The sequence below is a fragment of the Amblyomma maculatum genome, chromosome 5, assembly GCF_055883805.1.
Source record: "Amblyomma maculatum isolate TAMU_Amacu chromosome 5, ASM5588380v1, whole genome shotgun sequence".
Taxonomy (NCBI): Eukaryota; Metazoa; Arthropoda; class Arachnida; order Ixodida; family Ixodidae; genus Amblyomma; species Amblyomma maculatum.
In genome coordinates, this window is record NC_139348.1 from 57,433,898 (window position 1) to 57,505,986 (window position 72,089).

Below are 72,089 nucleotides of genomic sequence, written 5' to 3' on the forward strand. Positions count from 1 at the left end.
TATTTTATGTGAAGTATTGAACAAGCTGGGGGGGGGGGGGGGGGGGGTGCTTGACGTTTTTAGTTAATGTTAACAGCTGTTTCACCCTTTGATGAGCGGCACGTAAAAAATGTCGGTTACAATATGTATTTGTTAATTACCAACAAGGTATAAATGCTTGTGTCGCGTATACGTGCTTTTTTTTGCCGGTAAATACCACAGTGCTTTGCATTAGTACGGTAATAAATAAATGTGTTTTGCTCCCACGCTGTATTTGACATTTCTGTAAGCGGTGATCAGACCACATAAAGAACAACGATTGAAGAGATATATTACAGATTACTGGCGATTTAAGATAAACGTTGTTATGTATTTATAAGCACGAGCCGCAAAATGTAAGCTGGTGTTCGTAAATAAGGCTCTTAAAAATAAGGTGTTCCAAAAGAGGCCATACGAAGCACAGGCTTTGATTCGTATGTGTACTGTATTTCTCCGCGTGTTAATAGCGCTCCTCGGCAGTAGGCTTTATTCCCTTACTGGAAGAATGATGCAAAACACCATGCTTCGTTTGAAACATTAGGTACAAAGCACTCATCTCGACGATTTATGGTTATCCGCTCGAAGAAGAAATGTTGAAACAGTTTCAAATAGCCATTGAAACATCACGCGCTGCTCCGTAGGACTACCCAAGAGTGCAAGGCGTATCCAGATTAACGTAAAGGAATGGCAGGGATCAGTTTAAGCACTTGGAATAAGTAGCCTCTTTATTAAATATCGCACCAATTGAGTAGCGTGTGAAAAGAGCTTCAAAGAGAAACGCGCCCCTCATCTGTACCCCCGCTATCTCCGCGGCCGATACGCGCATAGCAGCGAACGTGGCACGATGGACAGATGGATGAAATATAGGAGCGTCCCCACTGAAACGGAGTGGTAGCAGTTCCTATCATGCTCATTTTTCTCCCTATATCCTAAATATTGTTTTAGATTGGTTAACTATACAGTCATTTTATTTATTGAATTTTTGTTTCTACATTACTAACAATAGGTCACTTTTCTGCTTGTAGGCCACCAATCTTCCATTCCTTTTTTGCTACTTCCACCGCCGCTTTATTCATCTGGCCACTGGTATCTCTAAATCCCAGAGCATCAGGAAGAGTGACTGCGCCTGCATCATCTTCCGGATGGATACCATTACATTCGAATATAATATGGTCAATTGTTTCACTGGAGTTACCACAGACAGCAAAGCGTCATCTTCATTGTTAAATTTCTGTTTGTAGCTGCGTGTCCTAAGGCACCCTGATCTAGATTCAATAAGTAGGGCACTGCCTCTTGAGTTTTTAGAGAAAGCTTCCTTCCTGATCTGTCTTTTCGACTTTAGGTATAATTCCACACTCTGTTCCTTTCCATTGAATTTATCGAATTTTTACCTTTTGTGTTGTTAACCTGTTGCTTAACGCTCTTTATTTCTTCGTCCTTTTGACCGGCATACTTACTGGTTAGTTTCCTTGTTCTTTTCCTCAATTTTGAGTCAAACGCTTATTAGGTATAGGTGTTTAAATACTTAAGCTGCCCGTCTGTTACTGTCCTATTTCCTCAGGCGTTCCTCATAAAACATTTTACTCTGAGCTTCCCGTACTTCGAAAGATGCCCAGCCTATATCTCCCTGTACCGCCTTACTTGTGATTTTGCCGTGGGCACCTAGTGCTAATCTTTCAACGGCTGTGATTAATTTCTAAAGTTCGACTGTACCTCTGATTTTAGGCAGAACACCGCATTTCCGAAAGCGAGCCCGGGCAATATAATTCCTTTACAAATACCCCTCAAAACCTCATATCTGTTGTATCCCCACAATGCCCTATGCTTCATTATCCCGGCATTTCTTCGCCCTTTGGCCTTAAGTGATTGCTCATGCTTTCCAATGTATGCCAATCCTTCGTTTACCCATACCACGCGATATTTATATTCTGCTACTCTGGGTATTTCATGGCCTTGTATTTTAAGACCTAGATCAGTTCAGTCGTTGAAAAGCATCAGACTCGACTTAACTGCGCTAAAACTGAAGCCTAGAGCGTCCCCTTTTTCTCCGCAATACTTAACTAGAGTTTGCAATTCTTGCACACTCTCAGCTAGCAGCACAATATCGTCTCCTACATCAAACCGGGGAGGCGCTGATCTACATCCTTTCCACCTAATCTATATGACAGGTTAAAAACTAGGTTACTTTCTTGTATCTTCCCTTCCAGGTTTATAATATAAAGCATGAACAGCAGCGGTTATAGAGGACAGCCTTGTCTTAATCCTTTGCATACTTTGATATATTCTGTACTTCTTATCCCTTCCCACGTAATTTCTACTTTGTTATCCCGGTATATTTCCTGTAGGAACTCTATTATCTCATAACCGATAACTTCTTTTAATATGTTCCACAGGAGTTCCCTGCTTACCTTGTCGTAGCCCCGTTTATGTCCAGGAAGGCCAAATACAAAGGTCTATTTTCCACTCTAGATATTTCGATGCATTAGGAAAGCACGAACAGGCTATCATCTACGCGCCTAATATTTCTAAAGCCGTTTGAAAGTTCTCCGAGTATCTTGTTGCTTTCCACACATGCTGGCACCTTTAATTTCACCGCCTGCATGCCCAATCTGTACATAACAGATGTTATGGTAATCGGCGTGTAGGATTCTATGTGCGTCCTTTCTCCTTTTCCTTTATAAATCAAATTCATTTTCCTCTGCCGCCAGCTGTCCGGAATTTGCATATTCGTTATGACTGTTTCCGAAACTTTTAACAGCGTTTCCTTACTTCTTGGACCAAGTTCATTAATCAGCTTGATCGGAATTTCATCTATTCCTGTAGATGTGTTTTTAGGAATATTTTTTCTCCTTTTTTTCCAGTTTATTTTGGTCAGTTCCTAACTGCTTTGTATTCTGCTAACTTGTGTTGTTTCCTAATTTGCGGAGATTACTCTATCGTCGCTATTAATGACTCGGCTTTAACTGTATATAATGTAGTTCACTGCGTTGTCTCCCTTTAAACAATTTCCCTCGTTATCTTTAATCCGGTCCTGCTTTCTTTGATTCTTCTTCCCTAGCCAGCTTATATGGTTCCAGAATTTTCTCGGTCCGCCTCAAGAGGCATCGTGTATGTCAGCCATCCAGGGATCGGTGGACTGCTTAATTTTACTTTGGACTATGGCCTGTACATCAAGTTGCTTTTGCCAATATGATTCCCATTTTCGGTCTGTTTCCTCCTGAGACACCTGTGCTTTCTTTGTCTCTCGGTGTTCCCTTCAAGCAGCCCGTCGTTGTTCAATTGCTTCCCTGATTTCTTTATTCCACCAGCTCCATGGCTTCCTCTTTCCATTCCAGCGGTTTGCTTCTTTAACCGCCCTAAGTTTCCTCCTTATTATTAAGTTATATTAAGTTCTACCTGTTAATAATCCCAGTCTTCCATGGGGCCTTCCTCTATTGCTTCCTCTATGTCTGCTGCTATCTGCGCTATTTGATCGTCGTTTAATTTCGAGTTTCGTCTAAGGTCCATTTCTCTTTTGATCAAAGGCCCCATCTGCAGACTAATACGTTTATGATCACTTCCCACACTACGCTCCCCTTCTTCGTCTATTTCCATCTTTGTGACCTTGCTATAAATTCTCTCTGACATTAGACAGTAGTCAATGGTCGTCTGCCTGTTGCGAAACTCCAATGTGATTGGTCCTTCGCATTTTGTTCGTCTATTTACTATAACTAGATCGTGTCGCTAACAGAAATCTAGCATTAGCTTGCCGTTACAATCCGTGTATCCATTCAGATCGTCGATGTCGCCGTTCATGTTCCCCAATAGAAAATTATTGGCCCTGTCTCCAAACTGGCTTATATCGTCACTGAGATTTTCAACAAGATCCTTGTTTTCTTGCCTGTATTGGTGTCCTATTCCTAAATAAACTACCCCTAGCCATGTCCTTGTGCCGGCAATTGTTGCTGATACCTAGATATGTTCTTTACACGATGAGTTTATTCTTCGCCAATTTGTTCCTTGTGTAGTGAACTAAACGAGGATATACGAAGACAACGATGAAGTAGGCAAGAATACCACAAAGACGAGGATAAGGACGACGAAGTGCCGCTGCGCTGCTCGAGCTCGCTTTTGGAGACCTAGACTGGCTGTGTTCTTGTGTGGTTCGCCTTGCAACTTCGAGAGGGCTATTATCCCTGTTGAAACACAGTAAAAACCCTCTTTCACATGGTGTATCAACATACCTACCCCTCCACCCTCTTTTTCCTTCTCGTTCTGTTGCTCCTTTCCCAGACGTAGCCTTCTATAAACGGCGGATCTTCTAAATCTCTGCGATGAGTCTCACATAGAGCGTACACACCTATTTTGTCATCCTTCACCTGCTGTTCTATCTCTAGCCATGTCGCTTTTTTTCTACCTAATTGCGTGTTTATGTAGCTAATCCTAGTGTTAAATATCTTTTTTGTACTTTTTTTTCTCGACTTCCTCCTTGCCATTTTTTCGGGCTAAGCCTCCGTTATTACGCTTTCTTCTGCTTCACTTCTAACTAGCTCTGTGCACGGAGCCCTCGCGCACCCCCTAAAAAAGCTACAACCCTGCCTGCCAGGCGCCAGCCGATCTCTGCTTCCACCCTTTTGTTAAAATGAATACCATCTCGCTGAAAAGCCCTGCCAAAACCTCCTTTGTGCACCTCCCTGTTTACCTCCACAACTTTGAAACTCTTATCCAGGTTTAACTTTCTTATGTCCTGAGTAACTGTCACCACGTCCTTTTCCAGCTTTCCGTTTATCCTAGCACCTCCGGTACTGTGCATACACCTATCTGCGCTCGCTGGGTTATCTCTCTGATATCATCAACTACCTTAGCTAAACTTTCCACCACTCCTGCAGTGTCACTATTTAGGACATCGTTTAGTCCCGCGGCAACAATCATCATATTGCGCTCTGCGGAATTTTTCAACAGCCTATTTTTACTCTCTTTAAGCACTTCCTTCATTGTCATCCCTAGGAAGGCTCCAACTAACATTCGCTTATCATCTTTTATACATTAAAAGATACCTCGCTTGCATCTGCTCATGTTAGAATCTCCGGCGATAAGCGCCTGGACCATCTCTCTCCCTCTCCCAACTGTTGGCTCCTGCTTTCAGTTATCTGTGTCCTTCGGTCTGGGATTTTCATTCTTCCTTACTTCTTCCTTTTTTTCCGGCTTCTTAGTAGCTGCTTCTACATAACTCTGTCGGTTTGGATCCGCCTGTCCCACTTTGCCTATGCCTTCCATGCCAGTGCTGGTCCCAGCCGCGTGGCCTGTACTAAAATGTCCGTCCTCGTTGGTTCTAAGGACAAACTCAGCCATTTGTTTTCCATTTTAGGAAGCTGTCCTAGCTGTTTTTGATATTCTGCTCTTAACAAACCTTGATAATTCTCTAAATCATCCACACGAGACACTAAACTGCTTCACACTGAGTAAACTTTACCTTCTTTTGATTGCACATATTAAGCATGTATCAACTGAACTATTTCTACTATGAATGCTCAGAATATACAAACTGCAAAAGGAAGACACAAAAACGACTAGCAAACACGTGTTAAAATAAATTCTACGAATGCCAATAGCTTAGAAAAAAGAATAATCATCTAAACAAAATAGTTAAAGAATGAACGCCTAGAAAACCTAGATGCCGGTAAGAAACACCAGGCGGCTAGGCCAAAGAGCTAAAATCTATTCGTTAGGCTGCACCTAACTTAACTGGTTGAAAACGAAATAATGTTAATAAAAGAAAGAATTATCTCTTTGACGCATTCGGAAGCGCCCTCTGTTGCCAGTCGGTCCGTTTCCGATAACCGCGTGCCATCGGAGGAGCGATGGAACACGGGTCCGCATCGCACGGCTGTCAACTGTCACGGCTGTCGACGTGCACCCCTGTTGCACGTCGCGCCCTCTCGCGGAAGCCGGTTGTTGTCATAGCAAAAGCGGTCCGCTCTCCGGCGCCGGTCGTCATACTGCCCATTATTCTAGAGCACTATAGTGGTGGTGAAAGGCGTTTAATTGTTCAAAAGGAGTGGAGGTATGCACTAGCCTGATTTTTGAAGATCCGGTCCTTACAAATGCAGGTGGGGTCGGCCGCTGTCCAGGCGCGCTCGACCAAGGCCTTTCGGGCCTGCAGGTCATAACAGCCGAACGGGGTCGCCAACCAGTCCTCCCGAGTGGGGTTGGGGTGAGGGGTATTAACTGGGTTGGATGAGCAAGCCATGTGATAGATGTGCGAAGACTTCACCGCATAGTGCGGACAACTGCCCGTGAAGGCAGGCTTAAAATGTTTGAGTGCTGCCGAGCAAACTAGCAGAGCAGAGTGTTGGTATAGGGACGGATAAGAAGCCGCTCCTTCTTCTCAGACCTTTACTCGGGAGATAGTAAAGGATATGACAAGATTGATAATAAAGAACAATGCCTTTAAAAGAATACGCGGGTTTGGATTCTAGATTCCGATCTAGGGGGTCGCGGTAGGAAGCCCGAAAAGAAAGCGCGCAGGCGGCGGCGGCGGCTGCCTCATTCCCCTCGAGGCCCATATGAGCAGGAGCCCATAATTTGTTCCGATGAAGCGGGGTCCCCGGTATAGGTACAAATTTGAAGTAGTCGGTAGTATAAATATGGAGCCTAGCCTTTCTCGACATTCCGACAGGGCCCTCGCGAGTCGTAGATATTTTGGAATCAATGTCGGTAGCTGCTAGCGCAATAGTGACCTCCTCGGCGTGAGTTATTCCGTAGTCGCGAAATGTAAGCCGTTAACAGTTTGGACTTATGGACCAATGCAGCCGTGCACCATCCCCCATGGTGAGGGCCGGAGCCGTCCACGTAATAAATGCCGGGTTTCGACCCATAATGGAGGCCCAGGGCTTCCGCCCGCGCCAGGTACCGGCCATTGTGGTCTTCACGTGTTATGACAAGAAGCGGGCATACGTGAAGAGCTCATCTCCACTCGAAAGGGAGACGTACACGTTCTTCCGTAAGGGTGGTTAGTTGGATGTGTAGCCGGTCAAGGAGGCGGCAACACGACAGTGTCTTAGAAAGAAGTGTGTAATGGTTGGCTAAAAGAGCATCTCAGATCTCGCGAAACTTATTCACCATGCCCAGGCCCAGTACATGCTGGTTGGAGGTGTTCACAGTGAGATCGAGGACTCTCTTAATAAAAATTGCTCAAGTTGACTTGGAGTGCACCCTCGTCTTGTTTCAAAAGGTGGATGCAAGGACTCAAAAACAGGATTCGATTGGTCACGAATGCATGCGCCAGCCGCAAGGCGTCTTTGCACCGCAACCCCCCCCCCCCATTTGTCAGAAACCCGGCGCATCATGCGGCCTACCTGGTCCCCCACAATACGGAGTTTTGCAAAGGTAGTGTCGGACCGTCTATGGTGTTGAATAAAGAGCTCTAGTACCCGGTATTCTGTACGTTCAGGAATTGCTCCTGTCTCCAAAGAAAGCTCAATTTCAGCCGTACACAGAGTGCGTCTGTAGGTTCCAATTGTTTTGCTCCTCCTCTTTGATAGTGTCTTAGCAGATGGAGGGTAGACACAGCGAGATAATCATGTGCTGAAGTATTTCATTGTAAGTTAGTAATGGGTCGGAGGTTCCACGAGATCCGTACTGGGTGTCTGCGGAGAAATTATTAGGCTGAGGTGTGCGCACTCTCGTCTCCTGGGATGCCCTGGCGACCTGGTACCCCTAATAAGTTTTTATGTATGGGTTGGTAGCCATGGGTGTAACTATCTTGAGGCTTTTCGCTACTAGCGGTGCAATCCTATCTTGGGATAATTGCGATATGCTGTCTTTAGCGATTCGCATGGCATGTGTCCGCCCCACGATGAAAGGTGAAGTGGATTCCACAGGCGCCGCAGCAACCACATGCGCTCTAGCGCGCCACGTGCCGAAGAGGAGGCAGCGCCTGCACGCGAATTTGGAACGCTCGGGACCTCCGCCTCGGCCGGAAGCTGCCGTCGCCACCTCTTCAGCTTCTCCTCAAATAAATGTGGGCGCGGTCGCTCCTGTCTGGCAACCTCCACATTTGTGGTGACTAGGAGAACAGTGCCTTCACCTCGGCGGCGTTACAGGATGGAATATTGGCACGACCCGGCTTTTGACCCGCCGCTTCCAACGTTGCGGCCTGCAGGCGTTGGTGGGTGGTTCGCTCAACTGTAGGCTGCGACGTACCAGAACTGCATCCCCATCCAGCAGTTCCAGTACGCCTGCTGTCCTCTCCGAGATGTTACCACCCGACATGCCGAATCGCCTGCCCTACCTCGAGTTGCCGGCCGTACGATGAGCTGTGTGCTGCCGTCCTCGCATATTTCAGCGGAAGCTGCCGCTGCCGCTATACGACGCTGGAAATCCGCTTTCGCCGCCGCCAGCATCTGCGCCCTCACCAGCATTGCTCTCGTCTACTGCTGCATCCTCGAGACGCAGTACGCCGCAGCTGTCCCCGGCCAACGCCCTGCCACTCGTGGCCAGCGCATGCCCGGTGACTATCCCAAACGTATTGTCTACGACACAGGAAGCACAGGCTTAACTGTCCCGTCCTATTGTACCGTCACTTACATTCCGAATACCAGTGACAAACTTGGCCGCAATTCAAGTGCTGGCATGCGAATCGTGTGAGACAGCAAGCAGTACCGGACTTCAGCACGTAACTCGGTTCTTCGCACCAAGCGTCCTGCACATCGCCTGCAATCGCCCTCCACCACGCTGGTGCATCAGTGGGATCCGCAGCCGCCTTGCACGAACACCACGCGCCATGCAACGCAACATCTCTTGTTCGTGTCACAGAGCGTATGGCCACTCATTTTGACTTTGTGGTTCACCTCTCGCTTTTTCAAGCCCTAATTAGGCAGAAACAACAAGCCAGCTTGTGGTCACCGCAATTGGCCCGTATGCCATGGTGACCTGGTACCAATATTAAGGTTTTCTGTGTGGGTTGGTAGCCGCTGGTGTTACTACCTTGAGGCTTTTAGCTGCTAGCGGGGCAGCTCAGTCTCTGAGGTATATGCGATATGCTGTCTATGAACCTGTAAGAATGTATATCGGCTGTGTTTGCCGCAGGCCGAAAGACGAAGTGGATTCCACAGGCGCCGGAGTAACCCCATGCGCTGCAGCCCGCCACGAAAGCCTCGAATCACTTGGGACCTTCGCCTTAGGCAGGACGCTGCCGCCGCCGCCTCTTCAGCTTCTCCACAAATAAATGTTGTCGCGATCGACCCTGCCTGATGACCTCCACAAATGTATTCGAAGGTAGTGTGTGTCGCAGCTAGGGCAATCGCCACTTCGTCCGCAGCCAGTGTATGTTGGTTAAGCAATATTATTCCATACACTGTTTAATTTTGGTGCGCTTCCGCGACGTCTGTGATTTCTTTCTCGGGACCCGCCGCACGACATAGGACGCGCCCTCGCGCCCGCCGTACTGCCTTTTTATAGCCTCCTCTCGTTTTTGTCGTCATGACGGGTGAAAACGGTTGTGCTTGTCGTCGTGAAAGGTGAAAATGGGGGTGCAAATTCCTCGGCAGAGAATTGCTATGACCTGTCCTCTTCGTGAGATTGGGATGCTTTTGGGGTGTAGGTGTCGGGGACAATCTATGTTCAAATCGTTCGACTTGTCGGCCAGTCCGAGTCTTGGAGGTCCGTACCACCTGTGCCGTGAGGTTTGCCTCTGTCAGCTCGCCTACCGTGTTGTGGACGCCCAGTCATAAAATCCGGTCGGTCGATGCTGTAAGATGGACTCCCATGGTGTTTTTGTAGGGTAATCTGATTACGTCGTCGAGGTTCTTGATGTCAAGCGTCTTGAAGCGAAGGTAGGGTGCTGCATAGACGTTACGGTTTACAATGAAAGCCTTCAGCAGTCGAAGAGTATCTTTTTGTATCCCTGATTTCTATGCCGTTATCCTGGAAATTATCCTGGCGACTTTCTAGCTCACGAGGCCGAGTTTCTAGTTCGTGAGGAGGTTGTATTCTTGCTATTTATGTACAAATCCAGTACCTTGAGGGTATAAACTTCCTTGATTGGTGATTTGTAAACATGGATGTCGATGGTGGCCTGATGTTTCTGCTGGGATTTCGAATTTTTCAGAGCAGCAGCTTAGTTCGCACGCTAGTGCATAATTCTGAACTGTTGGTGCCGATGTTTGTAGTTGTTCTTCAATTATTTCCATACTTCCCGTGGTTGTCCGTATGGTTATATCGTCAGCGCACAGGAAGTGGCATATGTTCTGTATCTGATTTAGAAGTGGTGGGAGATTTCGGAGTGCAATGTTGAACAGAAGTGCGAATAATACTGCCCCTTGAGAAGTTCCTCTAGAGCCTATCCTAACTTGTGTGCTTTCCTTTATGCCGATGCTGATGTTCACGGTACTGTCTTTAAGGAAATCTAGATGCACGAGTAGACTCGCTGGCCACAGTTCGTGCTCTGGAGGTTGTTGAGGATTGTGGAGTGCTTGACGTTGTGAAGCGCTACTTTAAATTTGAGGGTTGGAAGCGCTGGGTCACTGTTTCTGCGTATTGGATCAATGGCTTCGCGTTTGAGTTGCAGAAGCACATCATGGGTGGACAGCTTTGCTCTGAACCTAAACATCGTGCGTTGCAGTAGCTCGTTGTTCTCTAGATAGGTGGATAGGCGGTCGTCAACTGCGTGTTTCAAGAGTTTGCCTGCGCACGACATGAGGGATTTGGGGCGAAGGTTTTCAATTGTGATACTATTGCAGGATTTGGGCATAAAGTGTGCATTAGCTATTTTTCCTGCTTTTGGAATGGTGCCGGTGCGCCAGCATTTGTTCACGTAACCTGTAAGTTACTGTAGTGCCTCCGTGCCGAGGTTGGTTACAATTCCAACTCTAATTTTGTCCTGTCCCGGAGCTGTACCTCGGCGCATATCAGCTAGTGGTTCTATGACCTTTTCTAAAGTGAAGTCTCTATCCAGGACTTTGTTCGGATCTCCCCGGTATTCCTTATTCAAGGAATAATCTTGCGCAATAGGTAGACTAGGAAACAATCGTGACGACTGGGCATAGCGCCTCTTTCTTCTACCTAATGCGCAAGTTTATTCGTTTTGCTAATATGAAGCAACTCGCCCAGAAGAAAGTAATTATTGAACCCCTATTTAAGGGTTCTGCGTCCCTCGAAGAGCAGATATAGTGGCGCGTGAGTTCCTCATGAGTTCGTTATCCGCTCATTGAAGGGTTGCAAGGCTCGATGCAAATTTTTAGGTTGTTCACTATTCGCTTTGGGAGGATCAATTAGGCATAAGAGAAGTTTCCACATTGCCTTGGTGCGTGCGAGGTTCAATGCGTATTGGTCTGCTTGAGTAGTGAGCTTCGCTCGATTGCGCCGTTGTTTCTTGCAAAGTTTTATAAGACTATGGCTTCCCAGGATGCAGGAGATGGGTGTCAAAATATGGGTGGTCTTGCGTGGTGGGAAGAGGTCTCGCAACCTTTTTTGAGGCCGAGAACGGAGGGCGGCCACTCTTCGTAACTAGTTATTTGTTTCGATGTAACTAGTTTGGTGTCCTTCCCGAATTTCTCCCAGCCTGTCACTCTGGCTTGCCATCGTGGTTTGCTGTACTTGTTGCTTTCAAAGATGGCCTACAGCACGTAGTGATCGCTGCCTAAAGTCTCTCCCGTATTAGACCACTCCCTGTTGCGGGCATTGTGGACGAGCGTGAGCCCGGAGTGGGTATCGTGCGTCATGCTGGTACTGACTCCCGTCGAGTGGTGAGTGATGCCTCACAGCTGTCTCTCGTTGCTCATCAGCTGAAAGCCTGCGAACGGCTACTAGTTCGCTGATGCGTATGGCTGGTAGATCACCTACATTAACATCTGACAGGTCTGCATCGAGAGTCGACTTTATCTCGGCAACCTCGCGGTCAAAAGGCAGAGGTCTGTTCGCCTTAGTACCGAGATAGTGTTCGAGTATAAGCGCACGACGCGCCGTGCTCATCCAGTACAGGATGAGCGAGCGACCAGGGTAACATGCGTAAGCAAATTGGCTCTCCACCAGCTTAACGCGAGTACTCGAGCCACTGTAGAGATGCGCGGCAGGCCAAGGCCTCCCCTGCTCCTCGGAAGGCGTAGCATGTGACGGGCGACTAGCGCTGTTCTGCCATCCCAAGCAAATGTCCCTATAAGGGACGCGATTCTGCTCACCACCCGGCGGGGGATTGTCGCGATACGCGCAACATAAGGGAGGAAGCGTTCGCTCGTGTCTTGACTACACTAACTTTATCATTGAGTGTGAGGTCGAAACGCGCTGCGTCAGAAAGTGCGTGCGTTGGTCGTGAGAAAACTACGTCCCATGTACGGGGGGAGCCCCACTTGGCTTAAACAGCACGCCAAGTACACGCACTGCGTCCACAAACGGTACGGCGGCGGCTAAAGGGCCCCTGAACTGACCGTAGTGGAGTGCGTTGCTTTTCTTCATGTTGAGTTGTACTCCAGATACAGCTGCGTATTCTGAAAAAGTGTTAAAAAAACAATGAAGCTGTCACTGTCACGCACAAAGAGTGAAATATTGTTCGCGTATGCAGATACTACGACAGTCTCCTGTTCTACGGATCGAAAACCTCAAATACGCCTGTCCGCGGCGACCGTACGCAGCAGCGGGTCGAGCGAAAGTATATAGAGTACCGGTGAGAGTGGGCACACTCCCCGCGTAATCGGAAAGCTGCTGGCAATTTGGCCATTCAGTACTAGTTCACTGCTGAGATCTGTGCAAAGGCCACATAAGAGCTGAACGAATTCGTCACGAAAACCAAATGAGTGGAGCACGGCGAAGTAACCATGTTCTACGCAGTCGAAGGCCTTTGCCTGGTCCAAGGAAACGAAAGCTCCAGTGATCCATTTGGCACAGCCATATTCGAAGATGTCTCTCGTTAATGTCAGCGAAGCGAACACCGATCCTCCAGGTACCAAACAGAACTCGTATGGGCTAAACAAATCCTAAAGGTAGGCTCGCACCCTACGGACCAGCAATGTGGCTACAAGTTTGTAGTCGGGGTTAAGAAGAGTAATCTTTCACCACGATGAGAGGGACTCGACGGCGTCATGCCCTCCTTCGGAATTAGAACAATACGGCCGACACTGAACGAGGGTGGCTTGGCGCCACTCTCAAGGAAACAATTTACGAGCCTAAGTAAAGAAGGACCGAGGATGTCAAAGAAATTGGAATAAAACCGGTTTCTAGTCCGTCAGGTCCGGGAGCGGTCGACTAGTTCATGGCGCCTAAGGCACAACTCACCTCCTCCAAAGTTGCCGGCTCCTTAAGTGCCGAACATGCGTCTTCTGGAAGTTGCGGAAGGGGCCCACAGAAGGAGCTGACCACTTCTTGAAAATGCTCCTCCTGGTCGAGGCCTTGCGACGAAAAGAGGGCTGGAATGCTCGCTAAACAAGTTGTGGATGTCCGCGGGTTCCGAAGACGTCGTACCGTCCGCAAGCGTGACGCTCTCTAAGCGAGTTTCACAGACCAAAGCACTGTACAGAACACTATGGTAGATATACAGAATTGAAAAAATTGGCAGTGGCTTAGCTTGGTGAAGCCTGGTAATTGCGAAAGCAATAGCTATGGCTACGCCTAGGTTCAGCTGGTGGCGTAGCTGGTTGTGGTGCTTGTGGTTATGCCTATGGTTATGCAGTGAATCACTGGCCACGGCATATGGTTCAACTATTGTTTATTGCGGGGTGCTACCTTGATATTCTATGTATAACTAGTAGCGAGGCAAGGAGTGCCGTGGCTGCAACGATATACTTGGTTGTGGGTGAGGTTGAGGCAGAATGTTCAACTGCCGCTTCGGCACCGGCTGCAACGGCATTCTTTAAGCCAGCAGAAATGAAAGCATCCCTGGAGACTGTGTTGGCTCCACCTGCCGCTAGGCCCCCTCCTATAGTATCCAACGCTTCACCCCCGGTGGTAGCTGCGGCTGCAGCCCCATAATTCTTAGCTTTAGGAGCATGTGGCAGAACAGCAGCTCCGCGGTTGGTAGCTACCGTCTCACAAGCTGACGGTGCGAGTTGGGGCCCCTGTGTTTGCCGCTGTTTGGGAAGATGTCACTTAGGCTGTAGCGATTCCTCCCTGAGGGAGCGGGAGTTAGGCCACGGCTGGTAGCTACCGCCTCACGAGCCGACGGCGCGATTTGGGGCACCTGTTTTTGCGGCAGATGGGATGACGTCATTCCGGCTGTAGCGCTCCCTCACGGAGGGAGCGGGAGTTAGGCCGCGGTTGGTAGCTACCGCCTCGCGAGTTGACGGTGCGAGTTGGGGCCCCTGTTTTTGCGCAGATGTGCTTGCCGGTGCACCAAAGTCACGCTAAAGGTCCATGGTAGCTACCGCCTCGCTACGCGAAGGACTGAAAACAAAGTAGTATTGCTTTCGCAATAAAACATGATTCCTGCGAGAGGGGAAAAAATTGAAGGAGGGGGGGGGGTTCTAATAAAGGACAATAGGCATCTCAAGTCTGGTCCCCCGTACAACTTAGGAGCGCGCGTGCCAGCGCTGCAGAAACTGCGCCTCGCCGTCCGTTTCCAAGTCCAGACAGAATCAGTAGAGGGAATTTATTCCCTTCCACACACATAGGTACTTGCATATAGACACACATGCACTGCAGTACATACAAGGGAGGACAACGAAAGATGCAATACTAGTAACAATCACTTATTAATAATTACTCCGTGTTCATCAATACCTACAGAACACAAGCTCAAAAGGAATTACGATGAGAAACTTAATGACAGATTATTAAAACTTCTATGGCAATATACTTCCTCAAGATTCGAGGTACGTAACAAAGGGGGGGGGGGGGTTAGTATGGCAAAGCTGGCATGAGAAGTCTACCGTCCCGAACGACGAAAAAACGCGTGCCAGCACTGCAGAAACCACGTCTCTCAATCTCTGTCCAGCTGATCAGAGAGATACTTCAACAATAGAAGACGCAGTCGCTGCAGCGCTCGGTATATGGCCCTGGCTGGTTGTCTACGGACTTCAGCATTTGGCGAAAGAGCCAAATCGCAGTGCGCGGCTTATACTGGCGTTCAACTGCGCTTCAGACAATTTGGAATATGTGTCAAAAACAGCACGAAAGGCGCCAAAGCTGCGGCCACCGCTTTAGAAAAGCGACAGATCGTCAGCGTAAGCTGATACCACGATCGTTTCCTGCCCCGTCACTGGAAAGCCTTGGACGTCCCGATCACAGGCAACTCTCCTCAATAGCGGATCCGATGACAGGACAACAAGTGCAGCCGACAAGGGACAAGCTTGGTGAACTCCCCTTGTTACGGCGAAAGGAGGGTCTAGTGAGCCGTTCAGAACAAGTACACTACTTAAGTTGCTGTACAAAACTCGTATACAGTCGATAAATACCGGAAGCAGACCGAAGCAGCGGAGGACAGCAAACACGTAGCCGTGCTCGATTCTGTCACATGCCTTCGACTGATCTAAGGAGAGAAAGACCCCGTCTACTGCCTTCTCTTTTGCATAAGCGAACAAATCTCGTGTCAGCGAGAGTGACGCAAAGACGGAATGACCCGGAACTGCACATGATTGATACTCGCTGACAAGAAATGGTAGGACGGGGGGCAGGCGTTTAACCAAAAGGGAGACGAGCAACTTGTAATCTGTGTTAAGCAGCGTAATCGGGCGCCTCGCCTCCGGTTCCGATAACGTCGCATCATGCTTCAGCACTAGCACGATCCGGCTTGAAGAAAATGATGCTGGCTTTTTATATTTACAAGGCGCGTCAGATACCTTCTAATGACATCAAAGAAAGTGCAACAGAACCCCGTAACCAATCCATCTAGTCCGGGTGCCGAAGCTTGGTGCATATGCTTCGCAACACGCTCACAATTTCCTCACCCGTTGCTGGGGCGCATAGCATCTCAATCATGTCATCCGGTGGGTGGGGTAATGTTGCGCAGAAGTCGGCAGTCGCTCTCTCAAAAACCTTCGCGCTCGCAGAGGCCTTCCGACCCGAAGATCGCTTTGAACTAGCCTCGAAAAACGCGTTCGATATCTGCAGGCTCCATGAACGTTGTGCCGTCTTGCATGCGCACTTCCTCGATGCGGGTCTGTCATTTTGGTGCCGACAGCTGCGCGCGTACATTAAGTCGTTCGTATCGTAAGCATGTAGACGCAGGTCCACAGCGATGCGCGAGGCTCGCGATCCCTCTTCTAGAATCTTATAATACCGCATGCGAAGACCTTCCAGATACTCACGCATCGCGGACGTCAACTCGTCAGCGTTTGCAACGATTCTCATGCGGCGCGGCACGTCGTTCATTGCTGCAGTGTTGCGCTCCCGCCTTTGCTTATCTGTGCGGACCAAAATATCGCGCCATTCAAGCTTCAATGGATCCCACACCTCAGGACTGAAATCTACAATCTTACCAACTGAGCTGATCAATTCTCGGCGGATGTCGCGGACACTGACGAGATCGTTGAGGACGGAAACATCCATACGCCAAGGTCCAGACGAGTCCGGACGGCACGACGGTAGGTGGTCGCTGAGGTGCCTGACACTGACAGGTGGAGTAACCAGCAAGTAACCAGCAGGTACACGCGGTCAGTGCAACTCCCGCTCCAGCCTCGTGCCCTTGTGGCCACGAAAGCGTCACCGTGCAGAGCTACCCACGCGATGGATAGCTGGAGCTGTTTGACAAGCTTCCCCAACCCCTTTGCATTATAGCAGGACGCACCCTGCCTTAGTCCGCGAACGTCGCGTGTTGAGTCTAGTACGCAATTAAAATCACCTAGGAGCACGAGCGGCATAGGCTCCAAAACCTGCGACGCGACTGAACGGAAGAACTCATTCGTTGAAGCGCGCGTAGCTGGAGCCTACACATTCACGAACCTGACATTCCGCCCGTTAAGAAAAATGTCTGCGACGAGGACGCGGCCATCAACACCACAATGGTGCAATGCGTTCGTGCCCGACATGACGGCGTGAGAAAAATCACTCCAACGCAGGAAGACCGCGAGTTCGTCAACGTAAAGAAAGCGTCCACATTGAAACGCGAACGAAAAGAATGAATGAATGAATGAAAAACTTTATTTACACAAAGGGAATTCTCCCGGCGTTGGTGGGGCCCTCAGTCCAGGGCCCCAGTGGCCTTTGCCGTCTTGCGCACTCTGTCAATCAGCTTGAGCTGGTCGTCAGGCATCGAGCAGGACAGCGCAGCCTCGCACTGCTCCGGTGTTGGTGTGGTGTTTATTGGTGCTACCTGTGTTTCTTGTCAGGCCCATGTAACATGGTAGAGAGTAGCGGGTTCTCCGCATCAGTTCACTTCAGTCGTGTCCGACTTCGTGACCCTATGGACCATGTCACGCCACGCTTTCCGGTCTCTCACTATCTTCCTAACATCACATAACTTCATCTGCAGTGCCTCGAGGATGCCATCTAACCATTGCGTTCGCTGCCTACCCCTTCTCCGGTGACCCTCAACCTTTCCCAACATCAAATCTTTCTCCAGCGACTCCTCTCTTCTCATCAAATGACCAAAGTAGCTGAGCTTTAACTATAGAATTTGACCCTCCAATGAGCAGTCAGGGTTTATGGTCGACAATATCGACTGATTTGATCTTCTGGCAGTCCAATGAACTCTCAAGAGTCTTCGCCAGCACCACAATTCAAACGCGTCAATTCTTCGGCGGTCAGCCCTTTTCAAAGTCCAACTCTCGCATTCATACATCACAACTGGAAAGAGTATAGCACGAGTTATACGGATCATGGTTGTCAGACTAATGTCTCTGCTCTTTACTGTTGTTGATACGTTTTCCAGCAATCTTCACTCCAGCTGAAGACTCGTCCAGACCGGCCTTCCTCCTGATGCACTCTGCATATAGGTTAAATAGGCAGGGCGACAGTATGCAGCCTTGCCTCACTCCTTACTCGATCGGAAACCAATCAGAAAGACCATGCCCAGTTCTGACTGTGGCCTCTTGCCCTTCATACAGGTTCCTGAGGAGACAGATGAGGTGAATTGGAACTCCCATCTCTTGGAAAGCTTGCCACAATCTGCTGTGATCTGCGCAGTCAAACGCTTTAATAATCAATAAAGCAGAAGTAGATGCGTTTCTGGAACTCTCGTGCTTTTTCCATGATCCAGCGAAGGTTAGCAATTTGGTCTCTAGTTCCTCTGCCCTTGCGAAACTCAGCTTGCACGTCCGGAAGCTCCCAATCCACATTCTGCTGCAGCCTACCTTGGAGGATTTTCAACATCACCTTGCTAGCATGCGAAATGAGCGCGATCGTGCGGTAGTTGGAACAATCTTTGGCACTGCCTTTCTTTGGAATGGGGATGTAAACTGACCTCCTCCAATCCTGTGGCCACTGCAGGGTTGTCCAAATCTTCTGACATAATGTATGCAGAATGTCAACAGCGTCATGGTTGAGGTTTTGAAGCAACTCAGCTGGAATGCCATCAATTCCGCTAGCTTTGTTCTTAGCAAGGCTGGATAAGGCCCATTCAACTTCACTCTTCAGGATGCCCGGCTCGAGATCAGTAATCACAGCCATCTTATGTTGAGTTTGCACGTTCGGGTCCTTCTTGTACATTTCTTCTGTGTATTCCTGCCACTTCTTCTTTATCTCTGAAGCTTCAGTGAGGTCCTTGCCTCGTTTGTCCTTTATCACGCCCAGCTTAGCACAGAAGCTTCCTTTGATATCTTCGATTGACTTATACAGAGCTCTTGTGTTCCTTAATTGGCTGTTGTCCTCAACTGCTTGGCACTGTGTGTTCAGGAAGGCATTCTTATCTCTCCTTGCTATTTTCTGAAGATCCGCATTGAGAACCTTGTAACTTTCTCTTTCCCTCATAACTTTTGCCATCCTCCTTTCCTCAGCTATTTGCAAAGCCTCTTCAGATAACCAGGTTGCTTTCTTGCATTTCTTTTGCTTTGGAACTACCTTAGTAGCAACTTGTATTATATCACGAACATCAGTCCACATTTCTTCGGGCTCTCTGTCTTCTAGATCTAATTCTTGAAATCGATTCCTCACTTCCACAGCGTATTCTAGTGGAATTTGATCCAGATCATACCACAAAGGCCTTCTAGTTTTCTGCGTTTTCCACAATCGAAGCTTAATTTTGGCAACAAGAAGCTGATGATCGGTGCCATAATCGGCCCCAGGCCTTGTTTTTACTGCTTGTATAGCACTTCTCCATCTCTGCCGGCAAATAATATAATCGATCTGATTCCTGTACAGACCGTCCGGTGAAGTCCATGTGTACAGGCGCCTCTTGTGCTGTTGAAAATGAGTATTCGCTATAGTCAGGTTTATTTTCTTGACAAAACTCTACTAGCCTCTTCCCAGCTTCATTTGGCGCGCCAAGACCGAACTTGCCTATAATTCCGGATATTTCTTCACTCCCGACCTTAGCATTCCAGTCTCCTATGAGAAAAACGACGTCTGATGATGGGGTGCGGTCTAAAAGGCATTGTATGTCCGAATAAAATCTCTCAACGTCAGCTTCTTCAGCTTTAGTGGTCGGTGCATAGATTTGGATAACTGTTATGTTGAAAGGGTGACCTTGGATCCGAAGTGAAATAATTCGGTCGTTTTTGGGGTTGTACCCTAGCACTGCTTTGCCCATTCTTCTGTTTACTATGAGAGCAACCCCACTCCTTCTCTTGAATTCGTGCCCACAATAAAAGACATAATGGTCGCCAGAGTTATATTCTCCCATTCCGGTCCAATTTTCCGCATAGTGGGCATTAATTTTCATATGTAGTGGGGTGGATTTTATTGAGTAGACTAAGATTGGGGTATGTGTTAGTCTGTAGCTGTCTCCAGGCAACCGAATGCTCTCTATTGAGGTCTTCGTGGGGAGGTGGATAGATCCTCCTTAAGGCTCTTTGATGTTCAAGGATGGCTCCATAGCATCTAGTGACTGCGTCCGGTTCCCCGTCGTTGTGCGCCTCCCGGTTGGCGTATGCTCGGGCATTGGCGTCGGCACGTTGGTTACCTTTGACAGTCTCATGGTCTGGTGTCCACGTTATGAAGCATCTCGAAAAGCTGATTTTTCTTTCCTTGAGTATGCGGATGGCCACAGTGGATATGCGTCCGCTGCTATACCTTCTGCATGCTTCTTGCCAGTCCGTAATTATTTTTGTGGTAGCCTCCTCACCCTGGTGGGTGATAGCGAGAGCGATTGCCGCTTCCTTAGCCTCGAGAATGTTGTTGCTCTTGATCGAGGCGCAGTTGACTTCTTTAAGCTGGTGATCAACCATACTGGCTACCGCTCCGCGTTGTTCTTTGTATGTGGTCGCGTCGACGTACAATGTTTTTATTTTCATTCGAGGCTTCTTTCTGCGCCTCGGATCTTGCCTCTCTTCTGGCCTTGTGTATTTTCGGATGCATGTTTTTCGGAATCGGTTTGACCTTAATGATCTGTCTTATTTCTTTCGGTATGTTGCCCGTGCTGTTTATTTCTCTGCAAGCATCTCTCATGCCCAGTATATTTAGCGTCTTCCTTCCCGTTCGCGTCTGCATGAGTCTTATTTTCTGCGCGAGAAGGTGGGCCTCGATGTGCTCTTGCACTGTGTTGTTTACGCCCAGTTTATTGAATTTTTCGGTCGAGGTGTTGACCGGTAGTCCAAGAGCGCATTTGTAGGCTTTCCTCAGGATTGCATCCAGTTGTTTTTCCTGTTCGAGCGGAATTTGGTAGGGGACGCCATATACAAATCGGCTTACAACGAGGGCCTGTACTAGCCTACACTGTAAAAACAAAAACACCTTTTTGGGCATTTGTCTGATTCAAAACACCCTTACACCCTGAGTCTAGGGTGTTCGTGCCATTGGAAATCACCTCTTGCATGCCAAAGGGGTGCTTTGGTTGGAGAATATGCCTTAGGGTGTTACGGGCAAGCAATATCACCTAACATGCTGGTGGTATATGGCTGCGTAACTTCGTAGCCTTTTATACACAAGCGGCGCTGCTAATATAACCCAACACCTAAATAAAGCACCAAAAGTAATGCTAAAATTAAAATTACACACGAGTGCTTTCTAAAAATGAAACAGAAACTGAAACAAAATTTCACCGCCAGGAGGCCGCCGCTAGCTACCAACGCTCTTTTCAAATTTCACAATATGGCCGTTAGCATTGTGGGGTGCGTTTCGACCACGTTTGGGCGAATGCTGAATGTGCTTCTTCGATTGTGTACCCTCGTGAAATGTGTTGCATTTCCCATGCATATGTGTTACAGAAGTGTGTACGCTTGTGAAGTGCCTTCTACATGTGGTGTTTAACGCAAACGGGCATTTATCGTGTCGGCAAGTGTCCGGGCTTCTTTTTGCTTTGCTCAGGCCGAAGGACTGCTGCACCGCTTTATGTTTGAGATGTTTGAAAAATGAAGGCATGGACGATTTTTTTTTTCTGCGTGACTAAGAGGTATATGCGCCGACTACATTGCACTCGCGCTGAAATCGCACTGGTTGGTTCGGTGCCGGTGATACGAAGGCGGACAGCGTACTTTGCGGCTGACGCAATCGTCTGTAAAGGTAAGCCTATTCTCACGCATATTGCGCTTTGTGGGAACAGTGTCCTACCGGATTGCTGCATTCTGTGTCTTTTTGTGTCGGAACGCTCCAGAATGTGCTCAATTGAAAACGTGAGACACGCGCTTGTTTTCACCTGGCTGCCAAAATGACATCGCACATGTGGTAGATGTCGCGGCGAGTTACGCAGATTTCGCGCAAGAACATCAGTCTCAACTTTATTGAACAGAAATAATGTATGTGCTACGTTTCCTTGCATTTTGTACGCACAGGAGGTTCACGAAACGATTTTCGTTTCTTGATAGTTTGATACTTGCGCTCAGTTCGCAACGACTCGGTTTTGTTCTACCGTTTCCGTTCGTGCGGCAAGGTCATGTTGGCGTACTACCTTAATTCTCCTAGCACTCTCGACTCCCCCCTCCTCCCTCCTCCCTTATCTCTTACACTTTGCGCTCGCTCTCCTGAAACCTCTTTCATGCTTCGTCGTCTTCTTTCACTCGGAGCGCTGCGACCCCCCCCCCCCTTTTTTTTTGTTTACTCAGAGCATAGGCGCGCACCGTCCTGCTGCTCGGGGAGCGTCCTCCCGCAGCCCTTCTGTTTAAACTTTTTGTTCGAGGAGGCTATGTTCGTTCTCGGCGGCCGTACAGCGCGGCACGCCTCTGCGCTCGTGCTCTCGGCATCGAAGTGCGCTGGTCGGCCGGCCCGGTTGCATAATAGTTTATTCCAAACTGCGTAAAGTATAGGAGGTATTCACTGAGGTCGTACTACCAGATGGCGCGAGCATCGTCCCGCCTCGCCCGCCATGTCGGAGGTCGCCGGTGGCATCGGCGCGCTTCTGCTCGAGTTGTTTCAGGTTCGCTGTCAGGTGCCCGCCGTATATTGGAAGTGATCCGCAAAGTTTTATCAAGCTGGTAAATACGTCCACATACACTTTTCTTTGTTGAGCCCTTTATGGGCACGGAGTTTGCAGCGATATTTTGATGCTCCGGGACATAACACGCTGTTCAGTGTTGCACCAGGCATCACCCGTGCAACAGCTCGACAGCAAAAGTGTCCGGTTACCCATTTAGCGAAAAACGACTTGCAGCTCGTCAAACCTGTTGTTGGCTGCCACTGAGGCAGAACACATCGTGAAAAGACAGCGAGCGCATTAAATTCTCCAATTCCAAAGCTGGCACGGCAGCAAAACATACACTTTTAGTGGCGGTAGTCGGCAAACTGGCGAAGCTTCCACAGGCGCTGTTCCAGCAGTAAAGCGAATCAATGCAGTTGCTTAATTTGGGTGACAGAAGGTCGAGAAAAAAAAAGTACTGTCATGTCCTCGCAGGATAAACGGCCCACCCAGAGAGCATGTTTTACAAATTTAGTATCGGCTACGTAGCTCTGCTCGAAATGCACATAACCCATGGAACCTAGGTTCGCAACAACGCGATGTACAGCGATAACGCTTGACAAAATTGTAACTTGTTACTTGCAAGTCGGAGGAGGACAGACACGTCGCAATGTGCTCACCTCTAAAAACGACACGCCGGTCATCGACACCCTCACGCACGTGTGGCTCTTGGCCTCGCTTTCTTGCCAAAAATTAAAACACATTCGTGGCTTAGTACGTTTTAATTTCTTCACCTGTCGCAAAACTTCAGACCGCACATCACGTGGCAGGCACCGATGTCAGGGAATTCAACGCGAAGCAGTGGTCTTGTAGTACACGACACACCTCGACGAAGTTACCGCGGTCGTACGAGCCGGTGTTTTCACGAAGTCAAACATTTTGTCCAGACAGTCGTTTTTCTTGTTCCACGAAGTCCACGGGTGTATCCACTCGCTCGCATGGTTTTCGCTGGCGCACGCAGAAATTCTGTAAAGGCGCGAAAGGCTTACCCCACGGATCAGAACGAGTTGAATATTGCAGCTGGGTGCGGCGCCCACACACACGACCCATGCACGACCACGCGTATGGCGAATTCTGCGCTGGCCGCTAGCGCCCCTAGCGGATGACGTCACGTGAATACCTCATATATGCCGCTATCATCAGCCTATGTTAACTTCCCCGCGTCTGGATTTGCCTTTTTTAATCACAATGGGAGCATTTTTCATTTTACGGGGCCCATATTTTGCGGTTGCATGGAGTGTGAAGTTGCATTTTTATTATGCTGCTTTTGTTATGGCGTTTACCTTCGCTCTCGAAGAATCATTTAGGTACGTATTTTATTTTCAGCAAGACTTCAATTAAGGCACTTGTACACGTGCTAAGTCAGCTGATGTGGTTCAAACCATCCAGTTTTCATTATTTTTGTGGTCACATTTCAACATAACTGTTTGACCGCATTACTTGATTTTTGTAGTGTCTTTAGACTAGAATAAATGGATATTCGATACTGATGCCTCAGCATTCAAGTAGAGGTCGACAGCTTGAATTCCGTGGCCAAATATTGTACCGGATGTTGCTATTACAGAGTTTGATTCTGACCAGATGTTTACTTTTTTTTGTCTTTTGCTTAAATGTACATATGAAGCGGTTATCATAGCCTTAGTCGCATATGTTTACCTTCTTTGCCCATCACAGTGCGCATATTGCAGGCAAATTTGTGACTTACTGTTATTAAAAAATTTGTAATGTATATGTTGAAAGCAGTTTACTGATTTAAAGGGCCCAGAAAACAATTTGACTTTCATATGCTAACGATGCATGTCTGTAGATTGTCTCTACGAATTGAAGCCTACTTTTTAAAGCTGAGTGGGGACCCTTAGTTTAGAGATATATTACATATTTTATTGCCATTCAGCCGTGTGCCAAGTAGAGGGAAGGCGGATCATAATTTTTGCTTAGTTATTTTTTATATTAGACTTTCCTTAATATTGCTTGCAGTTTGGCGATGAGTGGCAAAATACTGATGGTTTTTGCAGTTTTCTAGCCTTAGTAAATATTTGTATTTGCTGTTTGCTAATGCCAGTTTTTTTTTTTTCAGATATGTACAAAGGCATCAATTGCCTTAGCTTTTGTACAATGATTTTTATTATTCAGTTACTTGAAACATTGAGTAAAATGAATTCTTTATGGCTACCATTCACACAAACTTGCAGTTCTTACATGACTTCAACATGCTGATCAAGAAGGACGGCAAAGAGGCAGTTGAAATCGGCCTTAACAAGACACTTGTCTTGGTTTTGAAGGACACCATTCGTGCAAGAAAAAAGGACATTGCCCGGGTGCTCGAAGTATGTTCTGAGGAAATGCGTGAAAGGAGAAAGAAGCGTAAGTATTCAGCTGTTTCATTCTGTTTGCTGCATGTGATATCTAATTGGCAGTTTTTCGCTAAATGCCTACATTTTTGCCATTTTGCATTGCCTTATAGATATACTAAAAACATGGCTGAGCATCAGAAAGAATAATAAGACCATAACTAGCCTGTGAATTTCTTCATGTGTAACAATTTTCGCATTAGCTAAATTTAAATTACCTATTGTTCTTCTCCATTGTAATGGTGCAGCCCTTTCGACTCTGTTCAACTAGTAGCAGAGAATTAGGTGATACCTGATTCAAATCTTCACAAGCTTTGCTAATTTTTGCTGTCAGATGTTTGGCTTTCAGTTTGCGTGCCTCTACATGTTTTCAATTTTGTTTATTCGCATGCCTAAATTAGACAATAAATTATCGCCTCAAAACTCGGCTGTCTCTTTTTACCTGCAAAGAGGTACACCATTGTTGTGTTGCTTATTTCTATTGTAGATGTACAGACAGTATGCATTCTGCAACTCTAGGCAAACATTGGGAACCAGCCGGGAGCTCTGGATGTTGTTTTTATCATTTGTAAGTTTTCTCTTTGTCATTTGAATATTCAGGAAGCCTACTTGAAACTGACATTATTAGCGAATTTTCTTTGTTTCTAAAATGGTTTACAGTCTAACTTGAAATATGTATTAGTGGTTCATAATTCAAATAGAAATACTACACAAGTTTTCATCACAACTGTGAATTCTTTGCTGTGAAAGGGTTATTTGCACTGTAAGTACAATCAAAAGCACTTTTAAGAGACTCTTGCCATCACATGCTTACCACGTCGTATTGCATACAAGAGTCACCTGATGAAGCACTGGTAATGTCAAGATTGGTGCAGTGTGCCATTTGACTAAGCACTCTGCTGCAGTGCACCAGCAGTGCTTTATCAGATGGCTCTTGCAGGCAGCTTGGTGGGGTTTAGCATTTGCTGGAAAGGGGTCTCTCAACCTGCTCATGCATGTTAGTACCTGACATGTTCCTAATGTCTGGAATATATAATCTGAGACTGCTTCAAAAGAAATATTTGCCACATTGTCTTATCCTACAGGCTTCTGAAGGTGGGTAATGCAGTTTAATAGTTGTTTTAAAAAATGCTGTAATTTGCTAGCCAAGCTTGAAATGATGTAATAATTTTAATTTTTCTGGGATTAGGTTTACCACATTGGTTGGGAGAAAATACTGCTGTGTTTCAAGGTTCATGCTGTATAAATATAATGCCTTCAACTACAGATGCTAACATTTCATGCATTAACCATGTGGCACTGTCATAGACATTCTCATTTATAGTAAACATTCTCAATAAATCCAAATTGTTATTTTTGCATTTCAAGTTAGTCAACATATTTTTAGTATTCGAACCCTTAGTATTTCAAAGTGCTCAGACTGCCTGCCGCTATAACGATTACAACGTCTTGAACACTTGAGCTTCCTGCCGCCTCTTGAGGCTCACCACTGATGTTCTGAATGTCTATGCATACAATGTGCTATGCGCGGAAAATGTTTTAACATGCCATGCTTCAGTGCTGACATTTTTTAGAGCTTCTGCTGTTTGGTTGTTTGGTAATGCTCTGCTGTTGCACATGTAATTGTCGCTCAACTCAAAGCTCCAGTGTACACTTTCAATGAATAATGTGTGATGAAGTTTCAGAACTGCCACATAGAGCAGCGAGAACACTTTTTCCTTGTTACTAAACCTTAAATGTAAACACTTCAGGAAGCATTGCGATGACCTAGGGCTTGGCTGGTTCATACTTAGCACAAGAAGACGCGCAAAAGTTCAGAAATGCATTATGTGTTATGTGTTATGTATTACATGCACTTTGGTTTTTTTTTTTGTAGTGCCTCATTACTAAGTATGCTCTTTCCATGTTTTTTTTTTGTTTGGTTCTGCACTATCTACTTGGCCAGTGCAGGGTATGCTGTAGGCCTTGTGTGAAGCCTTCAATTGAGCCAGCTGTTAATATTTTAGTAGTAAACACCGTGCTCCAGTGCTGTTTATTGTTTATTTACATTTTAACTATCATAATAAGCATACCAGTTCATGTGAAATGAAAAGTTCGTGGGGCAGCATTGAAGTTCTCTAACCCAGGTGCTTTTGATGAGTGTAGCCATTTTTGTTTGATAAAATAGGTTGCATAATCTAAAATTACCATGCAACAGCATGCTGCATGAATAAAAATGGGTTAACCTTATGTGCTCTCATTTATGACTTGATCAGACTGCTGGCTTTGTGCCTCCTGAACCAACCATAACAGTATACTCTGCATTCTTAATTGTGAGATAACCACCAGTGGTTTCCGATAGGGCCCTTTTCCAGCACACTGCTGTACACTAAAGGGGCATTGGCGTATTCTAAATATAGAGTAGAAAATATGTTAAATTTGCTTTTTGCCAGGTGCAGTGCATATTTATACAGCTGCTCTGTTATGCACTTCTTTCACAATTTTATCAAGGAACAGGAAGAAAAGCCTGCCACGCCGTGCCTCGGATATACTGGGAGCAGCATCAAAGAAGCTGAAGAGCATTTCCCCTTCATTCAGCAGCGGAAGCTTCTTTGAGTCATCGACTCTACTTAGGGTATTGTTCCAATAATGGGTCGATTTTGGCTGTTCAATCTGACATATGACAAGGGGTCCGACAATTTGTGCTGCTTTATAGAGCATCTCTTTTTGGGCGTCTGCGTGTCGAAGCCAAGATGCGTTGCACGACGCTTTATTTCATCGCTTAAGGCCGAATTTTATGCAAGCGCACGCGTTGACACTGAGAAAGCATAGTATTAATATTCTGTACTGCGATTATTGTTGCATACGACTAAACGTTTTGTTGTTGTTTTTTCAAGAATGTCACCATGCTGTTGTGTTCATTGTTCGGTTCTCTTTTTGAAAAAAAAAAATTGTATACTTTGTTGTCTGCATTTGTTGGAACTGTTTTGCTTCTTTCATTTTTTTAGGTATTTACATACATGCCATGTATGTTTTTGCCCGTCTGCTAGGCTCTCGGTGGAGAGTGGCAGTATTGTTAAATAAATGAGGTTCCATAGCGCGCATCAATGAAGAAACAGAACACAAGTGCCCCCCTGCCCCCCCCCCCCTCCACCAGCACCCGAGCACCCGCTAGCCCGAACCCTGACCCTTCTATGCCGAATAAAAGACTTCCAGTTTCCTTCTGTGTGACATTTTTTTGTAACATGCTCTGTGAATTTGAAAAAACAATCATACTGGCATGAGCCATTCGAGATGTCAAAATAATGGCATGCAGCATCTCTTTACATGCTCATTTGGCATTACAGGTGGTTAAAAGGAATACCATTAAGCTTGATTGCAAATGTGCACATAGGAAAAGCATTAAGGAACGTGTAGTGGCAAAAGTAATTCCTAATTAGGGAATGCAATATATGGACGTTATCCGCACTGATTTTTATAAACGGGTGTAAGGGTGCAATGCCACTGCTTCCACCCTGCAATAGGGTGTAAAGGTGATGAAAACACCTCAGTGCATTGGCCCCATAGAAGGGTGTTATGACCAACCGAAGCAGCATCTTTGAGGGTGTACTGGCACTCTGAAGCCACTTTTTTTCAAGGGTGCATGGGTGTTAGTTATAGACATGCGAAAACACCTAATAAGGTGTTTTTGTTTTTACAGTGTACATGTGTCCTCCTTGGACATGTCTCGTCTTCTGTTGGAGATTCTCGCTATCATTCGCGTGATCTGCGCGGTGGTACTTGCTAGCTGCCTGATTGTTTGATCTAAACAGCAGTTGCTTTGTATCCGCATGCCTAGGATTTTTATTTCCGACACTTCCGGGATCTTCTTTTCCCCTATGTAGATGTCTATGGAGTTGTGCAGATCGTACCCTCTTCTGTGGACTCTGACCACCTCAGATTTCTCCAGAGAACATTCAAGGCCGCAATGTCGAGCGTATGCGTTCACAGCGTCTGCTGCTCTCTGCAGACAGTCTTGCTTTTCTCCTAAGGATCACCTGGTCACCCAGATCGCGATGTCATCAGCATAGATAGCGTGTCTGGCTCCTTCAATTTCTTCGAGTTTTTTTGCTAAGCCGATCATAACAATGGTAAAGAGCATAGGGGATATCACTGATCTTTGCGGTGTCCTAAACCCTTGAAAGTTATACGAAGCAAAGCGAAACTGGACCATCATGAAAATAAAGAGGAGAGCAAGCACAACAAAGTAACACAATATAACAAAAAAAATCAAGGAGGAAATCTACGAACTCACAGCATTGTTCTGCCGGCATAGTCCGCCGCTGATGCCGCACATCAGCGTCGGACAGGCATGGGGAGCAGGTTTAGGCGCCCGCTGTTGTTCGAGCTGAGGGCTGGTCGGCGGCGACTAAGTGACGACACGCTGCGCTTTGCGGGCTGCCGCAAGGTCCATGTTCCGCAGGCGACTGCAGAAACGCAGTTCCGCACAAAAACGCACGCACAGCAGGGCCCGCGTAGTCTATCGTTCAGTGCACATGTTGACGAGGCTAAAGCGCTGAAATCCCCGCAGAGGCCAGCGGCGACAGGCGGGAGCTGCCCAGGGAGCGGTCGCGCTTCCGCTAGGCACGAGGAAAGAGGAAAAGAGTGACCACAGCGGCCGGCGACGCTTGATTTTAGAGCCATGGTGGCTACGTGTCATTATCCGAGACATCCGTTAATGTGCCGTCATCGCCCTTTCTCACTCGTTTCACGGGGGCAATGGTTGCCGCGGATGGCGACATGCTGCCATCGGATGCCGATAGTTGACGCTTGGAGTCTTCTGTGGAACGCGCCTTTCCCGCACGACCTAGACCTGCACGGGTGTTACGTGCGGCTCCTGGGCGTCCAGTCATCGTCAGCTCTGCAACAGCGTTGCTCGTAAGGGACGCCGCCTCCGCAGAAGAGTGTTGCCTCACGGGTGAAACTGTGGCTGCCTCAGTCTCTCCTTGCATGTGCTGCGACTGGTACGCGGCGGCCTCCTCTTCCGATTCCGTAGAGTGGGCAGGGCAAGTTGCAGGTGACTCGCTGTCGTCGCCAGAAGACGGCAGCGCGCTGGACACCTTGTCTTCGGAAGACAGGCCCGAGGCTTCGTTCACGCCAGCCGCCGTGGCGGCGGTAGACGCCGCGTTCCCGTTTCCGCTTTCATGGTGCTCGGGGGACACACGGAGGGCGTCCTTTGCCTCGATGGTGGAGGCCACGTAAACCTGGGCTGGAGGCTCTTGCTGGCCTCGAGACTCCCAAATTGTGAATCCTGCAGGTTTCCCCGACACGGCTGCCACAGCAACATATGACCTAGGCAACATGCAGTCAGACGTCGCATGCTGGGCTCCGCAGCGTTTGCACACCTCTCTGCAAGCGTCGGTGTCGCGGCAGAAGGCGGAGCAGCGTCCGCACTTGACCGCCCTACACACAGCACCGACGTGGTCCCCCTTTCCGCACCGCGCACAGGCCCGCTTCATGCCCCGGTAACTGAGCATTACGCGGTGTCCCGCGACGGAGAGGAATTTGGACGGCGCAAGCAGCATGTCCAACTGCACCAGACGGCATCAGTTCTGGACGTGGATTTTTCCCTTGAACACCGGCTCTGTGACGGCTCGAACTTTTCCGTAAGGACTGAGCGCAGCGGCGAGGACGTCGTCACCTACGCACGGGGGCAACCGGAATACGGTCACAAAATAATGCCCATGATTATGTTACTTCCTAGTGCGAAATTTGAGCGCAGCTCATCAGCTGTTTCATCATTTCGATAAATTGAGGCAAAACGAAGAGGCGTCCGTGTGCTGTGCGATGTCAGGGCACGTTAAATATCCCCAGGGGGTCGAAATTACTCCGTAGCCTTCCACTACGGCTCCGCTTTCTGTCTTTCCACTTTAACTCCCACCTTCCTCCCTTCCCTTATGGCGCGGTTCAGGTGTCCACAGAGCAAATGTGACAAATATATATAGATTGTTTATTTATTTCAAAAAATTACATACAAATACGAGCCTGCCCAAGCCAACAATGGGCTTGTGGGGCAGCGCAAGATTCAAATACTGCGCCTTTCATTTCCCGTGAACCAATAGAGAAAAAAAAGATTCAAGGATTTCGAGCAAGGCACATAAGCACAATTACATACTTCTTTTTTTATTTTTCACACGTATTCCTTCAAGAAACACTCCACTAACAGTTCTTGGCTGTCATGAAAGAAGCTTTGTGGTCCGAGAAATGAAGAGAGCAATTGAATTATCGGGAGGTTGCGGGAGGCAGCGCGTGGGTCCATAGGAACATTGCGCAACGAACAGATAGCAGCGACTCGCTGACGCCGCTAGCGAGTGAAGCGAGCCTGGAAGCGAGTGAGAACGGGATGCACGCACCGTGATCCGCCGCTGTACGGTTGCTTTCTGCGGATGAAGGATGCGAGCGCTATTGTATCCCCCTCCGGACCGGTCGTCTCGGTGCGCCCGCATACTTGCGGAGCGGGTCGGCGTTTCCGCAACCGGAGAGCACCGTCGCCTCCACTCAGGAAGAGGCGGGGGTCTCCTCTTTCTGCATGGCGGCGAAGGTGTTCTACGCAGCACGTTGTGTTGACTAGCTAGCGACGTCAGTCAGTCGCTGCTAGCGTTGCCTCCGGCGACCCCCTTTTTTTTTCCTCGTGTGCTCCGGTAGCTGCGCGCGCTCCTGCCTCCACATTCGCCGCTGAGCGTACCCCCCCCCCTCCTCTTGCGAGGCTCTGGTGGCCAAAGCGCCTGCTCGAACGGGGGGGCTGAAAGGGGGGCGTAACTAGTTACGAGGCCGACGCCGACGCCGCCGCGAAACCCAGGAACGGCCGCCAAAGAGCTGCACTCTAAAAACACTGGTGCAGCCATTTGCACCAACGGTACTTCCTTTCCTGCGACGAGCAGCCTACCCGCCGCAAACATCTTCGCGGCTTGAGCCATCGAACTGACTGCTGCAAGGAACTTGATCTCGCCGAGGTGCTGCAAATATTGCAGCCCCCGACATCGACGACAGTCTCGATGGCCTCGATAAGGTCGTCCGCCGAAGCAGGCTCCGGCACGGTGAATTGGAAGCACTGGGCCTTCGAATGCCGAATGAATGAAAACCTTTATTTACACAAATGGAATTCTCCCGGTGTTGGTGGGGCCCTATGTCCAGGGCCCCAGTGCCCTTTGCCGTCTTGCGCGCTCTGTCGTTCTGTTTACATGACTACGCCTGAAGGAGATACTACCCACTTTCAGGTCGGTCGTGGAGTTCCACAGGGAGGAGTTCTCAGCCCAACTTTATTTAACGTTGCGCTAATTGGCCTGGTGAGTGAACTGCCAACTAACATCCACATAAGTGCATATGCTGACGACATCTGCATCTGGGCCTCTGGTTCGACGCGCCCACAACTACGTGCGAGACTGCAACGAGCTGTGTCATTAACATCGATGTACTTACGGCGTCAAGGTTTATTTTTAGCGGCAGAAAAGTGTGCAGTGATCGCGTTTACGGGAAAATGTGTCAGCCGCTACCCGATTACCCTTCATGGACTCGTAATACCATACGTCTCCAGGCACAGATTCTTGGGAGTAATTATTGACCACCGGCTATCTTGGTCGAAACATATTGCTATGGTGAAGAAGAGGCTAATTAATTTTTGCCATGTATTTCGTTACATAGCTGGCATCAAATGGGGTCCAACTGAGCGCTCCTTAATACGCCTTTACGAGGCTCTGTTTGTTGGCTACATCCGGTACAGTCTCCCAGTACTCTCTAGTATGAGCATTTCTTGCTTGCGGACTTTAGAGAGCGTGCAAGCGCAGGCACTGAAAATATGCCTTGGACTGCCCAGATGCACCTCTAACAAAGGCACAATTGAAGAGGCACACGCTCGCCCAATGTCCATATACTTGTCACACGCACCACTTCGTGTATATTTACGAGCACTTACAAGACACCGTTTTCACCCACTCAGCAAGATTCTGGATGAGAGGCCGGACTGCAGTTTTACAACTGCACTCCGCTGCCATCAGTCGCAAGTACCGACAGGATATGCCCTCTCATATCATCCCACCCAACCACCATGGACGATGGATAAACCTTTTGTGCACCTTCGTGTTCCCGGAATACTAAAGAAATCAATGGTACCAATTAGTGGACTCAAACAACTTACTCTGGCACACATCTGGTCAGAATATCCCAGTTATATTCACATATACACTGATGGATCTGCGTCAGCACAGGCATCCGCTGCAGCTGTGGTCATACCAGCTCGGAAAACGACTCTGCATTTCCTTTTGGGACATACCTCTACATCAACCGCTGCCGAACTTGTAGCCATTCGAGAATCTATTCGCTATATATGTGGGGAACCACCTCAAAAATGGTGTATATTCACGGACTCGAAGACTGCATTACAAATTTTGGAAAACTTCTTACGCCACACTGCCTATCAGTCCCTGGCACTAAACATTATGGATCTCATCACATCTGCCCAGCTGCAAGGCCACACGATAATGTTTCAATGGATTCCTGCCCACTGCGGCCTCCATGGGAATGAGCAGGCCGATGTTGAAGCGAAAAGCGCACTCATCAATGGCTTCCAAACAGCTGTGCCTTTTTCAAGAGCGGATACGACGTGTCTTCTAAAGAGTTATATGAATATTGCTACAGCAGCTTACTGGGCTCAACCAGACTCCCGACACATCCGTCTAAGAAAGCTTGATCGAACATTTAAATTTTATGTTCCGCGTGATATTCCGCGTCATCAGACATGCTTGATACATCGACTTCGTTTAAACGTGGCTTTCACGCGCAAGTACTTACATTTAATTGGACAGGTGGACTCACCGGAATGTTTAACTTGTGGCATCCCAGAGACTGTGGACCATGTATTATTGGTGTGCCCAGAGTATGCGAACGAAAGAAATGTGCTAGCTGCTTCCTTGAAGCGTTTAGACAAGAGGCCTCTGTCGGAGGAACTGCTGCTGGGCGCTTGGCAGGACAAGGGGAAGGGCGTCCAGGCAGTGCGCGCTCTTTGCCGTTATTTGAGCGCCAGCGGACTTGATTCACGTTTGTAAAGCAAGCTGCTGTGTCTGTATATATATTTCATATGCCTTCTCCCACATCGTCACCCATCATGACCTTCTTTCTTCTCTCCTTCTCCTTCCCCAGTGCAGAGTAGCAGGCCAGATTTCAATTATTCGGGCCAACCTCTCTGCCTTTTCCTTTCAATAAATCCATCTATCTGTCAATTAGCTTGAGCTGGTCGCCAGGCGTCGAGCAGGACAGCGCAGCTTCCCACTGCTCCGGTGTTGGTGTGGTGTTCATTGGTGCTACCTGTGTTTCTTGACAGGCCCATGTAACATGGTAGAGTATAGGGGTTCTCCGCATAGCGGGCATTTATTTTCATATGTAGTGGGGTGGATTTTACTGAATAGACTCAGATTGGGGTATGTCTCCAGGCAACTCGAATGCCGAGTGACCCACGGTGGTTGATGCATTGCTGTGGCCCTGGGCACCACGACAGCAGCCGCGACGCCGGGGCACACGAATGGGCAACGACACGCTGCCTAAGAGCAGCAACGCGGATCGCAAAGACACGGGATCGTTGCACGCGTCCACTACAACACTGTAAGCCGCTGCCTTCATTTACTTGGTTTCATGCTACATACCAAAGTCCATGGAGGTGCGTTAAATTAATCAGTGCTTCTTAAAAGATGCTCTGGCGAAAATTATCTTCTACGCCTCTAGCTAGATATTTGCATTTAGATTTTGTCACCTCACACTGCTGTTATTCTTGTTTCTCCAAGGAGGCTGGCCGAAACGATTATAGGATTTCAACTCTACTGAACAGAATCTGGAGCGAAAGCTTTAGCTGCGGGTGTTCGAGCACTGTACCGACCACAACCAGCGTTCCGTTTAAGTGGGCAGCGGCTCCTGGCGCTACGGGTTGGTTGATTGCACAACTTTTATTTCCATTGCAGATAAGCGTCCTCTTCCACGCTAACGGCAGGCGTGCCGGGGAAGACGGGGAGTCCTGCGCTCGCGGATTAGAGGCTTACAGCTAGCCCTTTGCTTGTTGCGGCATCTTCCGCCAGATGGACAATGCGGTGCTGGATCACAAGGTCCGCGTTTAGCAGCAGAGTATCCCAGGCTTCTCTACTTGTTTTATTTACTCCTATCCCTGGAGATTGATTGCACACCCAAATGATGTGGTCAACAGTTCCTCTCGCCCTACAGTGCTCGCACTGATAATTGTCCCTAAGGTCTCCTAGCGCATGAAACGCGCATACCGTGCTCATGAAGGCATTAGTTCGTAGCCGCCTCCATGCAACCGCTTCTCTATTATATACTCTAACATATGGTTGGGCGGCCGGGTACCAATCTACAACCTAATTTAGCTGGTAATAGTAGTTCGTCGTCGCTTGCGGTGAGAGCTAGCCTGCCACCAAATTTGTAGCGGTTGTAAGCCGTCATTGCACCCGCCGACGCTTCGGTGATGGACGACGGCTGTTGCCGGCACGCGTCTTTCTCTCCCTCTCTGTTTCTTTCTTCTCTATTTTCTCTTGTTTCCGCACGAGGCAGCGGAAGTGGCTCAGCTACACAGCCACTTCCGCTGCCCGTGCATTTTAGGGCATAGCTCTCTGCGCCCGTTCCTGCTTTCCGCTATGGTCCCTGGAAGGACTTGCTAGTCTTGCGTCTCGCGCCCGCGGAGGGGTAGCCTCCGTAATGCGTGCAGCGGTGGCGCTGTACGCAGTCGGGATGCGCTCGGCCGGCGGATGCGCGCGCGGTTAAGCTCTGCCGCGGGCGAGCTGCCTGCCGCGCACGGCTCCGCTAGCACGACGGACAGTCGCTTTCAACTGTGCGCTTCCGTCGGCCTCTGTTTTTCCTATTAATTTGTGCGCATGGATAGTGTTTTAGATTACCAGAAAAGGTTGGATTTGGACATTGTTGTTCATTACGAACATACCACCTAAACGTTCTAAATGTGGATGCAGCATTCACTTTACCCCGCCGGGGTGGCGCAGTGGTTACGGTGCTCGACTACTGTTCCGAAGGACGCGGGTTGGAATACCGGCCTCCCCGGCAGCCTTTTGATGGCGTCGAAAAGCAAGGCGCCCGTGTGATGTGCGATGTCAGTGCACGTTAAAGAACCCCAGGTGGTTTCCGGAGCCCTCCACTAGGCGTCTCTCATAACCCGAGCTGCTATGGGATGCTACACCCCACAAACCAAACCAACCACACAAACCGGCAAACCAACCCGCTTCACTTTAGTTTTTTTTTCTCTCGTACACTGCACGAGACTCAGAAAGAGATGAGCATGAGCAGTTTTTCTTTCCACGTTATTTTCACAGTGTAGGTGCAGTATACGCGTAATTACAGCATATATTTGCGAACTCATTTCGCTTCGCTATATTTACTGTATCTATCATTACATGATGTTAGCGCATCTTGAATTTGGGAAACGTAACAGCGTAAAGGCATGCAATCACATGACAAGAGAGCACAAGTGACACAACGCTTGCGTCACGTTGTGTTCTCTTGTGTCATCTGGTCGCATGATTTGGCGCTGTGACGTTTCCTAAATTTACTATGCATCTTTCATGTTATCTACCCTATCGATTTTATTATTTGCGCAGCACATCAGATATTTAAGGAATAAACGACAGTTATACTACGGGCTGCACCTACATATATTTTACTTCCTTTTTTTAGTAAAGCACACCCCTTACTACTACTGCCCTCTCTGCAGTGCACCAAACAAAATGATGACACAGCAATACAAAGATGCAGTCCTAAAATTTTTATTTCGCACATTATACATCAGTTATATGTAACATATGTACAAAAAAAGAAGAGTAGACTCAATTAGAGTGAAGAGGACCTGCGGAGCAAGAAGATAGGTTTGCAGCACTGCGAAAGGTAGAGGCAACCCATTCCTTTCCAATCACGATCACACGCACTATAATAAGCAGTTGTGTTTCTACCCTCCTTGCGTCACTAAATTGCGGGGGCGATAGAGGCACTAACCCCATGTTTTCAATTTCCTCTTCCGTACCCCTATCCCGAACAATCAACTATATGCTTCATCTCACAAGCTGTTTGCCGCACTGTAGAAGGCAGAGGCGCCTTAATTGGCCCTGTCAGAATTACAAGGATTGCTTGGTGAAACAAATATCTTCCAAGCTTTAACAAGAAGGAAAGGAAGTTCTTATGTTAGTGTGCTATTTGCAAATCGACCCCCTCCGCCACCAAAGCCCCCATATCTATAATTTGGAAACCCAACTCGCGCCCAGCTGACTGCAGCATTGTTTTTAATACAGTATATGTGCTTGTAGCTCTGCGTTAGTTCTTTATTTCCTGATTTCTTAATTACGCTTCTTTCACCCTCCTTTTTTGTTTCTTATCTCTTTATTTTTTTCTCATTCTTATCTGTGTACCTTTTGCTCCCCTTTGCGGCAGTTTTCTAAAGGCCCACATATATGTTCATCTCTGGCCTCTAAATTTGTTTCCTTTCTACCTGGCGACAGTTTTCTTCCCCGCACCAAGCGAAAAAGCTGTATGAGTCACAATAACCTCGTACAGATTCCTCATAAAAACTCATACTAACCTCGTACAAATCTCATACAATCTCATATATTTCTCATACATTGAATGATATTTGTATGAGATTATATGATATTTAGGAGCTTAGTATGAGAAATCTGTACGAGGTTATTGTGACAGAGTTTCTTTGTTAAGGTGGGTTCAGACGAAAGGACCGAAGCGCAGACGCTCCGCGCGCGTTAGCACGGATCTGCTGTCACATGACCACGCGTCACCGTTTCCATCCGGCCGTCGAGCATTCACACGAAGGCAGCGGACCATCCGCGTGTACCCTCCTCCCCCGCTGTTCGTGCGCGCTGCTCAAAACCTTTCTGCCGAGAGTTTCAACGTGGACGCCGAGCGAAATCGTCGTCTCGCTGCTCTGGCTGATCTACGTGAAGTGTGCGAGGACGACTAGAAAGCGAGAAAGCATTCATTTATTGCGGGCGTTCTTTATTGCAAGCATCTTCAATATTCCATATCGGTGGGCAGCAATATACGAGCGCTAAAAGCGTGACTGTCCCATCATCACCAAGCGCTTTTTTCGCTCCTTCACCCATAATCAACCCTAAACACCGAGTAAAGCTACGACTCTGGCACACCCACAAGCACAAACGCACAAAACGCACTGCAGCGAACACAGAGCGAACTACGCAGCGCATGCACAACAAATTGAATACCAGACGAAAAGCGCGGGCAGAGCAACACGGAGATAGCTGCGATAAAGCAAAAAGAGCAAAAAACAATCTCGGTCCGCACCGGAGGCTCGGTCCGCTCGGACTGAAAAAGGTGCCTGGCATATTCAGTCCTCTCCGCACAGACGGCCACGCCGCTTTCTCGCCATCGCTCAGAGCAGTGACGCAAGCGTCACGTGAGGCGCGGGTAGCGATGACGCGCGCAGATCATCCGCGCTCCGGTCCTCGCGTCTGAACCCACCTATAGGGTACTCCCCTCCCAGTTCTACAACCTCCCTGTTTTTGTCGCCCTCCACTACGGCCCCCCTTTCTCTCTATCCACTTTCACTCCCACCTTCATCCCTTCCCTTACGGCGCGGTTCAGGTGTCCACAGAGCAAGTGTGACAGATACTGCGCCTTTCCCTTCCTATGAACCAACCAGCCATATACACGCGCGGACAGCTTTTCATTCTTTAAAGCGGATGTGCTCTCCATTCATGTCCTCAGGAATGGTTTTAGTTTTCAAGGCACATCTTTTTGCCGCAGACCGCAGACGATGCAGTTGGTCGAACATAATATTTTTTGCTTCTGGGCTGCCTGCGGAAAGGACTATGTATTCAACATTGGCCGTGTTGTCGACGGCAATACGCATCAGAAATATAAGTGCTCCTGTCGCTACAAGCAAAATAAAACACGCACAAAACCGAAAGCGACATTTTACTGCCGGCAGCATTGCCGGGGAGGAGCAACGCCGGCGTCGGGAAAGTGACCGCATCCACACCACCATGATCCCGACTACTTGCAGCGCCACCGCCGCATGCATTACACGAGTGGCTACCCCTCTCCATAGGAAAGAGCGCGGAGACGGAAGAGCAACAAGTCTTTCCAGGAACCATAGTTTTGAGTCGTTGTTGTGGCTGTTGAAAGAAGGAAAAGAAAATGCACGGGCCTGTTACTGGCTCTGTACCTGATTTATTTCTTTATAGGAAGGGAAAGGCGCTGTAACTGTCTCACTTGTTTGCTGTGGACACCGCAACCGCGCCGTAAGGGAAGTGCGTTGATTACGTTATAGGAAGGGGAAGGTATGGTAATTGTCACTTGTTTCTTGTGGACACCTTAACCGCGCCATAAGGGGAGGGAGGAAGGTGGGAGTGAAAGTGGAAAGAGAGAAAGAGGAGTCGTAGTGGAGGTCTATGGAAAATTTCGACCACCTGGGGATCTTTAACGTGCGCTGACATCGCACAGCACACGGACGCCACTTCGTTTCGCCTCCATCGAAACGCAGCCGCCTAAGGGAAGGGAACAAGAGCGAAACTGGATAGAGAGAAAAAGGTACCACTGCCCCGCCAGGGTGGTGCAGTGGTAAGACGCCCGACTATTGGGCCGGAGTACACGGGTTCGATCCCGACCGTGGCGGCTGCGTTTCGATGGAGGCGAAACGAAGGGGCGTCGTGTGCTGTGCGATGCCAGCGCACGTTAAAGATCCCCAGGTGGTCGAAAAAACTGTGTACCTGAACCACCTCCACTTGCACTGATTTTATTTTTAGGAAGGGAAAGGCACGGTAACTGTCTCACTTGTTTTCTGTGGACACCGCAACCGCACCGTAAGGAAAGGGAGGAAGGGGGGAGTGAAAGTGGAAAGTGAGAAAGAGCAGCCGTAGTGGAGGACTACGGAGACATTTTGATCACCTGGGGACCTTTAACGTGCGCTGACATCGCACAGCACACGGACGCCTCTTCGTTACGCCTCCGTCGAAACGCAGCCGCCGAGGTCGGGTTCGAACCCGGGTACTCCGGCACAGTGGTCGGGCGTCTTACCTTGCACCGCCCCAGCGGGACTCCTCCACTTCCACTTGCAGACAGAAGAGAGAAAGTAGAGGAAAGAAAAAATAAAGAGAACTGGAGAATCTGCATTGGAGTAATACGAAAGCAGGGATGCTGCTGTTGGTTGCTTCTAGTTGCTTAATTCACTCCTTGTTTGCCCATGTTGGTCTTTGGTACTTTGAAATTGCGCCCAATTTATTCATATGCCCTTTTTCGGCTCTAGTTCCAGTTGCGTGATGTCATATCATCTACCTCCCATTAATTCACTTCCTGTATACCCATTTTCGTTTTTGGTACTTTACAATCGCGCGCAGTACCTTCCTATGCCCTTTTTTTTCTGCTCTACTTCCGGTTGCGTGACGTCACATCTTTGACGCCATATCCACTACCAGCACCCTTTTCTCTCTTTCCGATTTCAGTCCCTCTCTTTCTTCCTTCCCTTACGCGCGGTTTTTAGGTGTCCACAGAACGTGTGCAGATACTGCGCCTTTCCTTTCCTGTGAGCCAGTTATTCTAATTATTTACCTAATTATCGATTGGACTAAATATTTTTCATGCAACAACATTACGTCACTCTCTATTGATTGATACTACTATTTAACCTTTACCATTTCTCAATTACTCACAACGCATGCGGACATGATTTTGCGGACACGTTTTGCGGACACGGTCTGCGGACAGAAATCTGTGAACATAGCGGTATAATTCTTTCGCATTAAAAATGAAGGGAGAGAAATACGCGCGCCGCCGCAGCCGTCATCCACCACCTAAGCGGTGGCGGGTGCAAGGACGGCCTACAACAGATAAAACTTTGGTGGTTGGCTAGCCCTCGCTGCAAGCGGCGTTTACCTACCCTCCCAGTAGGTGGTGCTGCCCAGCTCCGTAAGGCCATGAACAGCCACCCTATACCACCCCCCCCCCTGTGATCCCCAGGTGGTCGAAATTACTCCGGAGCCCTCCACTGCGGCTCTTCTTTCTCTCTATCCAATTTCAGTCCCACCTTCTTCCCTTCCGTTACTGCGCTGTTCAGGTGTCTACAGAAATGAGACAGATACTGCGCCTTTCCCTTTCTGTGAACCAATTATCTTATCGCCATTGGCGTTTCCCTCGGCCTCATAACCTGGCAATGTCATCGACCGTGACTTCATGACCGGATGTGACGTCATCATGATACCACGTCCGGCCATGTCTAATAACCGGAAGTGCTAATGACGTCACATCTGATCATGACGTTATGACTGGTCATTACGCTATCAGGATATTAACGCATATAGGGGCAGGATTACGCAGATTTATTTATAGGAAGGGAAAGGCGAGGTAACTATCTCACTTGTTTTTCTGTGGACACCGCAACCGCACCGTAAGGTTGGTTGGTTCACAGGGAGGGAAAGGCGCAGTATCTGTCACACTTGCTCTTGTGGACACCTGAACCGCGCCGATAGGGAAGGGAGGGAGGTGGGAGTGAAAGTGGAAAGAGAGAAAGAGGAGCCGTAGTGGAGGGCTACGGAGTAATTTCGACCACCTGGGGATCTTTAACGTGCGCTGACATTGCACAGCACACAACGCCTCTTCGTTTCGCCTACATCGAAATGCAGCCGCCGAGAGTCGGGTTCGAACCCGGGTACTCCGGCACAGTATTCGGGCGTCTTATCACTGCACCACCCTGGCGGGGCAGGATTACGCACCGCTCTCAATATCACTCAAGTTTGAGAGCGTGACTTCAAAATGACGAAGCTTACCCCACCACGCGTTCGATATAGGGGTCCGTCCGCCGCCTTTCATTTGGCACTTCCTGGAATGCCGCACCACAAAGTTGATTGATTGATTGATTGAATAAAGGTCCTTCGGCGTCTCTTATAGCCTGAGTCGCTTTGGGATGTTAAACCCCACAAGCCAAACCAACCCTTTATTGAATGTGAAATCTCATGGCCATGGATTGGGGTAAAGAGGAGTAGACAGAATTTTCATTGTTTGCACAGGTTGTCACTCAGATCATATTGCTCTGACCAGGCCACTAAGGGTGATACTTGGCAAATATCTCTGTGTTAGCATCAGCTAGTTCAGGTGGTAGGGTTTGATCTCGGAGCGTCCAGTAGAAAAAGCAGGGCAATCAATACCAGAGTAGATGAGATATGCCGCCGCGCGTTAGAGTCATACAGTGGGGGCACGTAATCATTTCCTCTGTATACCGACGTCAGCGGGCCATAATACGTGGCGTGTGAGCCGCATAGGCAATGAGCTTATTCAAAAAGACTTTTTGACTTCGGGTGATGTGGGTTTTTCGTGAAAAAGGTGGGTCTGGTGTGGCCACCTTCATGCAATCCTCACTGAGGTTACTAAGACTGCTCCGTGTATAGTGCATAAGGGTAAGAGAAGGGGTGTGTTGCCCGCCCAAGGTCGAGTAAGGATGAAGCAGCGCCTCCCTGAACGCCACCAACTCGCGACCAGAACTGTTGTTATTAATGGACCCCAGGTCACTCGGACGAATCAGTGGGCAATGCGGCGGCACGCGCCGCTGCTACCTTGGCAGGTGTGATGTCCGCATTTACTTCCGCATCACAGAGCGTATAGGAATAGAAGCAGTACAGCAGGCATCAGCGGTGTTTAACATTGGCTGATATCTATGAAAAGGCGCAGTATCTGTCACAATTCTGCGTGGACACCTTAACCGAGGTGTAAAGAAATGGAGAAAGGTGGCAGTGAAAAGAGAGAGATGCCATAGTGGAAGGCTTCGGATGACCAGAGAGCTTAATGTTGTAGGCCGTCACGCCATCGCTTCGGTGGTGGATGAGGGCTGTTGTTTGCGGCGCGCGTCTCTCTTTCGCTCTTCATTTTCTTTCTTCTCTATTTTCTCTTCTGTCTGCCCGAGGCAGCGGAGGTGGCTCAGCTACACAGCCAGTAGCAGGCCCGTGCATTTTCTTTTCCTTCTTCCTACAGCCACAACAACAACAACATGACAGTGAAGAACTGTTAGTGCAGGGTTAATAAGGCTGAGGCTGAGGCTGATAAAACTTTATTCACAATAAGTGGGGGGAATAGGGAAGTCAACTAGCATGCTGCAGGCTGTGGAGACCTTTGGCAACGCCGGCCCATTCGACGGCCCTGAACTGAATGTCAGGGTCATCGCTGGACCTTAGCTTGTTCCAAGCATCATTAGAGGGATCAGGCAAGCGTTCTGAGGGAGGCTTATGGGCTTTGCACGCCCAGATCATATGCTCGAAGTTGTCTTTTTTTCTCAAAACCGGCAGAAGGGATTCATATTCTTATTTCTGAATTTTGATATGCAGTTTGGGTTGGGGAGGGTCCCGTCTGTAGCTGTCTCCATATTACTTGTTGTCTGGTCAGTGTTCTATGGGGTGGTGGGAGTGTTCTTCTCAATGCTTTGCAATGTGCAGTGAGTTCGTGGCATGATACGGCTGGCTCACCGAAGGGTTCCGGTTCCTGACTTTGCGCCACCGCTCGGCCGGCTAATTCTCGAGCGTATTGGTGGGCACCCTCATTTTCCGGATTCCGCGAATGAGCTGCGGTCCATAATAATTCGATATCTCTCTCGAGAGGAGATTCTCTCATTTCACAGAGTATTTGTGAGGCGGGTTTGGAAACTCTACCTCAAGCAAAGTTACTGATTGCCAGTTTGGAGTCGCATACTATGGCTGTTGCATTAGTAAAAGCGATGGTCGTGGCGATGGCGGCCTCCTCCGCCACTAGGGGTCTGGATGGGGAAACAGTTTCCGCCATAACGAGTCTCGCTGGGTTTGTGTTGGGCTGTGTGACTCCACATATCGAATATTTGTTAGGCTCTTCCGCATCTTATGCGGCGTCGACGTAGATGACATCCTGTAGAGGCTGAGGGTTTTGTGCAGACTCTTAGCTCGTGCTTGTCTTCGGCCTTGATGGGCATGGGGGTTCATGTTCCGAGGAAGAGGTTTGATGGTGATCCTCTTTCAGATATCGCGTGGAATAGTTTGAGGGAGGTCTTGCAGGAGTTCGCCCTCAATACCAAATCTTTCAAGTATTGTCCAATTCCGGCGGGCGTGCTGGATAGGCCCCTTATTTAGGCAGTTTGTTGTGCTTATTGAGTTCCTCGTAGGTATTATTGACCCCGAGTTTGAGGAGCTCTTCGTTGGAAGTCGAGCGAACTAGGCCCAATGCTGTTTTGTAAGCCATTCTAATGATGGAGTCGATTCTCTCAACTTCGTTTCCTTGGAGTTTTATGTACGGGAGGGAGTATGTAATCCTGCTTATGATGAAGACGTGTATGAGTTTGAAGAGGTCGCGTTCTTTCATGCCTCGTTTTCTATTAGTGATTTATTTGTATTTGTCTGGCTCTTTGGTGGACCGCCCATTTCAGTTTGTTGATTGCTGGCGCGCTTCCAGAGTTTGTTTGTAGCCTGAGCCCCAGGATCTTGACCTCTTGAACCTCTGCTACTTCGACATCCTGTAAAATGACTGTCGTCAAGGGTGCATTTAATTTGCCTTTATGAAACATTATGAGCTCCGATTTTTCAGGGGAGCATTCTAGGCCCGCTCTTCTGGCCTCTTCATCGATGACGTCTGCAGCTGCTTGAAGAGCGGCCTCGATTTCACCATGAGAGCCCTTAGTTGCCCACACCGTAATATCATCCGCGTAGAGACTGTGCGGTACTCCTGGTATTCGGACGAGTCTATCCGAGATCTTGATTAACGCCAGATTAAAGAGGAACGGAGAGAGAACAGCCCGATGAGGGGTACCTCTGTTTCCCATCTTTATCAAGTGGGATTTCTATTTGCCCACGTGCAGCTTCACCGAACGCTCACTCAGAAAGGCCTTGATGTAGTTCTAAGCCTTTCGTCCAGGGTTAATTTCGTTTAGGTGCTCTAGTGTAGTATAATGGGAGACATTGTCAAATGCTTTCTTTAGGTCGATAGCCAGGATAGCCTGCGTATTTACCTTTTTATATCTGGTAATGATGTCATGTGACATTTGAAGCATGACATCTTGTGTAGAAAGTCCCCTTCTGAAGCCCACCATGGTGTGTGGTAGAAGCGAGTATTCTTCGGCATAGTCCCGCAGTTTATTAGGCACAACATGCTCCATTAGCTTTCTTAAGCATGAGGTAAGCGAGCTTAGCCTTAGGTTATCGAGGTTTATCATCTTGTAAGGTTTTGGAATAAAAATTATCTTGGCGTGCTTCCAGGATTGGGGTATGCTATACCACTCTCCCAGCACTCATTCAAGTAGTCCGTGAGCGCTGTGACCGACTTTAGATCTAGGCTCCGCAGCATCTTATTGATTTTATCTGGTCCAGGCGCAGATTTTGTCTTGAGTTGAGACAGTGCGGCCCAGATCTCTGTGTCCGAGAAAGGCTCGTCAAGATTTGGATTGTCGCGTCCCGTGTAGTCCGTGTACAAATCTCCACCTTTGCCGGGGTTTACATATTTATCTTGTAGTGACGATAACAATTGTTCACCGCTTCCGGGATATGCATGGATGATCTGGTCTTTAGCGTTTCTGTTGACTGCCTTGGACTGGGCTGCATCAAGAAGGTGGCGGAGAAGGTTCCACGTGTTCTTGTTTCCATGCTGCCCGTTAGGTTCGTCGCATACCTGATACCAGTTCTGGCGTTTAAGGTTAATGGCGTGTTCCTAAAATTCTTTCTCAAGCCGTGCAATGCGTAACTTGAGCTTCCGAATAAATCTCTGCTTTTTTCATTTCTTCATGAGCGCGTGCATGGTTTCCCACATGTGCGCTAACCTGGACTCTATGAGGGTTTGCTCCCCGTTCGTTTCTATGCTACTGGTGTGCTTAAGGGCGTCTACACATATATCCTGGACCCACTTCTCCAAGTCCGAGATGCTGCACGGCTCATTAATGTCCCTTTCTTTCCTGAATTTATCCCAGTCGGTGTGCTTACAGGAGTTCTATGCCCTCTTATTACGTGAGTTGGTTTGTATTGTAATGGCGAGAATGTAGTGGTGGCTGTTAAGGTATTCCCCAGCATTGAGCCGTTTGGGATTGATCGCGTTTCGAGCTAGTGACAGATCAGGATTAGCGTCCCTTGATATACTGTTGCCAGTTCTCGTGGGTTTGGTAGTATCATTCAGTAGCGTGAGGCCAACGTTCTGAACCTTCCCTAATATTGCTGTGCCTTTACCATTAGTCTTCGGGTAACCCCATTCAGGTGTTGAAGTCCCCAACTATGATAAGCTGATTCCTTCTGAACTTTCTCATAATTTTGTCTATGAGTTTACTTGTTTCCTGGATGTGATCCCTGGGAGAGCTGTCGACGTTGAGGACGTAGGTGCTCCTTAGTCCCTTCTCGGCGGGAATGATTTCTACAAGCGTATAATCTAGGTTTACGTCCTCAATTTCATGCTGCACATAGCTGATGTCTCTTTTGACCAGTGCTGTCGTTGCTGGATATCTGCGGCTAGTTCGCAGTTTCGTAACGGTAACATAGCCTGAAAGATTAGCCACTCTTGGAGGGTTCTTGTAGTGCGATAATGTCTAGTTTGACAGTGGTGTTCTGGATGTGGATCTGTAGGTTAGCCTTCTTGCTTGCGTACCCGCTACAGTTTCACTGCCAGACTGTAATTATTTCCCGTTTGGCGGAATCCATGTTTTACTTTGGCTTGTCCCCTCCGCGCCGGATGAAGATACGGTAATTTGCTGCTTCCCCATCACGCCATGCAGTACCGATCCTAAGTGCTCAATCTGCTGATCTGCTGATTCCTCTTGGCTGTTAGAATTGTCAGTGTCGGTCTTCTTGGCGCTTGTCTCTGGTGTTCTGGCTTTGACAAAGCGGAACTTGCAGTTGCTGCTGCCTGTACTGTGGGGTCCTTTGCATACAATGCATTGGGCCTTGGGCTTTGCAGGTCGGTTTTTGGTCTTCCCGGGGTGGCGGGTGGGTATCTCCGCATCGGTGGCATATCACTTTCTTAGTTTGGGGACATACGTCCTGTCTATGTCCTGGTCTTCTGCAGCTGAAGCATGCTTCCACCCTGTTGAGAAACAGAGCCACTTTATGTAGGGCTCCCGGATACCGGAGAACTCTGGGAAGCGTCGTACCAGTCACGATGACAACAATGTGTTTGGATTTCCCATACCGTCTTGCGGATATAAGATCAACATCCAGGTTCATGTGTCTGTAGTTGAGTCTCAGCTGCTCATCCGATTCCCTGCTCTATTCATTGTGCACTATGCCCTTGACAGAGAGATCCGGAGCTGATACGTAGGTTTTGACAGGCTATGTCTTTCCGTTGAGGCTAAAGGCCACTACTTTCCTATAGGCTTCTCCACGAGCACTGCTTGGGGTGCTGATAGTAATCGTTTACTTGACTGGGTGTCGCTGGGCGATATCTTCTTCGAACACTCGGGCGTCCTTGATGCCAGCTGCGCTGCCAATCGCCTGAAGTAGAGTGGCCCCTCCTTTGAGAGGGGAGTCGATCGGAACTTGCGGTCTGAAGACACCCTTGAAATGATCGGTAGGCAGCTGTGGGAGCTGGATCTTGATGTATGGCGCCCTAGCCTTTGTCTGCCGTTTATCTGCCTGAGCTTACATGTTGTCTCCGCCTGCGTTCTTCCCCGAAGCGGACGAGAGGCCGTCGCCATCGGGGTTACCGCTGCCGCTTTGGTCAGCGGCATTAGGCTTACGGTAGAGCTCCTGGTACTTGAATGGAGTAATTCAGGAGCCGTCTTTCAGCTCTTCAGGGGTGATGGGCTGCCCTTCCATAACCACTTGCATAGCGATGGGTTCCGCGGCCTGTGGGAGACCGAGAAATGCCACAATGGCGGCGGGTCTTGCCACATTCCTCGTCTTCGTTCGCTACACCAGGAGTGAGACGCACGGTGTCGACGCACAGAATGCCATAATGTGCAATCAAGGGTCTTGTGAGGCCAAAATGAAGAATGTGGTGTAAACAATTACGGGTCCAGAGGCCGAAATTCACAGAGCCCATGCAAAGCACGTCCGCTCTCGTTGGCGCTACACTGGCGCCCCCCCCCCCCCCCCTGTTATTAAGGCGAAAGCTTTTAATGCCTCATGCTGTCCTGGACAAAATATGTTCCGCTTTTCCGGCGTTCTGAATGGCCGAGGCGGGATGACGTCATAGAGGTTTCAATTAATCACAGAGCACCACCACAGTCTGCGCAATTGCGGGCCTTATGTGGGCATATGTCAATCAATGATCAATTGCTAATAATGAATTACTAATTATTTATCCTTTGATGACTGATTACGTATTTCATAAATAAAGATTTAGTGTTATTAAGGCGAAAGCCTTTAATGGCTCATGCTGTCCTGGACAAAATGTGTTCCTTTTTCGGCGTTCTGAATGGACGAGGCGGGTTGACGTCATAGAGGTTTCACTTATTCACAGAGTACCACCACAGTGTGCGCAATTGCGTGCCTTATATGGGCATATGTCAATCAATGATCAATCACTAATATAGAATTGCTAATTATTTATCAATTGATGGCCGATTACGTAATCCAGAAATAAAGAATTAGTGATTATATATCAGATAATAAATTATGTACCGACTTAAACACAAATTAGTTAATAAATTATTACTAATCAGTGGCAGTTGCGTAGCAGAATGCGGCACGCGGCGTTCGCCTTTCACTGCTTTAGTCGCTTAATTCCCTCATAATTTTTCGAAGGTAATAAACGTCATGTCTAACCGCTCGTCGCTGCGTGCCGTGTCCGTGTCCTTATTTAAACAGAATAATCAGATGAAAAACGCTCGGTCGCCCGAAGCTAATGGTTTGTTTCTATACTCCGTTGTACAGCGTTGAATCCTTGCAATTTTTTCTTGAAGGAATATGTGAGAAAAATTTTAAAAAAATCTGTAGTCTGTAATTGTACATTAATATCTTGCTCGAAATCTTTCCCTCAGTCTATCGAAAAGGGAGCCAGCTAATGTGCTGCACTCAGATTTCGCATTAGGAACTAACGTAATGGTCCGCAAATTTATCCTGACAATTATTCAGCTAATGACTCAACTCGACAGAGCTTCAACGTACACACCATCTAGTATTAGTGTGTGAGCCCTGAAATCCCGCAGGAATGCACAGATTCGCAGACGACGACGACGCACCCAGCGTGTTTGTTTACTCAGCTTTTGTATGTAACTGCATGTATTCTGCTCGATCGCACAGCATAAAATGCAAACTGTACATCCAAATAACCGAATGTACCGAAAATATTCTCCCCTTCACACACCAGTTCTATCGTTATTTGTTTAGAAACCAAAACAGCACGTCTAGAAGGGCCGAAGATGCTCAAGGTACCCTCAAGATGAGCCGACAGGTGCCTGCTGCCATCCTTAGTGCTCGGAAGACATCCACGGTTCCCGCTCGGTGTGCACGCGTTTTGTGATATGTAAGCAGTCCTCTATTTTGGATCACTATTTCCAGAACTAAACTCGACAGCCACACTCAGCCGCTAAAGCTTGTGAATGTGCGCTCCGTAATCGCCGAAATCACAGTCCCAAACTCCGCGTACTCGTGCTAGACATACTCGAAGTAGAATAATAATAATAATAATTGGTTCACAGAAAGGGAAAGGCGCAGTATCTGTCACACGTGTCTGTGGACACCTGAACCGCGTCGTAAGGGAAGGGAGGAAAGTGGGCGTTAAAGTGGAAAGAGAGAAAGAGGAGCCGTAGTGGAGGGCTGCGGAGTAATTTCGACCACCTGGGGATCTTTAACGTGCGCTGACATCGCACAGCACGCGGACGCCTCTTCATTTCGCCTCCATCGAAACGCAGCCGCCGAGGTCGGGTTCGAACCCGGGAATTCCGGACAGTAGTCGGGCGTCTTACCACTGTACCACCCCGGCGGTGGTGGTGAAAACATTTATTATTATAATACATATAGGTATGTACACTAGGTGGGATGCCTAGACAGGCACTCCATTGGCGTTTGCCGCAGCCCGGGCGCGCTGCGTTAAGACCTTTTGGGCCTCTAGGGTGCAGCAGCCGGACAGGGTCGCCTCCCAGTTCTCTCGGGTGGGGTTGGGGATAGGGGGCAAAGATGGGGTTTTTTGGCAGGCCCACACCATGTGGTAGATGTCAGACACCTCCCCACAGTGCGAGCACAGCCCGTCGAATTGCGGATCAAAATGTTTTAGAATAGCCGGGCACAACATTGTATTGGTGAGCAGGCGCAGGAGCACCCGCTCGTTAGCCTTCCCCAGCCCTTTGCACGGGGTGGGAAGAGTTTGGTGCGTAGATCTGTAATATTCACATATTTCTTTAAATTTGTACACTGGGCTGAAATCAAAATCCCGGTCCGCGTCGAGTCTACCCAGCAACCGAATCGAGAGGTTCCTCGCTCACGGGGCTCCGACGCCCCGAACATAACAAAAGTGAAAGTTTGCACAACACTATAAGTATGGTTTTTAAAAGCTATTTGCATTGATACTCGAAGCTCCGTCGGACATTACATACACTGCGTATTTTACGTGTTGCTCACCCCGGCGGGGCACTCGAAGTAGAACTCGAAGTAGAACGAACCGGAATTTCGGCGACGAATGACATTTCAGATCAAAAACATTGCTGATGAGAAGTGCGAAAATATAAAGTGTCGCTGCTTGTTTTCCTTTTGGTAAGGCGATTAAGGTACAGATAAGCGCAATTGTTAGGCCGTTAACTGATATCTTTGTTAAATCTAACTCGGATTCCGATCTCATCAAACAGATCGGGCAACTGTCCGCTGATCAGTTCCGCCAGCGTCGCGTGACCGGAAATTTCACACTACGGCGATAGGCGACCATTGTATGTTCTAGCCCGTCGCCGGTGAATACGATAGGTCAGTGCGTCGAGAAGCAAAGGAATTAACCGCGGAGTCTACTGACTGTGACCGTGACTTAACTATACCAAAAAAAAACGTGCCTTCCTCTATATCGTTTTATGTATAGTAACATGTTTATCAAGCACTATGCTTGAGAGAGGATCTCAGTGTCAATCGTCCACAAAAGTAAGAGTGCCCTTTGATATTGCAGCCCACATAGCAGACGGCGTTCCGTCGTCTATTCTCTTGTGACGTCATACCAGCATTTCAAAAACAGCGATCGCTTTCGCTGGGAGGAGTTTCCAGATTCCGATTTCTATCTAATATTTTGCAATATTTACCGCGCGCTGGGCGCAAAAATTTGCGAGTATAATCCCATACTTGCATATTATACAAAAAAGCATACAATTCAATTTCAATTTTATTTCCTCGGTCGGCTGCCTATGCTAAAAGCTGTGGGTAAACAGTTTGACGAGGCCAAGGCAGCAGTTACAAGGCAGCCCATCTTACAAAAAATATACATACATATCAATAAGCCAGTAGATTGTTTTTCCTTTTTTCTTGTCTTAAACGCAGCAAGCCGGATCACTGAAGTAATGCAATGCATACATAGGTATCACACAAGAGCATCTATACATCAGTTCCGCAAGAAAAACAAACTAGCAGGATATATTGATAGAATCACTGAAAGAAATAATGACCGGAGTTAGTGTATACTTTAACAGCGCTTTAAGTGGAAATCCTAATAGAGGCCATGGATGAAAATCAGAGATAACTTTATAACAGAGTAAAATACCATCGGGTTACATAAATACAAAATACTGACCTAGTGGAGCTTTAGTGGAGTGATTTATGTTTCTCAAGTTATTTAAAATTGCAGGAAGAGTAGATTATAATGTCTGCAACCTATAGCAGGTGCAAAAAAATGGTACCAGCCACTTGTCTGTGTTACGTGTGTTCACTTGATGTCTATTTTCCTTCCGCAGGGTGGTATCTTTTACCATAGTTCTGAAGCTGGAAGGAGAATAATAAACAGAACTCAAAATTCATACACAGTTTGAATATTTGTTAGATTATATGTCTGGAGAGCTCGTCGAGTATGGGAAAAGTAGCCTAGATTTGCTATACGACGAATGACTTTCTTTTGAAGGAGATAAATGTTCTCTATATTTATTCTAGCAGTTGTGAGCCAAATAAAAGAACAATAATTCATACGCGAGAACAATAATCCGTTATACATCTGAAGATATTTTTTGAAGAAAATGTACGGCAACGAGCAATTGCACGTGTAACTGATGAGAGCCTAATTAGTTAGCTTCTGAACATGCAAATCACAAGTGAGGTTAAAAGAAAATGTTACCCCAGGTATGGTGTGTTCACGAACTATTTCAATTTCCTTGCCGGCATGTGTAATGCGACCATCCAAATGGATCTTTGCTTTTTCGTCGAAATACCATGACTTGTGTTTTGTAGGATTAATATTAATTGGTCCCACGCGATTGGTCAAGGGCATCTATTCACTTGTTACATTTGATCCCAGCTTATTTACATATATACCAGACAGTAGTACTTTACAGTCATCTGCGTATATCATGAATTTCATTGTCTTGCCAATGTTTACAGCACTGTTTATGTACACATTGAATAATGAGGGGCCAAGAACGCTTCCCTGCGGTGCACCATGGATGACTGGTAATGATGACGATTTATGGCTACCAAGATATACACACTGCTGCCTGTCAGCTGAATATAATAAGGCTGACCGCCGAAGAATTGACGCGTTTGAATTGGGGTGCTGGCGAAGACTCTTAAGAGTTCCTTGGACTGCCAGAAGATCAAATCAGTCGATATTGTCGACCATAAACCCTGACTGCTCATTGGAGGGTCAAATTCTAAAGTTAAAGCTCAACTACTTTGGTCATCTGATGAGAAGAGAGGAGTCGCTGGAGAAAGATTTGATGTTGGAAAAGGTTGAGGGTCGCCGGAGAAGGGGTAGGTAGCGAACGCGATGGTTAGATGGTATTCTCAAGGCGTTGCAGATGAAGCTATGTGATGTTAAGAAGATAGTGAGAGACCGGAAAGCGTGGCGTGACATGGTCCATAGGGTCACGAAGAGTCGGACACGACTGAACGCCTGAACTGACTGAAGGATAAGGGCACGTGATTATAGGCGAGAAACGTTTTATTCACGTCTGCACTGTACAGCAGACGACAGACGGCGATGAGTAGATTGTGAATGCGTTTCCCATTTTAACAAAAACGTAGGAAGTTTATCTCGAGGTAAGTCCGCTATGTAATTACATGGTCGTAAAGTGTATTGTCGTGTTAAAAACTGTGAAAGTATTAATAGTACTGTGAAATAAAGCCGCTCGCTCGTTGACCATCGTTTTGGCATGTATCATGGGATCTATACACGGTTTCGTTTTTATTATTACGCTGTTAATAAAGCAAACCTTGCTGTAAATTAATAAGCATATAGTCCGAAGGAGGTGTCTCCTGAAAAGCACGAACGCTAGCAGTCTTAAAAGCACATAAATGCTCCATGCGCTGGACGCGACATCATAACCGGCTCTCTGGCTCGGAAGGCAGATGAAATCCTTAAGAATGTAGTACATTTGTGTTTTAACGCGACAGCATTAAGGGCCCCGTGTCGCAGAAAAGTCGGTGTCGTCATCGGCGGCCGTCGTCACGCGTAGTTCGGCGTTGGCCGTGAGCGAAAAATCCCAAGCGTTAATAATAAAAGCATTAATAAAAGGCGCGGTAACTGCCTCACTTGTTTTCTGTGGAAAAAAACTGATTGATTTATAGGAAGGGAAAGGCGCGGCAACGGTCTCACTTGTTTTCTGTGGACACCGCAACCACGCCATAAGGGAAGGGAGGAAGGTGGGAGTGAAAGTGGAAAGAGATATAGAGGAGCCGTAGTGGAGGGCTACGGAGTAATTTCGACCACTTGGGGGATCTTTAAGGTGCGCTGACATCGCACAGCACACGGACGCCTCTTCGTTTCGCCTACATCGAAACGCAGCCGCCGAGGTCGGGTTTGAACCCGGGTACTCCGGCACAGTAGTCGGGCGTCTTACCACTGCACCACCCCGGCGGGGCTGTTTGCTGTGGACACTTCAACCGCGCCCTAAGGGAAGTGAGGAAGGTGGGGGCGAAAGTGAAAAGGGAGAAAGAGGAGCCGCAGTGGAGGGCTGCGGAGTAATTTGGACCACCTGGGGATGTTTAATATAATAATAATAATAATAATAATAATAATAATAATAATAATAATAATAATAATAATAATAATAATAATAATAATAATAATAATAATAATAATAATAATAATAATAATATAACGTGCGCTGATATCGCACAGCACATGGACGCCTCTTCGTTTCGCCTCCATCGAAACGCAGCTGCCGAGGTTGTGTTCGAACCCGGACACTCCGGCACAGTAGTCAGGCGTCTTACCACTGCCCCAACCCGGCGGGGCACCTCCGCTGTCTCGTGCAGACAGAAACGAAAATAGAGAAGCAAGAAAAGGAAGAGGAAGAGAAAGACGCGCGCCGCAACAACAGCCGTCGTCCACCTCCAAAGCGGTGGCGGGTGCAATGACGGCCTACAACAGATAAACATTCGGTGGCAGGCTAGCCCCTGCCGAAAGCGGTGCTGACCCACCTGTCCCAGCCTCATCGAGGGAAGCCTTCCGTGTGCTCTGCGATGTCAGCGCACGTAAAGATCCCCAAGTGGTCGAAATTACTCCGTAGCCCTCCACTATGGCTCCTATTTCTCTATTTCCACTTTCACTCCCACCTTCCTCCCTTCCCTTAAGGCGCGGTTAAGGTGCCCACAGAAAACAAGTGAGACAGTTACCGCGCCTTTCCCTTCCTAAAAGCAATCAGAAGCAATCAGGTGGCTCAGCTACAGAGCCAGTAGCAGGCCCGTGCATTTTCTTTTCCTTCTTCCTACAGCCAAAACAGCACTGGCATGTACGTGCGCAGGTAGCTAGCGGGGCGTCCGTTCCTGCGGCGGCCAGTAGTTTCACAATTCGCCCCCATGCCAGGAATGCACGGCGAATCTTGAGCTTGGATTCCCTACAGAGCCAGCAACATACCCATGCATTTATTTTCTTTCTTCCTGCATTCACAACAACTGAACCACAACCCTGTGAAGTAAAAATATTCCAAGGTCACTGCCGAATCTGCATTGTAAAATGCAAAAACCTAAGAGTTATTGTGTGGTCTGCGAGAACTATCTGCGAGATTCCGCGAGTGAGATACTGAGTTTCTCTATTCCAGTCAGCCAAGTGTAATAAGTTTTGTGTATGGGTTTGTTCGACAAGAGGCGCGGTGTACCGTTGGTTGGATGGTTGGTTGGTAAACGTTTATTAAAAACAGTCAACGGGCCGAAGGCCCTGATGTAGGGGTCGGCCAGGACTGCTTGGAATCTGGCAGCCCCTAGAGCGAGACCGTTGAACACTCTTTAGTCATCCAGGGCAGAGCTGCGTAGACGAGCCTCCCAAGTTTGCTGTGTGGGTGTTGGTGTGTGTTGTCGAGGACAGGTCCAGGCCATATAAAGGAGTTCTGCTGGGATATTGCAGTGTTTTCACATCGGCATGTATCGTTCAGGAAATATGGAATGTTTTGGGATTGGGGAAAGTGTTCTGGGGTTAGCGCCATATGGATGGCCTCTGTCTTTGTAAGTTCTTGGTGCGGACCTGGATATAATTTACGAGAAAGACGATAGTGTTGGAGGACGTCGCGTGAAGTGATTACGAGGAACGACACCGGGAGACGACCAGATACCGGTCGGCCTTCTGGCCAACCTCAATTATCAAACTCTACAAGATTTTACGACCTACATTGATGATTGCCGGGACTCGGGAGTGCTAACGAATGACTGGAAAACATCCATAGTGACGTTCATCCCCAAGCCCACAAAAAGATAAACACAGACATTTAGGACCAATCTCTCTCACTTCCTGCGCCGGTAAACTCATGGAGACGGTAGTGAGGAAAAGGCTGTCCAATTATTTGGAACAGGTGTTAAAATCAGACTGTTTGCTGATGATTGTATTTTGTATAAAGATGTAACAACTCCACATGATCACATTGTCCTTCAAAATGATTTAAGCAACATATTAAATTGGTGCAGTGAATGGGGGATGTTGATAAACGCTGACAAATCAGTATTCCTCCGTGTTACTCGTAAGAAAGCCACGCTTGTTTTCTCTTACCCCCTTGGTTCTTCACCACTGCGCAGCACTAACAGCTACAAATACTTGGGTGTTACCTTAACTTCTACTCTGTCCTGGAACTTACATATTAACACTATCTGATCCTCTGCGTTCCGCAAACCCTGTTTCTTGCGACACAAACTAAAAAATGCACCCTCTTTCGTAAAGTTACTCTCTTACATCTCTTTCATTAGACCTAAGCTAGAGTATGCATGCATAGCATGGGATCCTCACACTGTCAGATATCAAGCACCTTGAGAAAATACAAAGAAAATCAGTTCGGTTTATATTTAATAAATTCGCTAGGTTTGACTCACCCTCTCAAACAATGACAGATAATTCTATTCCCACACTTGAATCCCGCAGAAAACAGCTGAGGCTAGAATTTCTTTCTCTCCTGATAAATAACAAGCTTGCAATAAACCAGTCCCCTTATATATCTCCTGCTGTACGAGACATCATCATCCTGGCTCACTGACAACCTATTATGCTCGAACTAACACGTTTATGTTTTCTCTTTTCCCTCACACAATATCGGATTATAACACTCATTTACAGATGGCTATGCATTGCGATTAATATGGTATAATTTCTTATTACTTTTTGTTGTTGTTCTTTGCTCTTTTTTGTACTAAACTATGCCCCTCTGCTTGGACCCAAGGGTCTGCAGTATGTAATAAATAAATAAATAAAACAGCACTTGCTACTGCCACCATCTATGTTCGGCTTCCAACCACATTTATCAGCGCAGGATGTACTGCGCCAAATCAATAGAGAATTCATTGATCCCCCTTCCGGTAGTTCAGGAGACAGGGCTATTTTGGCTCTGGATCTGAAGGGGTCTTTGACAACGTTAAACAAAGTAGAATTCTGAAAATTTTAAACGCCACCAATTGCAGCGAGAAAACATTTAGCTACATAAAAACTTCTTAGAAAATCGGAAATCTTATATCAGATTGGGCCATGAAAAATTAGGACCCATCGATATGGGAACCCGAGGAACACCTCAAGGCGCTGGTTGATTGGTTTGTAGGGTTTAACGTCCCAAAGCAACTCAGGCTATGAGAGACGCCGTAGTGGAGGACTCCGGAAATTTCGACCACCTGGGGTTCTTTAACGTGCACTGACATCGCACAGCACACGGGCGCCTTGCTTTTCCCCTTCATCGAAAAGCGTCCGTCGAGGTCGGGATTCGATCCCGCGTTCTTGGAAACAGTAGTCCAGCGCCGCAACCACTGCGCCGCCCCGGCGGGGTTCTCAAGGAGCTGTTCTCTCTCCACTGCTCTTTAATGTTGCCCTCATAGGCCTCCTAGAGACGCTGAACCCGGTGGATGGCGTACGCCAAGCAATCTATGCGGACGACATTACCATCTGGTCGTCCCGGGGCAACCTAGAGCAGGTGGAGGAGGCCCTCTAAGAGGCCGCCTCGGTAGTAGAAAACTACGCATCCGGAGTGCGGTCGAGAGCGCTCCGAATAAATTAGAACTTTTGCACATTGTAAAGCATAAAGATCCAGAAGAATACCTACACATTTACGTAAAAGGCATTCCGATACCAGAGGTGAACACATTTCGGCTAATGGGATTACAAATGGATAATTTGGGTAACAAGCCACAGCCCTGAAAAAATTGAAGTCCACCTAAGAAAATTTGTAGGATGATTGGGAGGATATGCGGCAAGCACGGTGGGCTTCTTGAAAAAGAAACCGTTTGCCTGGTTCAGGCGCTCGTCGTTAGTCGTGTGGTGTACGTTGTACCATACCTCAAGCTGAGGAAGAGCGACCGTGGGACGCTCGACGCGATGATTCGGGTGGCGGTTAGAAAGGCTCTTGGACTCCCGGCCAGAGCGTCGACGGAGCGCCTGCTCCAACTTGGGATCCATATTACATTAGGGGAGCTCATTGAGGCCCACAGGACAAGCCAGATTGCTAGGCTGTCGGTGACCAGCACCGGCAGGCAAGTTCTCCGAGACCTCAGTCTAAGGCTTCTCCCCACCACAGGAAACAGAGAGGACATTCCGGAAGTGGGGAAAAATAGTTTGACTGATAAGCCGCTCCCCAAAAATATGAATTGGGAGTATAATCAGGGGAGGCGTGAAGCCAGAGCAAAATTTATACAAAATAATTATGGCAGTAAGACAGGCACATATTACGTGGATGCAGCGGGTCCCACCGAGGATGGCATCTGCACCATTGCTGTTGTGCTCGAAGGAAGGCAGGTGAATGGGGTCTTCGTAAAAAATTACCGACGATTACGTTACTTCCTAATGCGAAATCTGAGCGCAGCAAATAAGCTGTTTCACCTTTTCGATAGATTGAGGCAAAGAAATCGAGCAACACATGTATGCGCTGTCACACAATTGTTTTTTTTTATTTTTCACACGTATTCCTTTAACAAAGACTCCCTTCTTGGCGGCGGCGATGAGCTTCTGTTTCAGCCTCGCTTACACCTGGTTGCTCTCGACGGTGGCTATAAGCCTCCGCTTCGGCGGTGCGAACGGCAGGGTCTTCTCGACGGCGGCGATGAGCTTCTGCTTCAGCCTCACTTACTGCTCTGGATTCTGGCGGCGACGGCGCTGGGCCTCTGCTCTGCTGCAGCTGCAGCTCGTTTAGCAGCAGCAGCTGCAGCAGACGGAGGACTTCCACCGGTCGTCTCGCTCATGGATCAGAGAGAACTGGCAGATAATTTCGCAGTGGCGAACGGCAGCGGCAATTTCGGCTCGGGCGGTGCACATATAGAGATCCGCCGCCACCGATCTGGCTCTCTGATTGCTACCGCACAGGGGTTGCATTAGAGGAGGAGCGAAGAAAGGAATTAAGTTCGAGCCGGCGCTTTGACAACAGGAGACTCGCAGGAAAAGGGGGGAGGGGGGCGGCGTGTGCACCCAGCGGCAAACGATGGGGGCAGAAGCGCGCGCAGCAAGCGGACAACGCGATAAAGGGAGGAGGGAAGGGATAGCAGCGACTTACTGATGCTGCTGACGCCGATAGTGAGTCAACCCCAGCTGCGGAGTTAGTTTCAGGGACAACGCCGCCGATGCGGACGCAAACAATATGATACCCTCGCTTCCGCAGCGCCAAAAACCAGGTCTAGCCGTGGGAAGGTGGTCACGTATTCGTCGACGTGCCGGGGCCTACGTGAAATAACCGGCGCGTCGGCAACTGAAGATGCCGACGCGCGACATCCACTATGCGACATCTGGTGGAGGTGCTGCCCTTGATCCTTCAAGCGAAGACCTCATCCTTTTTCCTGTCACCCTGGAAGACCCGCCTAAAGGTCACCGAGCCAGCCGCCGACTCCAAGGCCTACAATCCGAACACGGTCTGCTGCCTGACCCCGTTCAACTCCGGAAGGCAATAACTTTGGAAATTACCCAGTCAACAGCACCAGTCATCTTCGTGCAGCCCAGAGAGCCCCCCATGGTCCAAGGACTGCCCAGTGAAGATGCGGAAGACTGGATGGACCTTTTCGACCGTGTGGCCGAATTCAATGGCTGGAACGTCGCCGTGAAACTCAGGCAAGTCTGTTTTCTTCTTCAAGGACATGTCCGAGTTTGGTTTGAAAATCATAAGGCAAATATGAAGGATTGGGAGACTTTCAAGGAAGCGGTTTTGACTGCCTTTTCAAGCGTCGTCCGAAAGGAAAGAGCCCAGGCCCTCCCTCAGTGAAGACTTCAACTCCCTAATGAGCCTGTCCTGGCGTATGTTGAGGAGATGAAGCGCCTCTTTCGCCGCGCCGACCCTAAAGTGACCGAAGGTGAGAGAGTCAAATTTTTAATGTGAGGCGTTAAAGAGTCGCTTTCTGCAGGTCTTGTGCGAAATCCGCCAAGAACTGCGGCGGAATTTGAAACGGAAGGGTCTACCATCGAGAAGACGTTGGACAACCGGATGCGCAATTAAGAGCGACGACTTCAACCGGGCTACTCAAGCCACTACCCCAGCGCATCTGAGAGCGGAGAGAACCTTGGGAACCTCATCCGGAAGATCGTGCGAGAGGAGCTCCGAAGATCGATGCCATCATCGCAACAACCCCAGGTGGCGACACTTGTCGACATCGTCCGTGAAGTCCAGCAGGCGCTGGGCGTTCCTCAGGCGACGGCTGCGACTGTTCCAGCAGAAGAGGCAACAGCGATGAACTACGCTGCTGCATTAGGTCGCCATGCGCCCCGACGTGATGACTTTCCGAGCCCTCGCCGCTACCGTCTTGTTCCTGAAAAACGCCCCTTGGCCCCCGCCCGCCAAGCCTACCAACTACCCCCAAGCCCCAGGAAGTGCGACGCCTGGAGGACAGCAAACAACCGGCCATTATGCTTCCACTGCGGTGAGGCCGGCCACATTCTGCGCCAGTGCCCGTACCGATGAATCGGTCTCCGTGGATTTGCAGTCGAGGATCTACGACCACGCCCAGGTGAACGACCGCAAGAAATCGACAACTATCTGCGTACCGGTGAGATTGCGCCACCAAGCGGACGGTTGAGGTCTCCATCGCCGTACAGGGCCCGCTTTGCGTCACCAGGCCGTAACTACGATGAGAGTGTCCGCGAAAGGTCTCCAAGGCCGCGCAGGGGAAACTAAATAGAGCAAGCTTTGGAGGTGAGCTTGCTCAACGGCGTTAAAGACGACCATCCTCCGCCGCCAATGACCACTAACGACGACACAGCACTTTCACCGCACCACACGAGAACATCGACGACAACACGACCAGAGTGCAAGCCGACACCACCGCCCAGCGAAGTAACAATGGTGTGCCCCGGCCATGACCTGAAGAAATGACGAAGCCGAGATCGAACACCAAGGCCCACGTGCAATGCGAGGACGCAAACAAGTGACATTGAAGTTGATGTCGACGGTTGCAGAGTCACTGCCCTAGTAGACACCGGAGCTGACTATTCAGTCATCAGTGGACCGTTAGCTTCCCATCTCAGGAAAGTTACAACCGCTTGGGATGGCCCGTTGATTCGCACCGCAGGTGGCAACATGATCCCTCCATCGGGATGATGTACTGCAAGAATAACCATAAATGGGCGTACTTACCCCACCAGTTTTGTGTTCTGTCAGTAGTACTCCCGCGACGTGATTTTAATCATGAACTTCCTAAATGAGCATAGGGCTATCATCGACCTGCGATGTAAGTTCATTAAGCTCTCTGCAGACAAAGCCATTCCTGCTACGACGACTTCGACGCAACACACGCGCTAAACGTCCTAGATGAAGAATTGACCGTGCCGCCCCGATCAAGCGTCGCAGTCTGCGTAGGTAGCGCAACCATCGAAACCGCTGACGGCATCGTCGAAGGAAGTATCCAATTGCTCTTGGAACGAGGTGTTGGCATCGCAAGAGGCATCGCGAAATTCCGGAGAGGTCAAACTCAGGTGCTGGTAGCAAACCTCACCTCCGAATACCGGAATCTCAACAAGGGCACGACGATCGCTTTTCTCGACGAATTAGCGAACCTCAAAGATGTATTGGCCCTCCACGACCAAACCCTGGAAGAAGCACCGGACAAATTCCGTCAGCCCACATTTGACATCAACCCGGCATTAACCCAGACCAGGAAAGACCAGATTCTCAGTCTTCTTCGAAGCTACGCGGAGTGATTCTCGTCTTCATCGAAGGTACGACAAACACCACTGGCCAAGCACCGCACTGGCCAAGTAACGGACGAACACGCCCGACCTCTGCGCCAAAGCCTCTATCATGTATAGCCGCGAGAACGCCAGGCCATACGCCATCAAGTTGCAGAAATGCTGCGTAATGACGTAATCCAGCCATCGAAGAGCCTCTGGGCGGCACCAGTCGTTTTGGTGAAATAAAAAGACGGCGCACTTCGCTTCTGCGTTGATTACCGCCGCTTAAATAGCATAACTAATAAGGATGTCTACCCGCTTTCCCGCATCGACGACACTCTCGACCGGCTCTGCAATGCAAAATACTTCTCATCGATGGACCTGAAGAGCGGATACCGGCAAATTGAGGCCGACGAAAGAGATCGCGAGAAGACCGCATTCATCACACTGGACGGCCTTTTTGAGTTCAAGATGATGCCATTTGGCCTCTGCTTCGCACCAGCCACATTTAAACGAGTAATGGACACAGTCCTGGCAGGCTTGAACTGGCAAATCTGTTTGGTATAATTGGACGACGTTGTCTTCTCGTCAAACTTGGAAGACCGCCTAAAACGACTTCAGACAGTGCTGGAAGCCATCAAGTCATCGGGGCTAACGCTAAAAGCAGAGAAGTCTCACTTCGCCTACGAAGAACTGTGGTTCCTAGGTCACATCATTAGCAAGAATGGTATTCGCCCAGACCCGGAGAAAACAGCTGCTATCGCACAATTTCCACCACCTGCCGAAAAGAAAGCTGTGCGGCGATTCCTTGGGCTCTGCGCTTATTATCGACTATATGTCAGAAACTTTTCGCACAACGCCGAACCGTTGATGCAGCTTACAAAGGCGGACGTACCTTTTAAATGGGAAGCGCCGCAACGAGAAGCCTTTGACGAACTCAAGCGCCGCCTGCAGTGCCCTCCTGTACTTGGCCACCTTGATGAAAACGCCAAAAGCGAAATTTACATCAACGCGAGCACTGTGCGCCTAGGAGCCGTCCTCGTCCAGAAGAGAGCCGGACAGGAGAAAGTAATCGCCTACGCTAGCAGGTCCCTCACAAAAGCCGAAGTCAATTACTCGACGACCGAGAAGGAGTGCCTCGCGATCATCTGAGCCACTTCTAAGTTTCGTTCATACCTCTACGGCCGACCATTCAAGGTGGTATGCGACCATCACGCGCTCTGCTGGCTGGCTAATTTGAAAGGTCCCTCCGGACGGAGCAAAAAGAGCGCAAACTTCACAATGGACAGAAAAGGGCAGACGGAGTTGTTAGTCAGCGCCTGTGTCTCGTCTGCCCTTCTCTGTCCATTGTGAAGTTTGCGCTGTTTTTGCTCTGTGATGAACCAACTAGCTCGATATGTTTTCTTCAACCCTCCGGACGCCTTCTACATGAAGCCTACGACTTCAAGAATTCGACTTGACTGTTGTCTATAAGTCGGGCCGGAAGCATTCCGACGCAGACTGCTTATCCCGCGCTCCCGTCGACGCTCCCCGGAAGGACGATGACGACGACGCCTTTTTGGGACCGGTAAGCGCCAGCAGTTTCGCAGAACAACAGCGATCAGACCCTGAGTTGAAAGCGCTAGCCGATTACTTACAAGGGAAGACCGCTTCCCCTCCTAGTGTGTTCAGGCGACATTTATCCTCGTTCGCGTTTAGCAACGGCCTCCTCGTGAAGAAGAACTTCGCACACAACAGGACTGCGCAACTTCTTGTGGTGCCTAAAAACCTCCGGCAGAAAATTCTGCAGGCGTTGCATGAAGAGCCCACAGCAGGCCGTCTCGGATTTGCGCGCACATTGCGTCGAATCCAGGAGAAGTACTACTGGCCGCGACTGCCTACCGAAGTTTCCCACTACGTGAAGACGTGTCGTGAGTGCCAATGACGCAAGACGCCGCCGATCAGACCAGCAGGACTACTAAACCCGATCCGCCCCCAATCTTGCCCTTTCAACAAATTGGAATGGATCGCTTCGGCCCCTTTCATCTTCGTCTATGGGTAATATGTGGATCATCGTGTCACTGAATACCTTACCCGTTACACCGAAGCAAGAGAACTACCAAATGGTACCACGGCAGAAGTCGCCAAATGTTTGGCGAACAAATTTTCTTGCGACATGGTGCCCCAGAAGTGGTAATCACGGACAGGGGAACGGCGTTTACGGCAGATTTGACGCAAGCCATCCTTAAATACAGTCATACAAGCCATCGACGAACTACTGCGTGCCATCCACAGACCAATGGCCTTACGGAGCGCCTGAATAAAACGATCGCGGACATGATCGCCATGTACGTCGATGCTGAACACAAGACCTGGGACGCCATCTTGACGTACGTGATTTTCGCGTATAACACGGCAGTCCAGGAGACGACCAGAACGACCTCGTTCAAGCTTGTTTACGGCAGAAAGCCCACAACGACGCTCGACGCAATGCTGCTGCACGTAACCAACGAGGACTACCTTGAAGTCGCCGCCTACCTGCAGCGCGCAGAGGAAGCCCGACGACTCGCACGGCTGCGCATTAAATACCAACAGCGCACCGACAGCCGACGATACAACTTACGACGACGCCACGCAGAGTACAATCCAGGCGACCAAGTGTGGTTTTGGACACCAATTCGCCGTCGCGGACTAAGTGAAAAGTGGTAGCGTCGATACTTTGGGCCGTACAAAATCATTCGCCGCGTCAGACCGCTAAACTATGAGTCATTCACGACGGAACATCAGCATCACAACGGCGACGCGAACGCCCAGAAGTTGTACGACTGAAGCCATATTACGCGCCTTAAAGCATCTGTGGTGTTTAAACTTTGCAGTGTTTATGTTTAAGTTGCTTTGTTTTGGAAATCGAGGCGATGTTTTTTAAGGGGGGAGTAATGCCGCCAAAACTTCAAAACTGTGTTGTTTTTCGACCTCTTGGGAATGTTGGGGGGGGGGGACCTCCTGACATCGCACAGCACACGGATGCCACTTCATTTCGCCTCCATCGAAACACAGCCGCCGTGGTCAGAATCGAACCCCGGTACTTCGGTACAGTAGTCTGGCGTCTTACCACTACACCACTGCGGCGGGGTGCGCCTAATGAGAAGCAAAACATCTTCCAAGATCACTGGAAAAATGCGCAAACATAAGAGTTGTGTTGTCCGCGAGCTCTGATGGTGGAATTTCGCGAGTGACAGATTCAACACCTTTGCTTTCCTGTAAGCCAATATAGAACGCTGGCAAACATTGATGCGTTCAACGTAGCGCCGGTTATATTCTACAAGTGGCGCGCGATGTACTGTGTGTAGCAGCAACGCTCAGGCTTTTGCTTTCCTAGACTGCAGATTCTACAGTGCTCTCGACATTTGTCAGACTGCAGTTGGCTGATTAGCTCTTTTCACACTTTCTAAAAATTCCCACTCATTTCTGCGCGCAAATGACGGTCTTTCCTGCCCGCCCACGTTTATATTTCCAATGTTCCGGCCATTGAAAAGTAGGCTTACGACTCCAGACGACAAAAAACCAGTTACCCCCTTTGGACGTCGACATTATCCCTGCCGGTTATTTCGGCGCCTCATTGATCTAATTGTTTGTAATTATAACTAATTTACCGACATCAACCATTTTACCACGGCACACCTATCCTAGACGATTTAGCCGAACCATCAACAAGTTACTTTTTTGCAGCACCGACAAGGTCACGGCCACTCGAAACCCACCTACATAGCCATGCAATGCTTACGTTGTTGTAGTTGCGACTGAAGGAAGAAGGAAAAGAAAATGTACGGGCCAGCTACTGGCTCAGTTGGTAACGCTGACTCTTGGAGATGCAGGATTCCCCGCCAAATCTTTATTTATGTAGATGCGGGTTCAGCACCAAAATCCTTTGTAAGCCTTGCGGTGAGATTGAAAATATTGATCATTTCCTTCTCGTTTGCCGAAGGTTTTCACATAAGAGGAGAGTACATTTAAAAATCCCAGTAGCACAATTCGGATTAACGTTTCGGTCCCGCTTCTAGTCTCCTTCGGTTGAGTGCAAAAGGATTTGCGTTGCCTCAAATTTGTCACTATTTACATAAATACACCAAGTCTACGGACAGCTTCCTTTGCTAAATTAACAAACTTCCAAATTGTTTGCTCGCATTTTTTTCTTTCAATAAATGTTCTCATACTAAATCTTCGATTTTTGTTCAGTTTATAAATGGTTTAATGCACTAATTCAGAATCTGTACGACATTGGGCAGTCCACACTGAACCCTGGCCAATCCCTCTTAGTTGGTATGTGCCATTTATCAAGGCAGAAGAAGCTGAGTCACCTTCGCTGCCGGATTGATTTATAGGAAGGAAAAGGCGCAAAAACTGTCTCACTTTAATGTGGACACCTGAACCGCGCCTTAAGGGAAGGGAGGAAGGTGGGAGTGCAAGTGGAAAGAGAGAAAGAGGAGCCGTATTGAAGGGCTACGGAGTAATTTCGACCAATTGGGGATCATTAACGTGTGCTGACATTGCACAGCACACGCCTCCATCGAAGCGCAGCCGCCGAGGTCGGGATCGAACCCGGGTACTCCGGCACAGTAGTCGGGCGTCTTACCACTGCACCACCTCGGCGGGGCAGGATTACGCACCGCTCTCAATATCACTCAAGTTTTAGAGTATTACGCACCGTTCTCAATATCACAAGTTTGAGAGTGTGACCAAAATGACGAAGCTTACCCCACCACGCGATCGATCCAGGCGTCCGTCCGTAGCCTTTCATTTGGCACTTCCTCGAACGCCGCACCACAGAGTTGATTGATTGATTGATTGAATAAAGGTCCTTCGGCGTCTATCATAGCCTGAGTCGCTTTGGGAGGTTAAACCCCACAAGCCAAACCAACCCTTTATTGAATGGGAAATCTCATGGCCATGGATTGGGTTAAAGGGGAGTAGACAGAATTTTCATTGTTTGCACAGGTCATCACTCAGATCATATTGATCTGAACAGGTCACTAAGGGTGATACTTGGCAAATATCTCTGTGTTAGCATCAGCTAGTTCAGGCGGTAGGGTTTGATCTCGGAGCGTCCAGTAGAAAAAGCAGGGCAATACTAGAGTAGATGAGATATGCCGCCGCGCGTTACAGTCATACAGTGGGGGCACGTAATCATTTCCTCTGTATACCGACGTCAGCGGGCCATTTACGTGGCGTATGAGCCGCATAGGCAATGAGCTCATTCAAGAAGACTTTTTGACTTCGGGTGAGGTGGGTTTTTCGTGAAAAACGTGGGTCTGGTGTGGCCACCTTCATGCAATCCTGACTGAGGTTACTAAGACTGCTCCGTGTATAGTGCATAAGGGTAAGAGAAGGGGTGTGTTGCGCGCCCAAGGTCGAGTAAGGATTAAGCAGCGCCTCCTTAAACGCCACGAACTCGCGACCAGAACTGTTGTTATTAATGGACCCCAGGTCACTCTCAGGGGGCAATGCGGCGGCACACGCCGCTGCTGCCTTGGCAGGTGGGATGTCCGCATTTACTTCCGCATCACAGAGCGTATAGAAATAGAAGCAGTACAGCAGGCATCAGCGACGTTTAACATTGCCTGACATCTATGAAAAGGTGCACTATCTGTCACAATTCTGTGCGGACACCTTAACCGAGGTGTAAAGAAAATGAGAAAGGTGGCAGTGAAAAAAGAAAGAGATGCCATAGTCGAAGGCTTCGGATGACCAGAAAGCTTCCTGTTGTAGGCCGTCACGCCATCGCTTCGGTGGTGGACGAGGGCTGTTGTTTGCGGTGCGCGTCTTTCTTTCGCTCTTCCTTTTCTTTCTTCTCTATTTTCTCTTCTGTCTGCCCGAGGCAGCGGAGGTGGCTCCGCTACAGAGCCAGTAGCAAGCCCATGCATTTTCTTTTCCTTCTTCCTACAGCCACAACAACAACAACATGACAGTGAAGAACTGTTAGTGGAGGGTTAATAAGGCTGAGGCTGAGGCTGATAAAACTTTATTCACAATAAGTGGGAGGAATAGGGGAAGTCAGGTGGCATGCCGCAGGCCGTGGAGACCTTTGGCAACGCCGGTCCATTCGACGGCCCTGAACTGAATGTAAGGGTCATCGCTGGACCTTAGCTTGTACCAAGCATCTCTACAGGGATCAGGCAAGTGTTCTGAGGGAGGCTTATGGGCTTTGCACGCCCAGATCATATGCTCGAAGTTGTCTTTTTCTCTCAAAACCGGCAGAAGGGATTCATATTCTTATTTATGAATTTTGATATGTAGTTTGGATTGGGGAGGGTCCCGTCTGTAGCTGTCTCCATATTACTTGCTGTCTGGTCAGTGTTTGATGGGGTGGTGGGAGTGTTCTTCTCAATGCTTTGTAATGTGCAGTGAGTTCGTGGTATGATACGGCTGGCTCACCGAAGTGTTCCGGTTCCTGATTTTGCGCCACCACTCGGCCGGCTAATTCTCGAGCGTATTGGTGGGCACCCTCATTTTCCGGACTCCCCGCATGAGCTGGGGTCCATATTAATTCGATATCTCTCTCGAGAGGAAATTCTTTCATTTTACAGAGTATTTGTGAGGCGGGTTTGGAAAATCTACCTCAAGCAAAGTTACTGATTGCCAGTTTGGAGTCGCATACTATGGTTGTTGCATTAGTAAAAGCGATGGCCGCGGCGATGGCGGCCTCCTCCGCCACTAGGGGTCTAGATGTGGAAACAGTTTCCGCCATAACGAGTCTCGCTGGGTTTGTGTTGGGCTGTGTGACTCCACATATCGAATATTTGTTAGGGTCTTCCGCATCTTCTGCGGCGTCGACGTAGATGACATCCTGTAACAGGCTGAGGGTTTTGTGCAGACTCTTAGCTCGTGCTTGTTTTCGGCCTTGATGGGCGGGGGGGTTCATGTTCCGAGGAAGAGGTTTGATGGTGATCCTGTTTCAGATATCGCGTGGAATAGTTTGAGGGAGGTCTTGTAGGAGTTCGCCCTCAATACCTAATCTTTCAAGTATTGTCCAATTCCGGCGGGCGTGCTGGATACGCGCCTTATTTAGGCAGTTCGTTGTGCTTATTGAGTTCCTCGTAGGTATTATGGACCCCGAGTGTGAGAAGCTCTTCGTTGGAAGTCGAGCGAACTAGGCCCAATGCTGTTTTGTAAGCCATTCTAATGATGGAGTCGATTCTCTCAACTTCGTTTCCTTGGAGTTTTATGTACGGGAGGGAGTATGTAGTCCTGCTTATAATGAAGGCGCCTATGAGTTTGAAGACGTCGTGTTCTTTCATGCCTCGTTTTCTATTAGTGATTCTTTGCATTTGACTGGCTCTTTGGTGAACCGCCCATTTCAGTTTGTTGATTGCTGGCGCGTTTCCAGAGTTTGTTTGTAGCCTGAGCCTCAGGAGCTTGATCTCTTCAACCTCTGTTACTTCGACACCCTGTAAAATGACTGTCGTCAAGGGTGCATTTAATTTGCCTTTATGAAACATTATGAGCTCCGATTTTTCAGGGGAGCATTCTATGCCCGCGCTCCAGGCCTCCTCATCGATGACGTCTGCAGCTGCTTGAAGAGCGGCCTCGATTTCACCATGAGAGCCCTTAGTTGCCCACACCGTAATATCATCCGCGTAGAGACTGTGCGGTACTCCTGGTATTTGGACGAGTCTATCCGAGATCTTGATTAACGCCAGATTAAAGAGGAACGGAGAGAGAAATGCCCCCAGAGGGGTACCTCTGTTTCCCATCTTTATCAAGTGGGATTTCTATTTGCCCACGTGCAGTTCCACCGAGCGCTCACTCAGAAAGGCCGTGATGTAGTTTTAAGCCTTTCGTCCAGGGTTAATTTCGTTTAGGTGCTCTAGTATAGTATAATGAAGACATTGTCAAACGCTTTCTTTTGGTCGATAGCCACGATAGCCTGTGTATTTACTTTTTATATCTGTTAATGATGACATGTGACAGTTGAAGCATGACATCCTGTGTAGAAAGTCCCCTTCTGAAGCCCACCATGGTGTGTGGTAGAAGCGAGTATTATTCGGCATAGTCCCGCAGTCTATTAGGCACAACATGCTCCATTAGCTTACCTAAGGATGAGGTAAGCGAGCTTAGCCTTAGGTTATCGAGGTTTATCATCTTGTTAGGTTTTGGAATAAATATCATCATGGCGTGCTTCCAGGATTGGGGTATGCTACCACTCTCCCAGCACTCATTCAAGTAGTCCGTGAGCGCTGTGACTGACTTTAGATCTAGGTTCCGCTGCATCTTATTATTGATTTTATCTGGTCCAGGCGCAGATTTTGTCTTGAGTTGAGACAGTGCGGCCCAGATCTCTGTCCAAGAAAGGCTCGTCAAGATTTGGGTTGTCGCGTCCCGTGTAGTGCGTGTACAAATCTCCATCTTTGCAGGAGTTTACATATTTATCTTGTAGTGACGATAACAATTGTTCACCGCTTCCGGGATATGCATGGATGATCTGGTCTATAGCGTTTCTGTTGACTGCCTTGGACTGGGCTGGATCAAGAAGGTGGCGGAGAAGCTTCTACGTGTTCTTGTTTCCAAGCTGCCCGTTAGGTGCGTCGCATACCTGATACCAGTTCTGGCGTTTAAGGTTAATGGCGTGTTCTTAAAATTCTTTCTCAAGCCGTGCAATGCATAACTTGAGCTTCCGATTAAATCTCTGCTTTTTCCATTTCTTCATGAGCGCGCGTATGGCTTCCCACATGTGCGCTAGCCTGGAGTCTATGATGGTTTGCTCCCCGTTCGTTTCTATGCTACTGGTGTGCTTAAGGGCGTCTACGCATATATCCTCGACCGACTTCTCCAAGTCCGAGATGCTGCACGGCGCATTGCTGTCCCTTTCTTTCCTGAATGTATCCCAGTCGGTGTGCTTACAGGAGTTCTATGCCCTCTTATTACGGGAGTTGGTTTGTATTGTAATGGCGAGAATGTAGTGGTCGCTGTTAAAGTATTCCCCAGCATTGAGCCGCTTGGGATTGATCGCGTTTCGAGCTAGTGACAGATCAGGATTAGCATCCCTTGATATACTACTGCCAGTTCTCGTGGGTTTGGTAGTATCATTCAGTAGCGTGAGGCCCAGGTCCTGAATCTTCCCTAATATTGCTGTGCCTTTACCATTAGTCTTCGGGTAACCCCATTCAGGGTGATGGGCATTGAAGTCCCCAACTATGATAAGCTGATTCCTTCTGGCCTTTCTCACAATTTTGTCTATGAGTTTACTTGTTTCCTGGATGTGATCCCTGGGAGAGCTGTCGACGTTGAGGACGTAGGTGCTCCTTAGTCCCTTCTCGGCGGGAATGATTTCTACAAGCGTATAATCTAGGTTTACGTCCTCAATTGCATGCTGCACATAGCTGACGTCTCTTTTGACCAGTACAGTCATTGGTGAATATCTGCGGCTAGTTCGCAGTTGCGTAACGGTAACATAGCCTGAAAGAGTCGCCACTCTTGGAGGGTTCTTGTAGTGAGATAATGTCTGGTTTGACAGTGGTGTTCTGTATGTGGATCTGTAGGTTAGCCTTCTTGCGTGTGTACCCGCTATAGTTCCACTGCCAGACTGTAATTATTTTCCGTTTGGCGGAATCCATGTTTTACTTTGGCTTGTCCCCTCCGCGCCGGATGGAGACACGGTAATTTGCTGCTGCCCCATCACGACATGCAGTACCGATCCTAAGTGCTTAATCTGCTGATCTGTGCTCTCATGCGCAATCTTAAGTTCTCGCAGAATCTGGGTGGCGTCCTGCCGCCAACGTCCGAGGCCAGCAATGGAGTTCGCCAGTTCTGACACTGTCATTTAAGCGCTCTGCTACCTCATTCATTCTTTTAGAGAGCGGGACTTTTGGAGCACTCCCCAGGGAGCATTCTTTAATCTTTTTCTTAGCGGTAGGGGTCTCCACCTCCTCATTGGGTGCCGGTCTCTTAATTGGGGAGCCGTGATCTGTTTCCATGGATAGGTTATCTGACGTTTGTGTAACTAGCTCATTTTGAGATTTTTCACTTTTGAGGGATTGAATGAGTTTTGTTCGTGTTTATACCAATTTTTCTAGTTTATCTATGCGTGAAAGAAGCCTCTAAATAATTTTAGCCTGATCCCTCACCTTATCATCATTATCTTCTTTCTTCCAGGAGATGGTCTCGTCATCCGCGACGTTCCAGACATCCTTAGAGTCCCTCTTTTGGCTGGGGTCCTTTGACCTACGTCCGGAATCGCTCCTGCTTTGGTTGGACTTGCTCCTATGCCTTTGCAGAGGCGGGAAAGAAGATGAGGAGTCTCTCTGGTAGCCAGCTTATTTCCGATCTCTGGTCTTCCTCTTGGCTGTTGAGAATTCTTGGCACTTGTCTCTGGTGTTCTGCCTTTGACAAAGCGGAACTTGCAGTTGCTGCTGCCTGTACTGTGGGGCCCTTTGCATGCAATGCATTGGGCCTTCGGCCTTGCAGGTTGGTTTTTGGTCTTCCCGGGGTGGCGGGTGGTTATCTCCGCATCGGTGGCATGTCACTTTCTTAGCTTGGGGACATACGCCCTATGTCCTGTTCTTCTGCAGCTGAAGCATGCCTCCACCCTGTTGAGAAACAGAGCCACTTTATGTAGGGCTCCAGGATACCGGAGCACTCTTGGAAGCGTCGTACCAGCCACGATGACAACAATGTGTTTCGATTTCCCATACCGTTTTGCGGATATAACATCAACATCCGGGTTCATG

General features: G+C 48.4%; 1 long non-coding RNA gene across 1 annotated transcript; it reads left to right on the forward strand.

Annotated features, from left to right (window-relative positions):
- The first annotated feature begins 21,384 nt into the window (after window positions 1-21,384).
- On the forward strand, window positions 21,385-27,520 carry LOC146188370 (uncharacterized). The gene is made up of 4 exons (XR_014707193.1): window positions 21,385-21,519; window positions 24,601-24,772; window positions 25,247-25,327; window positions 27,250-27,520. It is a non-coding gene; the product is annotated as an uncharacterized LOC146188370 (long non-coding RNA).
- Window positions 27,521-72,089: the final 44,569 nt, after the last annotated feature.